The sequence below is a fragment of the Nelumbo lutea genome, chromosome 7 (genome assembly GCF_056320005.1).
Source record: "Nelumbo lutea isolate HS-2025 chromosome 7, American lotus-T2T, whole genome shotgun sequence".
Lineage (NCBI taxonomy): Eukaryota > Viridiplantae > Streptophyta > Magnoliopsida > Proteales > Nelumbonaceae > Nelumbo > Nelumbo lutea.
Window position 1 is genome coordinate 26,299,738 of NC_142690.1, and position 72,089 is coordinate 26,371,826.

At 36.4% G+C, this 72,089-nt stretch overlaps 3 protein-coding genes, 1 non-coding gene and 1 pseudogene across 6 annotated transcripts; 2 read left to right on the top strand and 3 right to left on the bottom strand.

The window, feature by feature from the left end:
• The first annotated feature begins 12,156 nt into the window (after positions 1-12,156).
• Positions 12,157-19,783, top strand: LOC148845801 (BTB/POZ domain-containing protein POB1-like). Of its 2 annotated transcripts, none has more exons than XM_088952674.1 (6): positions 12,157-12,772; positions 13,674-13,799; positions 16,529-16,650; positions 17,585-17,648; positions 17,738-18,017; positions 18,690-19,783. In XM_088952674.1, the coding sequence occupies exons 1-6, from the start codon at positions 12,517-12,519 to the stop codon at positions 19,501-19,503; spliced, it is 1,662 nt and encodes a 553-aa protein (XP_088808800.1). In that variant the 5' UTR covers positions 12,157-12,516; the 3' UTR covers positions 19,504-19,783. The 2 variants fall into 2 exon arrangements, with proteins under 2 accessions (XP_088808800.1, XP_088808801.1); XM_088952675.1 differs by having other exon boundaries at positions 12,160-12,772; positions 13,680-13,799.
• Positions 19,784-23,672: 3,889 nt separating this feature from the next.
• TRNAM-CAU (transfer RNA methionine (anticodon CAU)) lies at positions 23,673-23,757 on the bottom strand. Its single transcript is given in 2 exon segments — positions 23,673-23,708; positions 23,720-23,757. It is a non-coding gene; the product is annotated as a tRNA-Met (tRNA).
• Positions 23,758-26,620: 2,863 nt separating this feature from the next.
• Positions 26,621-33,490, bottom strand: LOC148845803 (protein CURVATURE THYLAKOID 1A, chloroplastic-like). Its single transcript, XM_088952677.1, has 5 exons — positions 32,930-33,490; positions 30,539-30,639; positions 28,320-28,427; positions 27,297-27,368; positions 26,621-26,905 (listed from the first exon to the last, which is right to left on the bottom strand). Exons 1-5 carry the CDS (start codon positions 33,081-33,083, stop codon positions 26,840-26,842), a joined length of 501 nt encoding a protein of 166 aa, XP_088808803.1. The 5' UTR covers positions 33,084-33,490; the 3' UTR covers positions 26,621-26,839.
• A 26,700-nt stretch (positions 33,491-60,190) lies between these two features.
• On the top strand, positions 60,191-61,335 carry LOC148845804 (uncharacterized). Its single transcript, XM_088952676.1, has one exon. The coding sequence runs from the start codon at positions 60,296-60,298 to the stop codon at positions 61,199-61,201; it is 906 nt and encodes a 301-aa protein (XP_088808802.1). The 5' UTR covers positions 60,191-60,295; the 3' UTR covers positions 61,202-61,335.
• Positions 61,336-61,463: 128 nt separating this feature from the next.
• On the bottom strand, positions 61,464-63,839 carry LOC148845805 (cationic peroxidase 1-like; annotated as a pseudogene). Its single transcript, XR_016101666.1, has 3 exons — positions 63,651-63,839; positions 63,319-63,517; positions 61,464-62,125 (listed from the first exon to the last, which is right to left on the bottom strand). The product of XR_016101666.1 is annotated as a cationic peroxidase 1-like (transcript).
• Between the last annotated feature and the right edge of the window lie 8,250 nt (positions 63,840-72,089).

Here is a 72,089-nt window from a genome sequence, read left to right on the forward strand (position 1 = left end):
CTCTCGATCTTTTAATATGATTGCTTATTCCCTTGATTTTCTTAATCAGTGGATTTACAGATTGGGTTATGAAAAGATACTTAACATGGAATGAGAAAAAATGAAGAGCCAAGCTCTCAAAGAAGAAGAGGTAAAGATCGAGAAAATTTTTGATTTGATTAGAAGCTTCCAGAGTGTTTGTGATCAATTGCGACAAAAAGTGAATGGACCCATCCTCATTTACCTCTGTTTTGAGCTTTGCTCCTCTCCCTCTCTCCACCCTCCTTTTCTTACCAGTCCCTGACTCGTTTTGCATGGCATCTAAGGGAGCAAGAAATAAAACAGAGATGCCACTCATGAGTTGTGAGAACAATGCTGGTGGAAAATTGGAGGGGAGAAGGGTCATCGGTGGTCAATCTCTTGAGAGAAAGTTTTAGAATTTTTGAAAAAATCGGTCACGAGATGTCGTATGTGATTGAGTGTGATGGAAAATTAACAGTAGGGGAGGATTTAGTCAATTGTCAAAAACAGTAGGGGTAGTGTTAGTCAATTTCCTAAACCTTAGAGGTAGTTTAAGAAATTTTCCCTATAATATATTATAATATAAAAATATTATGTATATTATATATTATATATACTCAATAATATATATTATGACATTGTAGGCCAAGCTAGGCCTAGGTTTAATCTGAAGTGTTAGGCCTAGACTTGTTCATGGGCCAAGTAGCTTGATGGGCCAGCCCATCTTGCCCCATTCTTTGTTGAGCTTGAACATGATTTTAGGCTCATGGACTTGTGACTTTTTTGGACCAATCTTGGGATTTCTTAGAAAAGCCCAACCCGATAATATTTTTATACTAAAAAATATATTTTTTTTTCTTTGTTCCTCTTCTCTTTTCTCAAGCCATAGTGAGATCTTTTAGTATTTTTGGGTTTTAAGGTCATTTAATATAAATTAATTACTGTTGTTGTTGAGTAAAAAAATCTTGTTGCCCAATTACCAGGCTAGGCTTCGGGCTTAATCCTATGCTTAAGATTTTATATGAGGGTTAGGTTTGAGCTCAAGATTTATGTCCAATGCTTGGGTCAGGCTTAGGTTTAGGCTTGAACATGTTATGTTAATCTAGAGGCAAAGCCTAACCTATGAATAGGAAATAAGGGTGCAAGGGTATAGGCTATTCCCTTCACTTGGGTGTCAACTTCTATTCCCATCCCTCTTAGGTTCGAAGTCTAGAATAGGGAATTAACACATGCATTGACAAGAGAAAGGGGTGCCTAACCCCTTCTAGAGGTGATTAATTTTCTCTTGGTTTGGAAATCCTAGGTTTGGGCCTAGGTTTTGTGTTTAGGCATGTCCCAATACTTCAAACCCAGTCTATATATGTTAAGTAAACATATGTTGTTATTGTTGTTGTTGTTATTATACCATATATAATAAGTTAAATTATAATATTTTAATCTTTGAATGTAACCATTTACTTTTATGTACAAATTACCAATACTTTTTCAAAACTTAAATGATTTTTCAACTTTTTGGAAAATTTAATGTCATTTCAAAAATGTTCAAAATGGTTTTTTGATCATTAATGCCTAGGAAATCTGGTGGTATTGGAAGTTCAAAACTAAACTTTAATCCCAGTCGGGATGGGATAGGAAGAGAAAAGGAGCAATGAAAGTAGCTGCATTATAAAAGTCAAGTTGGGACATTGTGAGCCTGTTTGGGAGGTTTTTTGCATTGATTGAGTTCCTTTGGAGAAGCTAACTGACATTATGACATAGCTTTGTCGAAAAGTCAGTTTTGTAGATTTTGTAAGCCTATTCTCAACTTTTTGGGCTTTTATCAATGTTTAGCGAACTGGAGAAGGGAGAGGTTCACAGGTCAAAGGTTCAATAGGGGTCAAACCATATATAAATAAATAAATATATATATATATATATAATATTTTATAACTTTTAATATATTTAAATATGGTGTATGGATGACAAGTTCCTTATTTTTTAAAGCAAATAACCAGGGTCCAAATCTCTTAATTCACATTTTCTTTAAAATACATGCATAGTAAAGTAATATGTATAATAAAGAGTCATTAATTAAGATAAGTTAAGAGGTGGACTAATGGCAATTAAGTAATATATAGAAATAAGAGGTCATGGGTTCAAATCTTGTTAAACACGTTTTAAAATTTCAATTGGCTAAAGACCTAAGCGGTTCCATGAAACCGGTACTGGTCCAAATTTCTGATTAAGTCGGTTGATTAACCAGTTTTTCGCTAGTTTTTTTTTAGCAAAAGTGGTTATTGGGATAAGACCGAACCAACCAAGGTCCTAGGTCACAGTTCGACTGGTCCAATCAGCCGATCCGGTCCAATTTTCTAAACACAGATTTTTTACCAAACACAACTTTACAACACTCTAGCTTGTTCTAGTCATGTAATGCCAAAAGCTATTATGTGAAGGCCTCCTAAACAAGCATTAGAACTCATATCCTTCTCAACCTTTTGGTTGTACTCAATCTTATATGTTAGGCCCAATTTGTAGGCTAGGCTAGGCTCAAACCTAGTCTAAGCATCCTTAATAGAGATGTTAAGCCAAACTTAACTCATAATCACCAATAACCCCTTCTCTCTCTCTCTCTCTCTCTCTCTCTCTCTCTCTCCAAGTTCTTACTTAGTTAGGATGATGTTTATTACTTATTAGTTTGAAGTCACTATCCATTTTAAAATGTTTTTGTGAAATTCTTAGAGCCTATTCATTTGCTTTGACGTTTGACATTTGAAAGTGCAATAATTACATTAAGAGATATATTAGTATTGGTGAATTTTTCTTTCCTCTAAACTCTAAATGCAAAGAATGTTGTTCTGAATTCTGAAAATTGTTGAATGTTCATTTTAATCCCATATATGAGAAGTTTTGTTTGTCTATATAATTCAATAAAAAAATAATATTAAAAAACATTATAATGATTATAATTAATTAATGACAATCCATAATTATTAACAAATAATTATTGTTAATTCATAATAATTATTAATTAATACTAATTAATATTTAATATTTAATATTTAATTAAAATTTAATTTATAATAATACTAATTATGATAATAATTAATAATAATTATTGTTTGTGCTTCCTCACTTGCTCCCTCACACCGAAACAAATAACCTTACCTACCTCCATTTTCTTGCAAATAAGGTAGGACCACATCCCCTTACTTCCTATTTTACTTTCACAAGCAAACAAGACAAGATGAAACATGAAGCAAACTTAAACCAGAATTTACAACAAACCTTTTTGCACTCTCATGCATTTATATTTGCACTGCAATCAAACATCGCCTTAATTATTTTGAATTTAAATTGAAAAGGAGAGAGAAAGCAAAGAAGACATACAAGACCAAATTACCATTCAAGAAAAATCAATTCTGATTTTATTGTTGGTCAATTCATACCACTGGATTGATTTTTGGTTAAAAAATTCAATATATAAACTACAAACCAAACACCCTTTTTCTCTTAAAACCTATTTAACCTAGGAAATGGATATCTGGTCCTGGAGAGTGATTTTGTTTGTTTTAATTGCTGGTTATCTTCCCTTCCATGATCAAAACATCATGGCCATGTACAAAAAGATTTACAAGGGTGAATTCCGATGCCCTTGTTGGTTCACCCCAGAGCCTATTTAGCTCATTTCTCATCTTCTCGACACAAACCCCTTGACCAAAATAATAATTACAGAAGTCATGGAAAATCACTGGCTCAAGAAGGAATTCAAGCACATTAGATTCTACATGGAGAATGACCAGTTCCAAAACCATTGTTTTAAACAATCGGATGAATAATATAATTTTAATGGAGAAGACAATGAACAATATAAAAAAGGCAATTTGGACATTTAAAAAACTTTAAACAATCAGATGAATTTTTTTCCGAAGTTAACTAACCGAATGTTAATGAAAGGGATCTTTGTCTAACGGCTAAAATTCAGAGGTCTTTGTCGCAAAAAAATAAGTACAGACATAGTAGAAGGGGTTCTTTGTAATTCACTCTTTTTTTTCTTTTTTTTTTGGTAAAAATGCAAAGGCTATGTATATATCTAAGGCGTGTCCAAGAAAGAAAAAGAAAATATTATAATCAACGTAAAACCGTGGCCTTGACGCGCGGGCTTAATTGAAAGTTGAAAACTCATCGCTAGTTGTTATTTATTTCCAAAATACAAAAGTCAATGTCATTTTCTATTGTAATAGGTTTGCAACAATCTTCGATTTACAAGAAAAAGAAGCCAAGTCTCCTATAAACTCTCCTTCACCCATCTCTCTTAAGAAATTAGTTTATAATATCACTATAACGTTTTTTTTTTTTTAATTTAACGTTGATAGTTGCCTCAGAAAACAAAGAAAGAAAAAAAATGATGATAATAGCTAATCAGATTCCTGATTAGTTTTCCGTTGGTTTATGGTTCAGGAGCCCAATGTAACCAAACATCTTCTATCAAAGACGTCATCTGTTTTTGTGTGGTTTGTTGAAGACTTGAAGCCCAATTGCTCCGGCACTTGACCAAAGGCTGAATTTTTCTGAGCTTATTTAATTCCTCCAACATAACATTGCAAGAGAGTTGAGGTCTATTTTGTATTATTGACTTTGATGAGCCGGCAGGCGTACAATAAAAGGCTTAGAATTAATGACGGGGACAGGGCTTTAAACGGCAAAATTGGGTCTTTGCATATTTTGTGTGGAGGAGAGTAGCGAGTCAGCCCAACCTCTCCAACTGTAAGTGTAAACTCCAAAGCTGGTTGGTGGACTATGGCCATCCAATACAGATTGGGTTTCGCCAATCTGATCTAAACTATTCAACAAAATCCAATTCTTATCCCAATCATATGACGTGGCTACACTACACCATTCATGTTTTGTATTTCCACTCCAACTAGGTCGTCGTGGTGTCTCATATTCTAAGTTTCTAACAATGCATAGGGGTGGCTACGAGCCAAGCTTTTCATGAGCTATTCGACCTTGGCTCGTGAAAAGCTCGGCTAAGCTTGGTTTCAATTGAACTTCGAGCTGAGCTCAAACCCAATTTACATGCTCATTTATTGATTGAGTCGAGTTCGAGTCTAATAAAGATCAACTCGTGAGGTTCGCAAGCCAACTCGAATAGCTACATATAATAACAATAATAATAATAATAATAATATAAAATTATAGAAAATAATATATATAATAAAAATATTATATATATATATATTTTTATTTATATATATAATAATAACTAATTATTATAATTCTTAATTTTAAATATCAAATAAAGAATATTATATATATATATATATATTTTATTCTTATAAAATATTTTTCTCAAGTCAAGGTCGAGCTCAAGGTTCTAGCTTGAACCGAGCTCGAGCTCAAGCCTTGTACTACCTTGGCGAGTTGAGCTCGAATAGTTAGCTATTTAGCTCGACTTGACTCGAATCCACCCCTATAATGCATGAGCATTGTTAAGTGAAAGTTAAATAATAGAAACGTATAAGAGTAGACAATTGCTTTATATTGTAACTTTTAAATAATTAATAATTATTTATATTTTATATCATAATTTTAATATTTTTTGCAATATAAAAATAATAACAATTAATTTCAGCTAGGGGTACTCACCAAACCAATGAAATTGACCAAACCAATCAACCTGACCTAACTCGACCTGAGTTGGTTGGTTTTTCATTATTTCCACTCGACTTTGGTTATGCAATTTTCCAACTTGATTAGGTTAGGTCAATTTTGGTTTGGCCATTTGTAAACTAACCAAGACCAAATCAACGCGACCATAGATATATATTAATATTTTATATTTTAAATATAATTTTTCTAACATGGGAAAGTGGGAAATTCCCATATTTTTTAGTCTAAAATATCTTACATTGTAAATTTATTTTTTTAATAGTACCACTATAATTTTTTACATTTTAACTTTTAAGTTTAAATCTTTTGAACCAACCAATCAAACCAAAATTGACACAAAATGATACAACCCGATAGGCTAATTTGCACTAATGGTTAGTCGATTTTGGGTGACCAACTCCCTAACCCAATCAAGTCAATTTGGTTAGCCAAATAATCTACAACCGAATTGAACCATGAAAATTCCTAATTTCAACTAAATTATTAGTTAAATCTCTAATAAATAACAATATTTTAATCTCCAATAATTATTGATAATTTATAGTGAAAATACACAATTATTACAAATATAATTACAAAATATAAATATTTTGTAAATATAAATATAAATATAATAAATAAATAATACAAATACAAAAAATATAATAATTACAAAATAAATACAATAAAATATTTAAAATTTTAATTATTTAAATTTTATTTATTTGAAAGTTACTACATACTATTAAATATTTTGTTATATAATTATTTAGCTATTCTTAATATTTTTATTTAGCATATTTAGTTATTAAAATATTAGTAAATATTTTATTTTTTTTAAATATCATTTAAAAATTTTAAATAATTTTTTTATTGATTTTTTTAAAATATTATTTATTTATTACATAATATTAAATATTTTGTTATATAATTATTTTTCTATTCTTAATATTTTTATTGAAATATTTAAATAACATTTTAAATATTTATTATTTAAGTAAAATTTAAATGATTTTGTTACTGAAATTTTTAATCCATAAAATTATAATTTATATTGTTATTACATAATTTTATTATGAATTTCATAAAAAAATATAAACTTATTAATAATCTAAACATTATTAAGTCTATTATAATTATGTTTTTTCTTGTTTTTAGTAAATACTTTAAAATTATTACATAATGTTGTTATAATATTTAAATAATTATTAAATATTTTAATTCAAACTTTCTTTAAATAGACAGATGAAAATTAAATATTTTAATTCAAACTTTCTTTAATTTAGGAGATAAATTAAATAGAAATTAGAGATAATTTAGGAGAAAATAGGGGGATAGTGGTGCCACGTGTCTACATTGGGTATGTAGGACAGATTAAGAGGTGCTTTAGGAGGAATTTTAGGTAGGAGAGATAGCTCAGGAGAAATTTTAGGAGGGATTTGCTAAGTGATTAGGAACATAGAGGGAGAGAGAGAGAGAGAGAGAGAGAGAGAGAGAGAGAGGGAGTTGGAATGGGACTCTAGTAAAGAGGATAGGGTTGCCACGTGGCTACATGGAAGGTTAGGAAGGGGTAAGGGAGAAAGGAGAGATGAGAGAAGGGGGAATGGGAGAAGAAGAGGGCTGCTGAAGTGGGACCTAATCGCTTTATAATATAGTATAGATGTGGGTGTAGACAAAATAATGTGGGAGTTGTGCTAAGCAGTTCCGTTAAGATACCATAGAGACATAGTAACGAAAAAACTTGTAACCAATCAACTGGCATCATAAAAGTGGTAACAAATCAGATGGATTTTCATCAAAATTTACACAAGGGTGGGGCCAGAGTGTTGATTAGTCAAAGTCTTTCTGGTATTATGTCTTTCCACATCACAGATTTTCCCTTGTGGGGTCCTATTATTCCCTCTATTATAATACTAGCAAGATATGATACCAGAAGAACTTGCAAATAAGGGTGTCAATTGAATTGGATTTGGTCCAATCCAATCCAGTCTAAGGTGAGTCCGTTATAAATGGACCAGGTGCAATCCAATTGAATGAATATTGTAGACTATTTTGGACCAATCCAATTCAATGTCTCGATCCTCCAATCTATTCAAATTTGCTTTAATTCAGATTAATTCTAACCCAAACCTAGTCAATTGACACCAAAATATATATATATATATATGTCAATAGGACAAATATTGGCTCAACCCAATCCAATAAATACTTTGGATCATTAAGTTTGGACTCGTCCAATTCATTATGTCTTGTTGGTCCGTCTTATCCATCAAAATTGATTTTGGTTTGGACGGAGTCCAATCCAAAACCGGTCCATTGACACCCCTACTTATAATCAATCAACCGGTATCATAAAAAATGGTAATCAATGATCAATTAGGTGCTTTTTTTAATTGTTGAAAACAATGTAGTAGTTGCTTTTCCTTTTAAAAACCATGATACCCAAAAACATGATAATGGAAAAACTTATAACCAATCAACTGGAATCATAAAAAAGTGGTAACCAATTAGGTGTTATTTATCAAAATTCATATGGCCTTTGATTAGTCAAACCTCTTACTAACATTCTCACATTTAACAGCTAATAATTTACCATTTTACCAAGCAATGGCCTCTTATTTTTGGTAAATTTGTCTTAAAAAATGGTCTTAAACAAGGCCTAGTCCTTTTTTTATAAAATTGTAGGAAGTATTCATGACGTGTTTTAGATTTACCGTTTATGATGATTAATTCATTCTAATTAAAAGCATGTAGGGAAATGTTTAAGCTGCTATAAATGATTAATTCATTCCTATAGTGATTTGATTAAGAATTATATTTGATATCTCATTTACTTTATATCATCTAACAATTTATATGTTATGATTTATAGGTTAAACTATTATGTCAAGTGGATTTGCATTGGACGAAGTGTTACATTATTCAAGAAGACTTTTTTAAATGCCTTGTACTCTCGTATATGTCAATTGGATATTTGTATTTAAGCAATTTGTTTTGGATATTATAATAATTAATAATTAATTAATTTTTTTTTATTTTTATTTGCATATTTTATTTAAATTGGTTTTTATGTATTATCTGCCATGGTATTTGTATTAAATAGGTACTAGAAATGCTAAAATCAAATTCATATAAATAATTAAAAATAGAAAAAACAAAGGCAGTGGTCATACATTTGTTGCCTTAGATATAAAAGAGATCTAAGCCGACAGTCCAGACTGCCACTTATAAAGCAAAAGAAACATGTTAATCGACCTAAGGTGGCGGTCTAAAGTGATCTAAGCCGGTGGTCCAGACCACCACCTAAAAACGGAAGAAACATGTTAACTGACCTGAGGCGGCGGTCTAAAGAGATCTAAGCCGATGGTCCAGACCGCCACCTAAAATGAAAGAAACATGTTAACCGACCTAAGGTGGCGATCTAAAGAGATCTAAGCTGGTGGTCTAGACTGCCACCTTTATTAACTCTGAGCCGGCGGTTCTGATATACCGCCGCTTTAGGTCTAAACTGGCGGTTATGCGACTGCCGACTTAGACTGGCGGTCATGCGATTGCCGACTTAGATTGGCGGTCATGCGATTGCCGACTTAGACTGATTTTCTTGTGGATAAATGGTAATCACATCTTTCAAGAACCAAAGATTTTTTCCATTCCACTATGATACCTGAAAGACATGATATGGAAAAAACTTATAACCAATCAACTCAACTAGTCCCACTTTTAACGAATCACGTGGTTATTTGTCAAGTTAATTGGGGGTGGGGGTTGATTGGTCAAAGCCCCTCTGATATTATGTCTTTTTGACACACCTTTAGTGTTTAGTGTATTGTAGGTGAGGTACTCGTGAAATTTCTCCTCCCTCCTTTTTAGGCTCTAAGAAATAGAATAGTTCCAATTCAGGCGTATGATCCGTTTAGGTGATTTATTGCCATAATATGCATCTCTTTCTGGTGGTGCGCAGTAGCTGGTGAAGTTTAGGGGGTCTCAAATCCATATCTTTAAAAATTAAAAACAAAAGGATACGAAGATGTTTAGTTTCATAGGTGGATACAACATGCTTAGTTCTAGTTCAAGATGGCTTAAAGATACAAGCAAGACATGGTTCATAACACCTTAGGACACATTTTGCTACAAAATCATGCTGTTTAGGTCAAAGAATGCTAGCACCACTTATCATCGGGCAATGGCAGCTCCATTTCATGATCTGATGTACAAAGAAGCCGAAGTATATGTTACAGACATAATTGTCCATCTGGCAAGTTATCAGAGAGAGGGATCAACAGAGACCCGGCAAAAGCAAAGACCGATATATAATTTCTTTGTCATTGTCATTAGGCCAAATGCAGTAGTTGGTGGTCAATCCACCACATCATATCATATACCAAGTGGATGGTTAAAATCTAACATATCACATGTAGGGTTGCAATTGGTTCAAATCAAATCGAATCTCAAAAAGTGTTTGCATCCAGGTCTGATCCAATAGGAATCCAAGAAATCTGAATTTGATTTGATATCTGATGAACATATGCAGGCAAAATTTATGATGTACGTGTAGCACTTGGATTTTCTATTCACTCTCTACCCATCTCGAATTAGAGCCACATGTAGCACTTGGATCAATAATAAGTAATCTGGGCTCGTGGGTGTAGCAGCTGCAATATGAAACTTCTTGCAGCGTTTGCCTTTTAATGAAGTTTTCAAATAAAAAAAGGGTACACTATTAAACAAAAAACGTGAATCAATAATAAAATAATATGATATAAATAAATTCAAGGTTTTTAAAATAAGATCGGACACGAAACCATTTTGGAGATCGGTTGTTGGATCCAATGGTCTGACCATTTGGTTTGAATGAAATAATCGTTTTGATTTAAAAAATAAAAAATAAATAAAATCATTGTCTAAGTCGACAGTCTGACTGTCTGGATCAACAATTCGCCGAGGAAAGTTGCCTGACTGGTTACTGGATCAACCGGTGCGACCGTCAAATCCCGTCCAATTTTCAAAACCATGAGTAACTCCCTGAACGCGATTAACATAGTTTTGAACTCAATTTATTTATACATTTGAATATCCAAATCAAGTCAAAACTCCATGTATCTGTACAAAATCAGCAAAAAGAATTGGTTTATACATTTGAATTTATTTAATTCTAAAAAATTGGATACTTTCCTTAATACTGATGAAACCAAACCAAATTTAATTATATAATATAAACTTGTATCTTTATCTTTTATTTATATTTTCAAATCTAATCCTATTATGATTCAACCGGGTATCCAAAACCAAAAGTCCAATCCATTTTCACTCATTCTCAAACTCATATTCATCTCATTATTTTAATCCTAGCTAACCCAAAAGCACGAAAAATCCAACAGAATACCGCCCAAGATTAGGTTGAATTAGTTGTGTGGGGTTCAGCCGCACCTGCAACAGCCATTTGGCTACTTCAGACCGTCAGTGCCACCTTATGTTGCAGCTAACCCTCCGTCCACGTCATTTTTTGTTTTTAAAATAGTTTTTCTATGATTTAGAGCAAGGTGCAATATCAGGACAAGAAGGAAGAAGGGAAGATTCATTCCTCCGCGTTGCTGGTTGGACTGTTGAAGCCTTCGGCTACCGTCATCAGTCGCAATTTATTCAGACAATAGAAAAGGTAAATTATGGAATACTCCCCCTACTCTGGAGTAATGGCAATTATTACCTTAAATTTTCATTTTTGACAAAGAACCACTCAACTTTTTTGAGTCCCACAAAGACCATTCTCTTAGTATTTCTTTAGTTAATTTTGAAAAAGATTATTTTAAATTTTTAAATCTCCAAGCCTTTTCAATGATTTTTAATGTTTTTTCGATTTCTATTTGTTTTTGGTATAACTGCTATTAGGGTAAAATATAAAAGCCTCTCCTAAAGTTTCTACAATTATAAAAATCTCTCCTATAATTTCATTTTAACAAATATCTTCTCTAATTTTTTTAGAAATTCGACAAAAAACTCCTTCCATCAATCATTCCAGATGGAAAATGTAATACTGATGCCCTAGTTTTTTCAAACATCCATTTTACTTTTTATAAATTATTTTACATACAAAATTACTGAAATAATCTCATTTTAACTCAACAAAAACCTTTTTAATGATCATTTAAATAATTTTACATACAAAAAGTTCAGGGGAGGTATTTGTTAAAGTGAAACCATAGGGAAGATTTTTTGTATTTTACCCTTGATATTAATTGAATGTTTTATTTGTTGCAATTCTAGATTTTCATAAAAATTTATTGGTTTTTTGGTTATAATTTTCACTTGAAGAGGGGGATTTTTATAGAAATCTGAATGTACAGGGGTACTTGTCACAAATGAAAATTGAGTGGAGTAATTCTAAGAAGTACGGGTAGTAATCTGTAATTTATTCAAAAAAAAAAAGAAAATAAAAAAGAAAAGAGAGTGAATGAGTGAAGGACATTTTGGTAATAAAACGTCATCGAGCGGGCAATTTGGATAAGAGAAAGGAAGACGGGAGGAAAAAGAGACGAACAGGTCGGTCCGGTGGTTCGAGTCAAGCAAAACTACTAAAGAATGGCGAGTGGGCGGGCGATATTTCGTCGTTGCGTTTTCATTATCACGTCCAGAAGCCAGAAGGAAAAGGAAAAGATCAGTCCGTCTTCCTCCTCTCCTGTTTTCTGCTTCTCTTTCCTAATTTAATGCCTCGGAGTCTTGGCGTTTAAGGACGGTTTTCGTCGCCTTGTTTCGTTTTCTGTTGGTCTCGACTAGGGTTAGGGTTAGTGTTTAAGTTTTCGGGCTAGATCCTCAGACCTCAGTTCTCTTTCTTTATCATCCATCTTCTTCTCCTCGTGCTGCTTCAACAGCTGCTGCAGTGACAGGAGAATGAAAGAGTCGAACGTGGATCTTTTCGATCCTCGAACAATCATGGATTCCGATTTCTCTTCCAGCGGCAACGGGGTTTCTTCTGACGGAGATTTTGCCTTCGCTTTCAACGACAGCAATTTCTCCGATCGTCTTCTTCGCATCGAAATCATGGCTGGCTTGCCGGAGAACAAGTCTGACGGTGAGGGCTGCAACAGCATCGCTGACTGGGCTCGCAATCGGAAACGCAGGAGGGAGGATATCAAGAAGGAAGCTGGTTGGTTTTTTCCTCCCGCTTTTCTGTGTTTTTCCCTAATTTTTGTCATATTTTGAACTTTGTTATTCGTTGACCTTGGTTTGTTAGGATTTGACATGTTGATTCGTTCCTTGTATATTATCTTAATGATGCGGTTAAACATGTGATTTTGCGGTGAAATTTGTCTTAGGATTTGTTGATTGTTGTACTTTCGGCATAATACAAGCAATCCAGACCTAGATATGCGTGAAGTGATACTGTAGTTGCACAAATAGGCACGACCTGTGCTGATTCTCATTTGGATTGAAGATTCAATTGATTATATGAGGTTGAGCTTGATATTTCTTCTGCATCTCTCTCCTCCCTTCAAATTTCTTTTTTTCTTTCAAAATTTTATACTTGAGTAATTTGTCGTAAGGTATCTTTTGATGTTATACAAATGTACGTTAATTAACAATACAAAAGGGTATTTCTCTGTTTGTGGGCAGTGAGCTTGGGCAATTATTTCATTATTTTTATTGGTTGAATGTGATGTTGGAGTTCAGCATCATCTTGGTGCTTCACTACGAAGTTTTCTCATTATAGTATTTTTTTTTTCCAATTCGGAACATTGTAGTCTTCTCAACTTCTATACCATGAAATCAGATTTCCTTTCCCACCCACTTGCCTATTTGCAGTGATCTCAACTGAAATGTTTGCGTATGGTGGGTAGTGGATCATTATTACTTATTTTTCCCAAGGAAAAGGCAAAATTTTCTACTTTAACCTAGTGAAAGATGGCATCCAAACTTCACACCTTGCAGTTCATTCCTCAGTTCTTGGACAACTAATGTGTCTCCTTTTGTTGTCACTTTTGAGCTTCTTTTAAATACGTGTGAAAATGTTTCAACTGATTATAGTACCGTTTTCCTTATGTATTTAGCTACAGATTTTACCTTGTGCCGTGAGGAGCAGATTTTGAATTGTGGACAGCCTGATACTGAGGATGGAGTGGCTTATGAAAACCAGGATGAGGAACCAGTGGCTATGATTGAGGAGTCACCTTCAGGTGCTGGAATTCTTTTGTTTTTTTTTCTACATTTTGTCTATTTCATATTCTTTTATTAGCAATTATTAATAGGTGGTTCATATGTGGTCATGGATGCTATTCTTTTGGAGGGAAGCGTATCAATCAGTTGTTTCATTGCATTGCAGTTTGCCTATTGACTATTGCATGCTTGACATGGTTATGTCCTATTCTTAACCATGAAACCACATTTTAGATGTCTGTTTCAGTTAGCTGAAACTTCTTTTGGAGGATGAGTGAAAGGTTGCAACTTTGCCTCATAAGTCAGCCTAGACAGCATAGTTTTCAAGGCACCATGTTGCCTCATAAGTGAGCCTAGATCTCAGTACTTAATATACCGTGAGGTTTGAAATTTTAGCATTTTTTTTCCATGCATCGAAAAGGCATTCGCCTCACCATGTGCCTCGGGTGCAAAAGGAGGGATATACCCTGAGGTTTGAGGAAACTACTTATATATACCCTGAAAAAGGGAGGAAGGGTAAAAATGGCATGGGAAAGAAAAAAGAGAGGAAGTGAAGAAGATGACGGTAAAAATGGGATTATGGAAAAAGTTAATGGGTATAAGAAACAGCCATAAATGTTTTGTGGGGTCATCTTACAAGGTATATATAAGTCAGCTTGAAACTAAAGGGTATATATAACTAGTATCCTTTAATCTCAGGGTATATAATTAATTATCCTTTTTTAATAAAAAATCTGGAAACCTAGGGTAATTCCCTAGGTTCCATCTCACCAGCAATCTTCATAAAATGGTATATATATTTCATATTAAAACATAGAAAATCAATATATTTTTTTGGTTGGTAACAGGTAATTTTATTTATTTGAAAGGAGAATTGGATATATTTACAAGAATGACAAAGTATCAAGCACCCCAATCACCCCAAAGTGGTGATTTATGCCCCTTTGTCCACCCCTAAGAATGTTTGAGATCATGTTATAATTAAGATCCATCATAGAAAATCATATTCATGAGAAGAAAAAGGAAAAAAAGAGAAGTCAGAGACTCAGAATATATAGAGGTTGAGACCCTGTTTTTGTCCTAGGAAAAGAAGAAAAGTAAGGGTGGATAAAATTTTAAGGTCTTTCTTGCTTATCGGTTCAGGTTTTGAAGTCTTCGTTTAAGACAGTATTCACCAACATGTGTGTTGATTGAACCCTAACAAAGAAGAAAATCATAAAAGAAATTAGTATATGAACTGACAAATGAAAATTTTAGTTTAATAATGTCTTTTAGTATTAAAATCTCAAAAAATAAAGAATTTAAAAATATTTCATAGTGTCATGTATGAAATAGCTAGGTGTTTAAGTAGGTGATCCTCCATAGGTGCCTTGTTGCTTAGGTGTTGCCTTGACAACCATGACACTTTTTTTTTGAAGAGGTAATTATAATGTATTTTTAAACATCCATAAAAATCCTCTATTTAATCAAAGTACATCATACATGCAATAAATTCTCTTTGCTATTTTATTATTTTTTTATCATTGATAGAATTCTCCGTTAAAAGGTAGATAAGGAGTATCTTCTCATGTACCTCTTTTTTCTTTATTAATGAATATCAGCTGCTTTGTCTAAAAAAAGATAGACAAGGAGTAAACATAAAGCTACAAGATAAAGTTAAAATAATGAATTTCTAACAGACCAATCCCATAAAATCGTAACGGAATAGAGAAGGTTTGATTCTTAATCCCAAAGATATTGCCTCTCTACTGTAATTGTAATGACATTAACCCTCATGGGCTAGGTGATAATCTCTCTTCTCTCGTTCAGAGTATCACAATTTTACAATATGTAAAATTGCCTCAATGTAATCCGCGTGTACCCTCTAGTGAGCATTTTGAACCCTCGATTCCTTGAGAAAGGGAACGGAGTGTTTTTTAGTTTTTTTGATGAATGAAAGGGAAGGGGAAGGGAATGAACCTTTGTTTCCAAAGAATATCCAACAGTCAGGTTCATACCACATAATCTCTCATCTCTCATCTCTCATCTAAATTATTACAATAATATAATCTGTAAAATTTCTTCAACCTAATCCTCTTAGGCCCTTCAGAGAGCATTTTGATTCCTCGAAAAAGGGAATGAAGCTTTGTTTTCAAAGAATATCCAATGGTCAGAGACTTCAGACCTTTGAAGAAGAACAAGGTTGTATTCATTACTTAATGCAATCCCATCACAGAGAGGGAGTACCTTACACCATGAGCTATCTCTCATTTGAATGATGAATCACTTGTGAACTCACTACTTACCTCTCTTCTTGCAAGAGAATCTGCAAGATCATTTGTTGAACTTAGAGGGGCTAAGGCTTTAGCTCCTATCCTGAACATTTTAATCAGGTGGGTTCCCAGGTTAGCCGGTGCCCTAGCTGATATACTGGCAAGGGATGCAGTGAGGTGCAACTTAAATTGGGATACCAAGTCCAGAATGCCTTCAAAAGATATTATTTTGGTTTGGAAGTTAACAAATCATTTGGTATTCTTCTAACAGCTTCTGAGGATTGAATTTGTTTAACAGGCTCTTGTATTCACTAAAAATTTAATACAATTAATTGCTCCAATTGATAAAAAAAAATTAGTCACCTACTGGAAAGAACTTCTATCAATCTTCATCTTGCCATTTAAAAGATCATGATGTTTAATAGTGCTGGTATGTTTCATTATAAATTAGTGAATATTTCTCATACTAAAATGAAAATTGCTGCTTACTGATGTAGGTGATGAGGCTGCTCATAGTAATGAATCATCATGGAGCATGGACTGTTCTACAGTTTTGAGAGTTAGGACGATTCATATCAGCTCTCCGATTTTGGCTGCAAAAAGTCCATTCTTTTATAAGGTAAAGAACTTATTTTTCTTTATTCTTGTGTTTGGGATATTTTTATGGTGGTGATAAATGTGGCTTTTGTCCTCGTTAAGGGCGGGGTGTTACTTGGCAGACCCAGTAGGTGTTTGGTGCTGTGGTGTTTTAAGTCTCATTGTATAGCACTAGAAATTGGGATAATAAGGTTAGTTGTTCAGCACATAGACAATGCATAATTGTTTGTCGTAGTTTTAAACCCATAAATGCCACTAGGTGCCACATAGACAATGCATAAGACTCTCTTGCTAAGCAAGGAGTCACAACACCTGTTTTGGGCTTCTATGTAACCTGGGTATAAGAAAAGGGTTTGTCTACTTTATATTCATTTTGGAATAAGCCGCACTGTCACTATTTTCTATTTAATGAATTAAAATTAATTTCTGCTGATAGAAAAAAGATAACCAAATTATTGACTCCCCCTGTTGTGGGAAACATCAGTAAGGCATTTCCCCGAACACCAATGCACATTGTATTAACGTTTGAGTTAAACCTCCCCCAACCAAACAAGGTTTTGGTAAAACTAAGATAAAATGCTTATAATGGGAATTGGAATCAGCAGGAATGAGATATCATTCCCAAGGGAAGGGCAGGGAATGGCCATTCCCTCAAATTGGGGAGTGCCATTCCAGAAGGAATGGGAATGGGGTTCCAATTCTGCCCAGCCAAACGGTTGGAATCGGAATAGCCCATTCCAATTCCTATTCAAGACCCCTATTCCTGCGAACCAAACGGGGCCTCAGTATTTACATTTTTGTTCCTCATTTGAATGTAAGCAGAGTCCAAATTGATTTTCTTCCATTCAGTATTTACTTTTTATTTCCTGATTATTACAATGTAACCCAAATTTATTTTCTTCCATTTTCTTGAATAAATTACTAGTTGACCACCTGTTTTCTTATTCTTTTTGCAGCTTTTCTCAAATGGGATGAGGGAGTCAGAACAGCGACATGTAACATTGAGAATCAATGCCTCTGGTGGGTTCAAAAGAACTTGCTGTGTCGCTTGAGTTCACACAATTAGATAAAAGTACCTTACCATATTTTCCTTTTGTTTTCCTGGACAGAGGAAGCTGCCCTCATGGAGCTTTTAAATTTCATGTACAGCAATACCCTGTCAACAGCCACAGCTCCAGCCTTATTGGATGTGCTGATGGCTGCTGACAAATTTGAGGTTGCTTCATGCATGAGGTACTGCAGCCGGTTACTGCGGAACTTGCCCATGACACCTGAATCAGCTTTGCTCTATTTGGAGCTTCCTTCCAGTGTTTTAATGGCTGAAGCAGTTCAGCCGCTGACTGATGCAGCCAAGCAGTACCTTGCTGCACGTTACAAGGATATAACCAAGTGAGTCCTTACATGTGAATTTGGTATTTTATGCACTTGAAGTTTTAGTGGGTGAGAATTGTGGTTTTCTTAATGATAATAATTCTTCCTCTACAGAAGCATGCTGCTCTATGACACATTTGCTTCTTATGTTCCGCCTTTTTTTATCGTTTTATGTTCCATCCTTTTGGAACCTTATTATTTCTAGACCCTTTCTTGTGTAGTTCAAGATCTTTGGTAGGTTGCATTCTACTTGTATGCTTGTTGAAAGCAAGTTCTCGTCATGCTTTTCTTTACATTAATTGGTTGGAGGAGATCCGCATCCTGTCTCAGCTTCCTATTATAATCCTTCTCGTCAAAGATAGGGTTCATCCCCTCCAAGGCTAACTTGTAATTATCTCAGTTTTTACTATCCAGAGCTGGATAAACTGCATTTTGCCTTCGGGTTGTCTAAAAGCAAATCAATTTTATCAAACGTATCCTCTATTTTGACGAGATGATGCACCTGTTTCTTTCCATATGGAATGCATGTCAAGTTATGTGGCACAAATTTTTAAAATTGTCCCTGGCATATGACACCGGATTACTCTGATCATGTTTGCCCTGTAGTTGTGAATTATCTGGATGATAAATTTATATTGTTTTGCTACCAGTTAGATGGATGTGTTGATTTTTTTCCCCATCAATGACCAGGTTCCAAGAAGAGGTGCTGAACTTGCCTCTAGCAGGAATTGAGGCAGTGTTATCCAGTGATGATCTACAGGTGGCATCAGAAGATGCTGTTTATGACTTTGTGCTCAAATGGGCACGGACCCATTACCCAAAGCTGGAGGATCGGCGAGAGATTCTTGGTTCGCGTCTCTTCAGACTTGTTCGCTTCCCATACATGACCTGTCGAAAGCTGAAGAAGGTTCTCACCTGCAATGATTTTGACCATGAGTTGGCATCCAAGGTTGTGCTCGAGGCCCTCTTCTTCAAGGCTGAGGCACCGCACAGGCAGCGCAGTCTCGCTGCTGAGGAATCAGCTGCCTCAAATCATCGATTTATTGAGAGGGCCTACAAGTACCGTCCTGTTAAGGTGGTGGAGTTTGAGCTGCCACGGCAACAGTGTGTGGTGTATCTGGACCTGAAGCGGGAGGAGTGTTTAAACCTGTTTCCATCAGGGAGGGTATATTCACAGGCCTTCCACTTGGGTGGACAGGGATTCTTTCTGTCTGCCCACTGCAACATGGACCAGCAGAGCTCGTTCCATTGCTTTGGGTTATTTTTGGGAATGCAGGAGAAAGGGTCAGTGAGCTTTGCAGTGGACTATGAGTTTGCAGCAAGATCAAAGCCCACAGAAGAGTACGTTAGTAAATACAAAGGCAATTATACCTTCACAGGGGGGAAGGCAGTTGGTTACAGGAACCTGTTTGCTATTCCATGGACGTCTTTTGTGGCTGAGGACAGCCTTTACTTCATCAATGGCATCCTTCATCTCAGGGCCGAGCTCACCATCAAACACTAACTCTGGCAACCAGATCATAGAGTTCATAGGCTTTCTATTATCATTAGGCGCAGTGAAAATGTGAGGCAGGGAGGGGATAATCATAAATGTATAATGGGAGTAAGGCAAGGTAAATGACTGGATGAATAGTGAACTTGCTCAATTCCCACTTGAATTAGAGACTTTTAAGAAGGGAATTTGAGAAATATGGAGCTCATATTCATGTCGTATCTCTTGTATGATTTTCCCCCAACTTTTTAATGGATGGAATGGATAGATTTCTATCCTGTGATTGTGGTGATGGGATGGCTGTAAATTCTTGGTAGTTAATATAATTGAAATCAAGGTTGTCCAAAGATCAGCATTGGTAAAGCTTACGCGGTAAGGCAATTTTATAATGTAGTTTTATGCTTTTAAGATTTTCATTCATGCATTTTTAGAAATTGTATTAATCCAATTTGTTCTAATCGGTATAAGCAAAGGTTTCCATACATTTGGTATCTATCATTGCCAATTTGTGAGAATTCGGTGCCATGCCACATGCATCATTGATGAATTTTCTGTTTGGATGTCAGAAATCCGGCTTATCACTCAAAAAATGATTATTAAAATGGGGCCTAAAAGAAGAATTACCATTTTTGGTATTCCTCTTTTCAAGACGATTCTGATTTTTTTTTGGATGATGTGGCATCTGATAATCACTTCCAAACAAAGTAGTCAATTTCTTAATCTCAGAAATCAGATGATACAGCGTCAATGGGTATCAAACAAACAATTTCTTTGATTTTTGAGAAATCAGTGATTTATGAGAAATCTCATCGGATGAATCAACTATCAAACGTCACCTTCGGGGGTGTCACAATGTAAATGTTTTTGTTTTCACTTGTTTTCAAAATTGCCATATCAGCAAAAAAGAAGGAAAAACAAAACAGACACGTTTTAACTTGGATTTTGTCTTGAAAATATAACACAGATGTTGTTTTATGTCAAATAGTTGATTATGTTTTGAAACTATCAAAAATATGTTTTCTAAAACCCAAAACGAAAACAGATTTTCAATCTTCAAACTTTTGAATATGGCGTATGGCAAAGCAACCCTGTCTCTTCACTTGTTTGTAGTTAGTTCTATTCAAATGGATGAAACGGAGTTCAATAGATACTGATGTTATTGTGTATGTGAGGGGAAAAAAGGGGTCATAAAAGTATAAACCGTTGGAAAGAAGGGCTCAAATCTGAATTTGGGTTAGAGTTGATTATTGATGTCCATATACCTAATACCCCCTTACCCCTAGACTAAGCATAAGCCCATTTTAGAAGAAAAAAATGAAAAGGAAAACTAATATCCATTGTACTAGAATTTATAATTTATGGACAAATATTATATGATTCATGAAACATGATATCAAATCATTAACCGAAAACATGTTTTTGAAGTGAAAAAAAAATTCAAAAACATGTTTCTGGTTTCGAGTTTGAAAACAAAAATACATACATAATAAAGAATGTGCTTTTATGTGTTTTTGAAACTAGCATCAAGATTGAAGAATACCCCTTTTCTGTGTTTAGAATATGATCCCTGACAACATGATGGAATTTTGAAGAAAATGGTTTGATCAAATACATTGGAATGATTGCTGTATTGGCTACTGCTCTACTTCTTGATGTTACATATAATTATGAGCAGGGGTGTCAGTTGGACCGCATTTGGTCCAATCCGATTTCAGTCTAATATATCCATTACAAATGGACCAGGTACAATCCAATCCAATGAATAATTTGGACCGGTCAAATTCAACGTTTTGACAGTCTAATCTGTTCAAATTGCTTTTAATTTAGATTTGTTACAATTCAATTTTGGTCCATTGGCACCCATATTCTTATCTTCTATCAATGAACTGAATATTGGTTCAATCTGATCCAATCCAATATAAATTCATTATGGATGGACCAGGTTCAATTCAATCCAATCTAATAAATACTTTGGACCATTAAGTCTGAACTGGTCCAATTCAATATGTTTTGTTGGCTCATCCAGTGTGTCCAAACTGATTTTGATTTGGATGGGATCCAATCCAAAACTAGTCTATTGACACCTTTATTTATGAGGATGTTGAACAGAACAAGAAGAGCATCAACTTTCCGTCAAGCCTTCATGGAAACATCTGAAGCCGAACTCCAAAGAAGAAAAATGTTTCATGGGTTTAACAGACATTTGGCGACCTTCTCTGTTCATTCCTTGCACGAACTCGAGAGAAGAGTTAGGGAGTTCTTCCTCTAGGGAGAACCGAATCACAAGAGATCAGAAGGTTACATCATAGCTCTAAAGCGGGCTCTTACTTCCTACAAACTAATAAAAATTGGTAGAAATCAGGTGTTTGAACTTCATCCACATCTAAACCTTGTCCCAACTACATGGGGTTAGCTACATAAATCCTGTTTCACCATTTGGTTCTGGTCTATACCATATCCATTGTTAAACTGTAGGCGCTTGTATCATTTGTTACTACTTCCACCCAAGTTTTTTCAGTTTATTTCTAATTCTACTAATCTTTTCAACTTGTAATAGATCATTTCTAATGGGTGCTGTGGATGGTCCTCCATGTACATGACCACACCAACTTAGTCTATTTATTCTCATTTATCCATCTAAGCATTTGCATTTACATCACACTCATTATGAGGCTAGTGTTTTGTTGGTCTAATATGGATTTTGGAATAGCCTTAACCATTTTAAGCAGTCAAAGAGTTGGGGGAATGGTTTCCCATTGGTATCATTTGTACTTGTAAATATCAATATAATATTCTGATGATAACATGGTGATTTATGTTAAAACAATCATACTAATAGGCTCTTAGATTTCAGAAGGTAATAAAATGACTTGGATGTTTGGTGCTTTAAAGTAAGAGGAAGAACCAAACTAGTGAAATTTGGGACTTCCAGTGCATCAGATATGATCCGATTTGATTCGAAATCCGATCCGTTAGTGTTACAAGTTAAACTCAAATCATAAAAAGAGGACTTGTTTATTAATCGGATCGAATGCTGGCCACAGGTTAAACCTTGGGAACTTGTTTGGTGCAACTTGCAGCATGCAGTACTTCTGTTCAAGATTTTAAAGAAAATTTTCATTATTGTGATATTCACTATAATTAAATTCAGATCTTAACCTCACAAATACGCTGGTTTCTTATCAAATTTGAATCTAGTGGATAATCTTATCAAACCGAATTTGAATATACTTGCATTTGAAGCCATCGTGATGCAACATTGCAACCCTCTTTTATGAGCAAGTCGGGATCACCTACTAACAAAATAAGTTCCAACACCCTATCAATAACATCTGACACAGCACATCTCATGTATTGGGGGTCCCATTTTTATGGTGGGCTCCAATTTTATAATGAGGTGTGCAATGCCAATTGAAGTTGGTAGGGTGTTGGAACTTCCACTGTTGGAATTATTCTTTGTGAAAATCTGTCCCTAGAATAATAACATATTTTTAATTTTTTTAGAAAGCTTTCATTATTGAGAATCTCACACTCGCAAAGTTATTCTTAATGAAATTCCATCCCTTAAACAGTAACACAATCTGCTCGCATCTCTTTAAGCTTAGTTTGGAAGGAGTACAAATGCAAATTTGTAGTGTAAAACCTTTTTTTTTTTGATCAATAACACTTTCATTAAACCATCAGTAGAAAATTTACAGGAGGAAGACAAACACACTTATCTTTTAAGAGCCACAAAAAGCCTCATAAAAGGAAAAAAGAAGAAAAAGAGAAAAGAAGAAAAAAAAAACCTTGTATTTTGTATGTATTTATACTGTACATGTTTGTATTTATACTCCTTTCAAACTGAGCCTTAACAGTGATAGAATTGGCCTTCTAAAAAAACAGTAATCGAGTCTGCTGGCATCTATATTCTGATTTATTTTTTTTTTCTTGTAAATCTGGGCCAAGTTTGGATCAGGCATTTGAGGCCGAATCTCCTCACACAGGGCGCCTCACACCGACCTCACATGCACATCGGAAACATCTCCCATACTTATAAGTTATTATTCACGAGAGATATTCCCAATGTATGGTGTTTGAGGCGCCCATGTGTTAGGAGCAGATCCCGTTTCCAGGCATCCACCATCGTTACCTGGGCCCAAGGCATACGAAATGGATTAAGAAAAAGAAAAGGGATGAAATGGGGTGAGAGAGGCTCGAACTCTCGACCTCAGGATCACTCTTAAGCTATGAGACCTACGCGCTAGCCAACTGCGCCACCACCCCTTTGATGGTCATTGCTACAGAAGCAATGTTAAATTCAAAGTTTGGCACCTAATAAGATCGTTTGAAATCGAAGCAATGCAATATTGAATAAAACCCACCCTGAAACTTCCAAAAAAAACACAGTTTTATTAGGGTTAAAAACACAAGGTTGGGGGGTTCAAATTTGAACCAAATCTAGATTGGATTGGATTTGGTCCAACCCGATCCAGTCCAATGTGATTCCATTAGAAATGGACTAGGTCTAATCCAATCCAATGAATATTTTGGACCGGTCCATTTCAATGTCTGGACCAAATATTGGCTTAATCCAATTCAATCCAATATAAATTTATTATGGATGGACCAGGTCCAATCCAATCTAATAAATATTTTGGACCTAATTGACCCAATCCAATATGTTTTGTTGGTCCGTCCAATCCATCCAAATTGATTTTGGACTGGACGGGTCCAATCCAAAACCGGTCCATTGAGACCCTTAGATGGGATTGCAATTTTTTTTTTCTCATTTGCTACCATTTACCACCCTTACAAACCATAAAAATAAAAAGGAAAAGTAGGGAAATAGTGGTTGGATTTTCTATTTTGTAGACGATATGGACTTAACCAGAGATCTCAGTCAACTTCAGATTGGGTTTCTTCACCTCATCCTTTGGCATGATTGCAGTCAGCATTCCATCTTCCATCACATCTCTCACTTGATCAACCTTTGCGTTTTTTGAAAACAAGAAGTTTGGAACCTCAGGAGCTTGCCACTACACCATTTGATGCAATCCAAAGTATCGTTCTTCACCTCATTCTCACAGCTCTTTACATTGTTGATCTAGACGATCCTTCCATCCTCAACCTCTACCTCAACCTCTTCCATCTTCGTCTCAGGCATGTTCGCCTTGAGCACGCGAGCTATCAAACTAGTGTGATTAAAAATTTCTGGGGAATGGGAATCCCTCGAACCAATCCCACATGTCCATGGAGAAGGGATCAAGGACGTTTGATTCATGACTGAAGATGCTCAGAGTGATCAACATTTTTACAATGAAACAAAGGTGGGTTTGATCGTAACTTCAGTGTTTCAATTAGAAAGATCACTATGTAACTGTGCACTTTTTATTTATTTATTTTTTTTCTTCCGAATCTACAGTGGAAGTTTTGTTACCGTAAAAAACAGAGGAGTTTTATATGATTGTCGGCAAACGCAGGCGAGGTTTTAAATACAGGGATATATATTATCTAAAACTCATAACTTTTTTATGTTTCTCTTAAACTCCCTATCATTCATCTACAGTTAAATCCTAAACGATTTTATCAAATTCTCCGTATTACCCCTTCAAATTATAAACGATTTTATCATGTATGTCAGGAGTACTGTTCAATATCTTCTTCCTCATGACACAAGATCCTCAAAAAAGAAAGGGAGGAAAAAAATAATAGTGAAATTAAGGTTTCCTGTCTTGCAATGGGCATTATATCTATAAGTCCGAGACATCTCATCTTTCCAATGGTTCTCCTTTGAATTCGAACATACGGGCTGGGGTGACAAAGATCCTAGTTGTAGTAGAGACTTTAAGGTTTCGGAGATTTAGTTGCTTTTGATTTCAAAATAAAATATCATAGTGGGCCAAGTTTTACATTTGTATTCTAGGTGTAGACATGTGAATTTCCAAGTCAAATAAATGGGCTTAATTTCCATGTTAACCATTACAAGTTAATATGGGCCTCCATGGGCCCATGATTTAAATCTATGGAACATGACCCTGTGGCGCAATGATCCAAGTGTATTAAGTCCAATTAGGCCATGTTCTATTGTAATAGGGCGGTCCCATTAGCAAGATCACTAACTCTTGGTCTCTTAAATAATAGTGAATGTATTGGAATTAACCGTAACTCAATATTCCACTTACATGGGATTGATTAGCAAAGTGGGTTGAAATGGTAAACATAATCCTAAGCCACAAATAGCCTTGCCTAGAGAGAAAGAGGTTATTCCTCCCTTTTTACACACTTACATTGCAAGAAACTCTCACACACCAACATTTGAGGATTGCAATCAACCACAAGCTTTTGCAAACTCTAACAACTTCAAAATCAAAAGAGAAGAAAGATAAAGCCACTACAAAATGGCTCTTCTTAGAAGGGTCAGTTTTTTAGTTTTTTTTTTTTTTTTTTTTTTTTTTTTCAATCTGGTCCAGAAGGGTCAATTTAAGGCCCCTCTACCCTTTGAACCAAAGTCTGACCTGAACCTCCCATTATAGGTGCGTATTAGGAAGCCCCCAATATGGGCCGATACATTGTGACTTTTTGATCCTTGCTTCTAACTATTAGGATCCATTTGGTTTGCCAAAATAGGGGTCTGAAATTGGAATCAAAATGAATCCGATTTAAACTGCTTGATTGGACAAAATTAGAATCTGATTCCCTTTCCTCGTGAAATAACATTCTCCCATTTAGGGGAATGGCCATTCCCTCCCTTTCCATTGGAGATGAGAATCCATTCTAGTTAATTCTGATTCCAGTCTGAATGCCAACCAACTGGTTGGTAAGGTCTCCTACTAATCGTAGTGGAGACTTGGAATTGAATCCCACCTGCACCTGTGTTGTGGGAATTATCAGTGAAAGAATAGACTATTCTGATTCCGATTCCATGAACCAAATGATCCTTGATCTTCATTTTATTTGGGGTTCCATCCATGCGGGTAGACAAACAGGTCAATTGTAAATATGCTAGCTGAAATGCTACTACATAACGAGTGATTTCTTCGCCCTACACATGTCTGGAGCAAATTTTCCAAGAGTTGCAAATTAAATATTTACTAGAATTTCACGGAAAATTAGATTTGGATATCTAGGTCCATGGTAGACGAACTCAGACTCGACCAACACAGAATCTTTGCAATTAGCTATTAAGAAAATCGCCCACTGTCATTCCAAGAAACAGGCTGGTTGGTATAAAGCAAAAGGAAAACAGAGAATGCACTTACAGTACAGGATTTAAATGTCTCTTATATGGGAGATCTAGAGAACACATTGAATCAATGAGCCGGACTAGATGTATTATGATACACTTCACCACCCAACTCATTTGGCTCTATTCGCTTCCAGTAATCTTTTTCTTCAATGCTTCAATGTCAGTAGCTAGTTCCTTTCTGCTTGACTGAATAATTCAGGCATATTAGTTAATAACATTTGGTTTGTACAAGTAAATTTATGTGTCATTTATCTTGAACATAGAAAAATAATATTTATCAATTGCCAAGCTCGGCAGTTGACTCTAATGTCAGTAATCCTTAGCCATTGTCCAAAAGCCATACTAATGGCATCTACAGTTTTTCCACTCCATGTTAATATGGTAATTCTCGTCGACTTGGGTATAGGGTATAAAAAAGAATTTCTTAGAGCTAGCAAAATTTGCCACTAAATGCATATCAAAGCAGTAAATGAAAGAATGTCTTTTCCCATATCACTACTTAATTAGGAACATGGATCAAATTGGGAGATAATTCTGATTACATAATCTGTAAGTTTACTAGTCTTTCAGATTTTACCTTGAAGAGGAGGTATCGGTAGACAAACCAACCGGTGTATCCAAGCCCTACTAATTCCATGATCTTTGGAAGCTGGCAAGAGAACAAGAAAAGATTTCAGCAAAATTCATTTAGGGGGCATTCTTTTTTCAGATTTTGAGAGGGGGGAAGTTGGTCAATGGGATTTTGGTTTCCATTGACCAAGAATCCCTTGTCCTTTTTTCAGATTTATGTGGGGACCAGGGAAAGTTCATTTTCCTAAGTATCACTTACCCGGTAAGTGATACCCATCTCCTAGGTGGGTAAATAACTTTCCCACCTAGGGGGAAAGTTGCCAAAACTTGAATGGGACAAAAATGCCCCTTTTAATAATGGACTTTTATGACTAAAATGGTCATTGCCTTATTTACATGAGAAATAAAAGAACATGGGTAAATGCACTTACCCAGCTAAGTGTTTCCCAGGAAAAACTTACCTAGGTAACTGCATTTACCCGGGTAAGTAACTTACTGAAAAGTGAACAGGGCCTAAGTTATCTTATGCTTTCTGGGGTGATTGGTGAAGATAAATGAATACTTTGTTCATCTGTTTTTCACTTGTGGTGTTTCTAACTCTTAGACTCCATTCACTTTTTGGTAAGTTACTTACCCAGATAAATGCAGTTACCTGGGTAAGTTTTTTCCTGGAAAACACTTACTCGGGTAAGTGCATTTACCTATGTTCTTTGATTTCTCATGTAAATAAAGCAATGGCCATTTTAGCCATAAAAATCCATTATTAAAATGGGCATTTTTGTCCCATTCAAGTGTTGATAACTTTCTCCCTAGGTGGGAAAGTTATTTACCCACTTAGGAGATGGATATCCCTTATCCCCACATAAATCTGAAAAAAGAATATGGGATTCTTGGTCAATGGAAATCAAAATCCCATTGACCAACTTTCCCCCTCTCAAAAATCCAAAAATAGAACGCCCCCTTAGTAATGCAGAGGCCAAAAAGTAATGTAGCAGTTCATTTTAATTAGAAAACCAAAAAGATCACATACCAAAGGAACCGAATTGATGGCACCAACCACAACTGAAGATAGCCAAACTGCTACTATTGCCCCACCTCCATAAAGTAGTACTGTAGACTTATTTTCAACTGCATCCCACTTTAAATGGCAAGAAAAAAGCACACGTATAGTCAAGTCATCGTCATCATCATCATTTAAACCTTATCCCGACTACATGGGGTTGATTACATGAATCCTATTTCACCATTCTGTTCCTTTTTTTTTTATCGATATTTCACCATTCTGTTCTGTTTAATGCAAGGTGGTTAGGTGTTGGAAAGGTGAGGTATAAGCCTCAAAGTAATATGCACATTTAATATATATTATATAATTTTTTTATGTATGTTAGAATGGTTTATTTCTTTCATAGAAAATTTATATATTTACTTCCATATACTTTCTAATCTGGAGCCTACATATTTGAAATTTTATATTTTATTTTGTTCCATGGTTATGACCTTCCTTACCTAAATAAAATAATCCATTTACTTTGCATATTACTAGATTATTCATATATCTATTTGCTCCGTGGGGTTACACAACAGGGGGTAGCCCATCCTCTAAACCCATAACCCCCCAACCCTGGTGCAGGTGGAATTTGATCCCAAGTCTACTACAACCAGCCCAAGGTTCTAAATATTGATACTGGCTGAATGCCAGATGGGGCATATTGGTCTGTATCTTTGGCGGCCTTTTATTATTTTTTTTTAGTTTTTTTTACAAGTTGGTTCATGGGAGTTGGTTTAAGGCCTGTCTACCCTGTGAAGCAGGCCAAACCCTGAAACACTCACTGTAGGGGCATATCGGAGGGTCACCTATACAATACACATCAGCTGATGCACCCCCATTTCTACCTAAATTAAAAATTTTTAAAATGAATACTTTTCATTATATACAATTCCTTTATTGGAACTAGATGGCTTGCAAGTAATTGAGAGTGGATAAAAGTTATTTGACAATTTTGTTCAATTTTTTGTATATTATTACTTTTATTTTATTTACTTTCATTAAAGAAAAATCAGAATTATTATTTTATGTTTGCAATCGGTGGATCCCATTGTCATGTATCATGGGTGTATAAATGGAGATAGGGATGGACCCTGAAAGTCCAATTCCCAATCCAACATCCAATTCTACTATTTTGGATTCGGATGTTATAGGCTATATTGCTTAATAATTGGATCAGATGAGGATTTAACCCCATCCAATCCAATTAAGATTCAAGACCAATTAAATTTTATAACTAAAAACTAATAAATTCAATATTCCATATTTATATAAATTAATTATATATAAGTTACAAAGACATTAACTTTTTAAAAACTTTCTTCATTTTAAAGGCAGTAAAACAGACTTGGATTAAATATGAAACCAATCCAAGCAAGAAAGGATCCAAATCTGATCCGAGATCCCTAGATCTGATTCATTTTCAGGTTGGGTTTGGATTTGGGTTGATATGATACAAATCTGACCCAATTAAAGCTCTAAATGGAGATGCTTGTATCACATGTGGTACATTAAACTGATACTTTTGGGTTGAGAGAGATATTTGAAGTTATATTCTTTTATTTTATTTATAACCAACTAGATAATCAAGTTTTCTTGAGTTCTAAGGAGTATTATAATTTGCTATATTTTAAATTCTTCACTTTTTTTTTTTTTTAATTTAATGATGCCTCATCAAACGCGAAGCTGTAGCCTCTTGTCACAGAAATAAGGAGCTTGAGGCTAGGCATTTTGGCTCCATCCCACCCAAGGTTCAAAATTTCGATACGTATTGGGCCGTATCAGCCAATACATACCGTATCAGTGGCTTCCCAATACACTCCTACAGTGGGTGTTTTGGGGTCTGACCTGGTTCAGGGGGTAGACAGAAAAAAACGAGCTAAGATACAGGCCAATACGCCCCAACTGGCATATCGGCCTGTATCGATATTTTGAACCTTGATCTCACCTCGAGGCATATGCCTCAACACCTCGCCTCAAAGCCTTTTAAAATCATGATCAAGTAATGAATAAATCAGTAGGGAAAAGGTGGGTCACATGTCACTAAGCTGTCAGACCCTATAAACAGTTTTCCCAACACCACAAGATCAAATGTGAATCAAAGGCCATGTCATGTCTAGACATGTGACTGATGGAATCTGATCATCCATACAGGCTTTATTTTAACTCAATGGTACAGAGATCAAGATAGTTGCACCACCCACCTTCTCCTTCAAGTCTGTGAATACCTCTTCAACTTCAACCGAACCAGATGTTTCTTCTGAGGAAGAAGCTCTGACCTGAAGTGAAGTAAGCCTGTGATTCTCTGTTTCATAAGGAATCCCAAAATTCAGTTTCCTTTGTTTGCTAAAGCAAAGAAGATGCAATGTAATGATAAATTGTTGGTTCTATGTTTCATCAACATTTGATTTGTATTTATTTATCTTTTTGAATGTATCCAGATTTTAAGATATACATAGAACAAAGCCACAATAACAATAAGACAAGACAATCCCAAATTAATACCCTCTGGTCATGGAAAAGTTCCAGTTTAGCTACCTTGATTAATCAAAAACACTATAGAGAAATAAGTGCTCTCTCTGTTTTTTAAACATATACTATGGGGAACCCTAGATAAGCCTGCCATTCTCTGTTTCCAAAAGATCCCAAAAAGTAATACACCTATGGTTTTAGGATCTCATGGAAGTTCAGTTCCTTTTCTTTTCCGAAGCAAAGGATGTTCAATGTAATGACAAACTGTCGGTTCTATTCTTTTTATCAGCACTGCTGGTTCTATGTTTCAACATTTGATTTTCTATTAATTCTTTTAAATATCTCCAGGTTCTAAGATATACATGGCACAAAACCACCACCACCTCAACAACAACAATACAAGAAAATGATGAATAAAAGCCCCTTGGTCATTCTCATGGATGAAGATACAGTATTCCAGAAGTTCCAGTTTAGCTTAATTGATTAATCCAAATATTGTAGACAAAATAAATGATTCCTCTGCCTCCAAAGCAATGAAAAGATTGGACTTAGAAGCCGAATGATGAACCCATACGATGGTAAGCCTAATATGACACAAGAAAAACTGAATACCATGCTAGTGAGCTCCCGCACATTCTAATGTCAATTTCTGAGGCATTTTCTCCAAGCTTTGGAAATCAGCTGGGTAATGCCAATTTCTGTGAAGGATCTGCTATTGTGTTGGCAGATTGAGGGTCTCAGCAAGAAAGGTATCTTGGTTTGGAAGACTATCCCGGCTGCTGTGCTTTGGACTATCTGGATTGAAAGAAATAACAGAATTTTTCAGGGAAAAGCTAAATCTTCAGAGGAAATGGTGCAGATAGCTGTGGGTAAACTTCTGTCCTGGGTGTCGGCATCGGAGTTGTTTAAAAATCAGAATTTGAGTCTGTTGTTTAGATCTCAGAACTGGTTGTATCTGTAACTTGTGGTGGTTCTAGGCAGCCTCTAATGGCCTAGGCTCCTTTGTACTGGTATTTTAATAAATTACCTTACCTTTTCAAAAAAAAAAGTTCCCGTACATTCTAATCGACATGACAGCTCAATTAGTGTGAAGTATAAGAAAAAAGGTTAGATCTCATGTTGAAATTTCACAAGGACTTGGAGCTTCCTTTTGCCTCAGTCTCAGATGGGAAGATGAGAAAAGGGAAAAATAAAAAAATCTCAAGACCGTAATTCCATTAGTTTATTGTGATCAGCATCAGCACCCAAAAAACCCATTAACATGAAAGGAACTATTGTGATGAACCCCAGATGAATAGTATCAGGCATTTCTCCTTCCCAAATTAACAATCAATAGGGGGTTTAAGGTCCCATAAACATCACAAGAAGTACTCAACATAATGTCAGTTTCACCTGTGACTTCAGTTGATTTTGTGTCATTTCCGATGATTGAACTCTTAAGCTATGTTTGGTTTGAAGGAAAAGGTAGGGAAAGGAAGGGAAAGACAGGGAAACCTATACAAGGCTTATAAAGGTTTTTTTACCTTTGCCTTCCTTTCCCGACCTTTTCCTCATTTTTGGTTTGAAGGAAAATGTAAGAAAAGCTTTACAAGCCTTGCATAGGTTTCCCTGTCTTTCCCTTCCTTTCCCTACCTTTTCCTTCAAACCAAACATAGCCTAAAATCCAGTTCCCATTGAAATTTCAATCTTAAATGGCAATGCAAAAGGCACATATTGATCAGTCTCTTATTTCCCCCTTACAGTAAACAACACTTAACAGGGAAGCGGGTTAGATATTTGACATATCGCAACAAAAATACCCATTTCTGTATATTAACTCCAAAATTCAATCAGAAGATTTATGCTATTAACATTGTGGAATTAGAAGGGCTTTCTGAAACAGGACCTGAATCCGTTAACTTGGCTAGTGTAGCTATACTCCAAATTAATGTATTAACCTCAACTTTCCCCCTAATTTTGCAACAAGATGATAAAAGTGGACAATGTTCAATAAAAAACTTACAGCGGAAATTACAGTCAGGAAACTGAAAAACTTGTTGTGATTCAGCATATTATACCACTTCTCTCTCCTAAAAAATAACGACAAAATGAAAGGAAGGAGGAATACAGAGAGAGATTAGAACCTGAAACGTGGAAGGAGGAGGTCGAGAAAGACAGAGTAGCTGGGCAAGGTGGGAGGTAAGGTAAGGCGGAGCTGCGTGAGGGCTTGGAGGTGGGGAGACGAGGCCCTAATACGGCTGCCGCCATCGAGGATGCGCCTGTGCACGCCATCGCCATGGCCTCCTCCCAAACAAATAACAACTATGTCTTCTCTCTGGCTTGCTTTCTGTTTGTCCTCTCTCTCTCTCTCTCTCTCCCTCCCTCTGCTTTCTTCTTCCTTTACTAGCTTATGGAACAAAAATGCTTGCAAGTGAAACCATCTTTCTTTTGTCCATACGTTTTTTATTTTTCTATCCACAAACCACAATCTCTCTCTCTCCGATACGCTAGTTCCATCTGACGACACGTGGAACTCAAAGACCCTTTTGATTGGGTGTTTTCCTATCTAAAATCTAAACCTGCTTCCTGATACTCTGGTCCATTGCTCCCCCGTGCTTATATCTCTCACTCTCTCCCCGGACCTCGGAGAACTCGGATTCAATCCTCGCGAGGCCGTGCACACAGACGCTGCTGTGTGAACTATCTCCCATGAATAAAAACATATAACCATGATTTCAAAAATCGATCCGAAAATGAAACCGCTTAACCTTTAATTTCCGGGTCAAAGGTTAAACCGTTCGGTTTGAATGGATCAAACTGATACATTATTATCATAGAGGAGTGCGAGGAAGAGGAGGAAGTGCTGGCGGCATGTTGTGTTCACTATTCGTAGTTACTGCACCATTCTCCTGAGAAGAGAAGAAGAGAAGGAAGCTCCCATGGCAGCTATTGCCATATTCACCATCACCACCGTTGCAGCACCATTTACCCTCTCAGATATTTTTTATCGCTCTAAATCTCTCTTAGATCCTTAGATCATATTTGCTTTATTTGTGCATTTCCGATTTTAAATCTCAGATGAGATCAGTCTCTTATCTCTCATCTTTTGCATCTACGTTTCAGATTTGCAATTCTTTTTATTGTTTACAACCTATAAAACTCAAAATCAAAGTGGAAAAGTTAAAAACCTAACTAATCTTGGCCATTGGAAATAATCGAACAAAATTATAGGATATGAAAGTCTTTTTTTTCAATTTTTTTATTTTAAAATAAATAAAAAATTGGAATTAGTTTGAAAGCACCCAAAAATCGTTAATCGTGTCGAACAATTTAGCAGTTAAACCATCATGGTCAGCAATTCTTTGACCCTTTTAACGGTTTTTGCAAAAATAATGGTTCAAGGCCAAAATAGAACCAATGACCTAACTGATTCCTAGGCCAAATGGTTCGACCATCTAATCTGGTCCAATTTTCAAAGTAGTGCATACAAGTATGGAGATATTTCTGATGCATTTTTTGCAATTGGCTTTGAGTATGGTGTGAATGTGGTCTTGTGAGGACCGGATCCGATCTCCTCAATAGAGGCCCTAGGTGTGCTAGGTCTTGGAGGAAAATTTGCTCTTCTTGTTAAAATGAGCAAAGCATGGTCCCATTGGTTTAGAAATCAAAATAATATTTTCAACCCATTGTTTACCCTAATGTTCAAACCATTAGAACGTCACCCGACTCCTTTTTTGAGTCCAATTATCTTAAAACCTACAATGATATAAAGATTCTTGACTTGATTGGATATCTATCAACCTGGGCACTTGAATCATTGAATCATTTGACCCAATCATGGGTTATATATTAGAATGGGAAAATTCCACTTTAGTACCCTAAACTTTCAGGGTAGTGTCAAGTTAGTACCTGAACTTTCAAACATGTCACTACAATACCTAAATTTTCAAAAAGTGTCAAGTTGGTCCCTACCGTTAATTGATTGTTAGCTATCTATTGAAAAATGTCAAAACTACCCTTCAAATGAAGACATTGTCCATTGTCTTCTACCTTGAGATTGAACTGGTTAAGGTGTTTGAGATTCTAGACAAATGAAGTCATTGTCTTCTACCTTTAGATCTGAAACACATTCTTTGTCTAGTTATTTCTTTGCTTTCAATTATTGTTTCCCTCTATCATATTTTATGTTTTTTCTCTCCTTTTCTTTGAAGATAACCAGTTTAGTCTCAAGGTATAAGACAATGAACAATGTCTTTTTTTAAAGGAAGTTTTAACATTTTCAACAGATAAATGATGGTCGGTTAATGGCGAAGACCAACTTGACACTTTTAGAAAATTTAGGTATTGTAGTGAGTTAGTGACATGTTTGAAAGTTCGGGTACTAACTTGACACTACCCCTAAAGTTCAGGGTACTAAAGTGGAATTTTCCTTATTAAAATGTATTGAATACAATATTTAGAGAATCAGACTAGATGGACTAGTCAAGCTAGATTTTCTTCTCCTCTCATAGGGGACATTTTAATGTTATTTAACATTTAGAAAAAAGAATTTATAGAAAAGCCTTAAAAACATTGCTTGTGTGTGTGTGTGTGCATATATTGACATGTCATGGTTTGGTTCATCCGACCCAAGTGATTGAATGGAGACTCAAAAGCAAAAACAATTCAACCTCCAAATCAATTTTTAAAACATTGCTTAAATTATCTCAAGCTTTTCAACATGTTTATTTCTTTTGCTCCTTGCTAAGTCTACCATTTTGGCTTTATTTAAATCGATAAATTACACCTCACATCCAAACAATCCATCTCAATTCCTAATATTTTGGAGGGAAAATTTTTTAAATTACCCCTACTGCTTAGCTAATTGACAAACTGTACCCTTACTGTTTAACTATTATCTTAAACCACCCCTATTGTTTCTGATAATTGACATCGTTGTTAAATTGTAATAGAAATTATGAAATGTCCCTTTTGCCCTTAGTCTCTTCCTCACTACTGTTCATTCTCTCCTCTCTCTCTACTTACAACGACAAACCGAAAGAAGCGGGCATTGATGTGATAACCCCCTCCACCTTTGGCCTCTCTTTCTCTCCTTCTTCCCCTTTGTTCTCTCTCGTTCCCTTCCCCTATTTCATCACTACCATTACAACTTGTTGTAGTGGTGGATTTAAACTCAGTGGAAGCTCCTCTCTGGTCTCCCTCTCTTTCCCTCGATCCCCTATTTTTCTATCTCCCACTTCCTGTCTCAATGCCTGCTTTCTCTCTTCTTCTTGTTATTATTATGTTGGAAAAATAGTAAAGAATTCAGAATGAAACTTATTGGTAATCGCTTTTCAAACCAGAACTTACAGAAGTGTGATGTTGTAGAATTGCAGAGAGAAGGAGGGCTGAGTCATGCCACTTGGTCACTCTCATTAAAACCACATTTGTCCCCTATGGTACAACTTACAGGCCACTGGTAGGCGTGAACTCGCTTACCAGACCTTCATGAACCATAAAGAATGATGCTCAGATTGATAGAGAAGACAGTGAAGAGAAGACTGTTGAAAATGTAAAAATGGTGTGTAGACTGGGTCGACCAACACTCCTTTTATAGAGTTTTCTTAGACCCGAATGGACACAGAGGTGTCCTTTCAAATAGGGGCCTCTTCAGAAAGGAAGAGATACGAAAAGGAAAAGAAAAACGTATAAAATCAAATTCAAAATTTAAAAGTCAAATGATTAATTTGGTAAAAACAAAACCAATTCAGTGCATCGTCTGCACGTACATGTACACGTACACGTATGCGCACCTGCACCGACCCGGCCTGGCTCGACCCGGCTTGGCTCGGTGCAGCGTGTGAAAAGCACCCCCAACCCCCCTTCACATGCATGGGATATCTATAGTGCTTTCCTTCTATCGGTCCCTACTCATAGAGAGCAAAACTATAGATATACTCCACCTCTTCTCCTTTCCCAAACAATGTGGGACAATGAGTCATCCCATGCACTCAAGAGTGGAAAGAGGAAAAGACAAAACTCAAAAACAAGAGAGGGAGGAGAGAGATTCTTGAAATTATGAATCTCCCTCCGACAATCCCCCACAAGATTTAAAATTACAAGAAAATCGAACAATCTGAGCATCGCAGTGAGAAAAAGTACATGGTGATATCTTTTGGATCAATCAACACTTAGGTATGACAAGCTATGTTATAGAGTACGGGTAGAGTCAGACTAGGGATGGCAATTTTCCCCATTTCCCCAATCCCCGTGAGGATTCACCTTGACTGGGGTAGGGATGGGGATGATTTTCCCCTGGGGACGGGGAAATTTACATCCCCGTTAGCGGGGATAGGGAGAGCACTCACCACCCCGTGGAGACCCCGATCCCTACCCCACGGGATCCCCATTAATATGTATGTATACGTTATATATGTATATATGTACACATACATCTATATATTAATATTTTTAAAAATATGGTTGAATATGTTTCAATCTTTTCTAATAGTATTGTAAAATTTAATTATTTTATTTTTATTTTTTAAAAATAAAATAAAAAACAAAAATAGTTTGGTTAACATTATAAAAAATCACAAGGAATGGGGATCCCTACAGGGACGGGGATGGGGATAACTTTGCACCGTAAGCGGGGACGGGGATGGGGATTTTCGTAGGGACAGGGATGGGGATTTTCGTAGGGACAGGGATTGGGAGAGGCTCTCCATCCCCATCCCGCCCCATTGCCATTCCTAAGTCAAACTCCTTTAACCTTTCCTCTTTGTCGCAACTAGTTAACATGCTAACCAATTCAACTCACTAGTTCTTTAGTGGTTTTTTGTTTTAGAACATTTTGGCCTTGTTCCCCTCTTGGAGTCATGAGTGTTTTAGAGAGTCAGACCTAGATCTCTCTTAAAAGCGGCTACACTTCACACTCACTTGGGTCAATTATTTAGCCTGCACTGCACACACTATTTTAACTGATTAAGAGCCACATGCTCAACCTCCTCAAATTGCAGTGAGCAACCTCGGCATCTGAAATGGGACACAAACTGATAATGCTTTCCCAAGTCATCTAGCGATTCGTTTTTACCCATTCAATATAATTCCAAGGATCTCCTTCCACATAGGTTGGGTGCCCATCACTAATGACTTATGTAACGGGCTTCAACCCCATTCCTATTGATGCCTCATAAACCACCTTAGAAGTTAGTGGTTTGGTTAACGAATCTGGAAGGTTCTTTTCATGCCTTACAAAATTCAGAGCGATTGTACATTTTCTGAGGTATTGTCTTACTAGGTTATGCCTTAAGCGGATATGCCTTCTTTTACCGTTGTAAGTTTGGTTATTGCCTCTAGCTATTGCTGCTTAGCTATCACAATGGAGAGATATAGACGGAATCGGGCGTGGCCAAAGTGGTATATCTACCAGTAAGTTCCTTTGCTACTCTACCTTGGACTCCACTAATTCTAGTGTAATAAATTCGGCCTCCATTGTTGAACTTGTATTACATGACTACTTTATCGATTTCAACGATACTACTCCTCTACCTAGGTAAACACATATCCACTAATGGAAGTACTATCATTTGAATCTGAAATCCAATTTGCATCAGTAAAGCCTTTTAAAACAGAAGGAAAACTTAAATAATGTAAATTAAAATTTATAGTTCCTTTTAAATATTTTAACAACTTTACTAGAGCTTCCCAATGTTCATTTTTGGGATTATGAGTATGTTGACTTAATTTTCCCATAGCTATAGCTATGCCTGGTTTTGTGCAGTTCATTAAGTAAGATACAAATCCAATTATACTTGCATACTCCTTTTGTGAAACAGGTTTTCCTACATGTTCCTTTATGTGAATACTACAGTCAAGAGGTGTTTTAACAGGTTTACAATCATAGTGTCCAATTTTTTTAAAAATATTCTTTACACAATGTGATTGGGAGAGAATAAATTTTTCTTGTTGCTTATGGATTTTAATCCCCAAGATTACATTAGTCTCACCCAAGTCCTTGGTATTAAATTTGTACATTAGAAATTGTTTTGTTTCTTTTACTACCTTTAGACTTGTTCCCATTATTAGCATATCATCAACATATAAACAGATTATGACTCCTTTATCATTTACAAATTTGCTACAGACGCTTTTATCAGAAACATTCCTTTTATATCCATTAGTTACTAACACATTATCAAAATTTTCATGCCATTTATTGGGAGCTTGTTTTAAGCCATACAAAGACTTAATTAATTTACGTGCTTTATTTTCTTGTCCTAACATTATGAAGCATTCAGGTTGCTTAATATATATTTTTTCCTCTAATTCCCCATTTAAGGAAGTTATTTTTATATCCATTTGATGAACTACTAGTTTATAAGTGGATGCTACGGAAAAGAAGACTCCAATTGTAATTAACCTTGCAACTGGGGAGTAGGTGTCAAAGAAGTCTACATCTTTCTTTTGTTTGAACCCTTTAGCAACTGATCTTGCTTTGAATTTATCTATTGTACCATTTGGTTTTAATTTTTTTCTTAAAAATTCATTTACAATCCAAAGCCTTAGTTCTAGATGGAAGATTTACAAGTTCCTAGGTGTGGTTAGTGACTAAAGAGTCTATTTCACTTTTTATGGCTTCTTTTCAAAATACTGCATTACGTGATGTTACGACTTCTTGACAGGTTATTGGGTCATTGTCCACAAAAAATGTGAACATTTTGTCACCCAAGTTTGTTTATTTCCTTTGTCGTTTATTTTTCTTTAAGTTTGATTCTTGAATCCTAGAAACAGTGTTGTATTGACTAAGAGAAGTACTAATTCTTTGAGCACTCAAATGTTATTGGTTTCTGTTTTGAATTTGGGAAGGTTTCCTATTTATTATTTATTTTCTCCAAGGAAAAAATGTGCTCAAAGAACTCTGTAACTCGGGACTCTATTATTGTGTTGTTCTCTACAATATTATCAATTGTTTTAATTACAAGGAACCGATAAGTTGCACGATTTTGTGTATATTCAATGAACACACAGTCATAGGTTTTCGGTCCATATTTTTTTCTTTTAGGTAAATGTATTCCAACCTTTACTAGACAGCCCCAAACTTTTAGGTAGTTCAAACTAGGTTTTCTGTTATGCCAAAGTTCAAAAGGTATTTGTCAATTTTCCTTAGATGGTATTCTATTATATAAGTGACAAGCCGTTAGGATTGCTTCCCCCCACAAATTCAGAGGTGCACCCGAACTAATTAGCATAACATTTATTGTTTCTTTTAGTGTTCTACTAAGTCTTTTTGTTACTCTATTAGATTCAGGTTGATAAGGGGTTGTGGTTTCAGGTATGATTTCATTTTCTTCAAAGAATTTTTTAATGCTTTCTCCATCATATCCAGTCCCTTTATCTGTTCTAAGTCTTTTTATTTTCTTTCCTAACTGATTTTCTACTTTAATTTTATAGTTTATAAAAACTTGATCAACCTCATCTTTTGATAAAATTAGAACTACTTTTGCATATCTAGAGAAGTCATCTGTAAATGTTATATAGTATTTTTTCCTCTAACTTCATGATATTTAAGGTTTCCTAGATCACAGTGTATAAGTTGTAATAATTCAGTTTCTCTTTGTACACTTTTATGAGGTTTCTTAGAGAATTTTACTTCTATATATACTTGGCATTTTTTATTTGTAAAATTAATAAGAACATTCAAAAGTCCTAATTTACATAACCATTTTAAATAAGGAGCACTGCGATGTACTAGTTTAGCATGCCAAATATCAAATGATTCAACAATATAAACAAAAGAAGAAGCATTTTTATTTATAACAATATAAAAAATATTTACTACAAACAGTGCACAAGCATTGTATCCTTTTCCAATACATACATTATTTTTAGTTAGCACAACCTTGTCTGCTTCAAACATAAGCTTCAGTCCTCTTTGTTGAGGAGTGCTCCCGATACCAAGTTCCGTCGGATCTCTGGCACATGCAATACATCATTCAACATTAAAATTTTTCTTGAAATCAGTTTTAGGAGCACCTTTCCTTTGTTGATGACCTTTGAAGTTTACGAGTTTCCCATGAAGACTTGCTCTCCTTCAAATTGAGTTGTGTACTCATAGAAGGAGTTACGGTCCCCACATATATGCTTAGTAGCACCAGTGTCCAATATCCACTCTTTCAGCTTATCAACTAAATTTGCCTCAATTACCATGGCTGTGATAACATCCTCAGTCAAATTGACTTTTGGTTTCCCAGAGTCCTTTCAGTACCAGTAGTCCTTCTTGTAATGTCTGAGTTTGCCACATACATAACAATTTCCTTTATTTTGCTGCTTCTTGAATTTTTGATCATTTTTCACATTCAGATTCTTTTTGAATTTTGTAGTATTTTCCTCAATTAGTTTGGTTTTGAAAATCTTATCCTCATCTTTCTTTCTGTTCACTTCTTCTATTTTGATTCTGACTACTACTTAATCCAAAGTAGTGTCTTTCCTTTTATGCTTCATGCTAGTCTTGAAATCATTCCATGTATGTAGTAATTTCTCTATGAGAGAACCGACAATGAATTCATCTAGCAGTGTCATGCCTCATTTGCTAGTTCCCCCATAAGCATTTGAAATTCATCTATTTGGGCAGACACGTCCATGTTTTCTTTCATGGTGAAATATAAGAAATTAGCAATTACATATTTTTTATTTCCAGCATTTTCCAGAGCATATTTATTGTCTAATGCATTCCAAATTTCATAGGCAAAGTTATAGGAAGAGTAAACATTGTACAGTTCATTGGATATGCAGTTGAGGATATGGTTGGTGGGTAGACTGGATCGACCAACACTCCTTTTATAGAGTGTTCTCAGACCCAAATAGACACAAAGGTGTCCTTTCAAATAGGGTCCTCTTCAGAACAGTGCACCTGTTCGAAGAGACACGAAAAGGAAAAGAAAAATGTTTAAAATCAAATTCAAAATTTAAAAGTCAAACGATTAATCCGATAAAAACAAAACCAATTTGGTGCATTATGTGTACGTACACGTACACATACGTGCACCCGCACCCACACCTGGCCCGACTTGGCTCAGTGCGTGCGTGTAAAAAACACCCCGAACCCCCCATCACATGCATGGGACAAGGAGTCTCCGCATGCACTCAAGAGTGGAAAGAGGAAAAGACAAAACTCAAAAACAAGAGATGGAGGAAAGAGATTCTTGAAATTTTGAATCTCCCTCCAACATATTATGACGCTTTTGGTTTTGGCACTGGCATTGACAACGCCATTAAGGCTGAACTTAAACAGCATTGGCCAAGTTGGGGCACAACCATTAGTGTTGCTGCAACTTCTTTTCTCTAGTTTTCCTCTACAATATCCCTAGAAGAAGATGGAGGCATCAGTGGCATAGTTTTACACAATTGCTAAGGCGAGCTTGGGAACCGGAGCTGCAAATTATAGCAGAGGACCATGTACTAATCAGATACCCTAGCCATCTGACACCTCGCAACCGAGCTCCGATATTTTGGTTGAAGGAAACATGGAGGTAGCAAAGAGAAGTGTTGCTACAGACGATTGAGAAGTATAATATAGCATTGAGGGCGTCACCAGTTAGGGGGTGGGGGGTTAGCCCAAGCGGCATCAAGGATGTTTGACCTACTGGTGGCAGCCAAAATGATCATACCACTGTTGCCAAAGAACCCATCCATCTCCATCAAAAGATGATTGATTGTCTGCTCCCTCTCATGTTTCCACCTCCGAGCCCAGCCCCACGCTATCTACCCACGACACCAATTTCATCAATAAATATAAGGGATTTTTAGACTGCACTCTATATCGGAATTCTGATTTGCAGTCCCCTCTTAATTTATTAGTAGCCCTCCTATAAACCGCATCCTTTCCATAAATTTGGCAATCCACGAACAGGATTCAGTCCATCTCTAGAAATACAATGCAAGGGACTTGGACTTCACCTTTTCGAACAAGTCTCAAACTCTCGATGCACCAACTCCTATGAATATCAAGACAAACTCCGATGCAAATACACGAGAAAAATGACACTCCACCTTCTCCAGCAACGACACGGGCCAAAAGGGTCTTCCGATTCTCGGAGGTCTGACTAAGAGACAACTGTTAGGACTCTTCGAGACAGAAATGTCAACTCTGTTCATGGCGAGGATGTCAATCAGATCTGGGTCATAGGGGTGTGTGTCTTTGCAAATTAGAGAAAACTGCCACTTCTTTGGATTCAAAGAGAAGATTTGCGGTGGGGGAGAATGTTCTACTGTTTGCATCCCGTGATTGGCTTTATGGACCAAGATGATCCAAGGCTTTGATTTTCTCTCAGCACCGAGCGGCAATGACAGTGTTCTTCTTCGGAATGGCAACGGGGGCGGGTTCAGGGTGGGGATCATATTCCCTGTCTCCGCCTCCGATTCTAAAATTAATCCCCATTCTTGTCCCTGATTTCTGTCAGGGGTAAAAATTATCCTCCATCCTCGAGTCCTAATGGGGATGGATTCCCCGCAGGGACCTGAATCTCCAAAATTTTTTTAGATAATAATTTTTTTTGAAAATTAAATAAAAATATTAAATTATAAATAATGTTTTAAATATATTTTGATATATATATATATATTAAATCGGGGTCGGGGTCGGGTGGGGACCTCAATCCCCATCCCTGACCCCAATCCTGATCGGGGATTCCTATTAATCCCCATCCCTGTCCTCGCCCCCCCCCCCCAAAACAATTCCCATCCCCGACCCCATCTAGTCGGGGAAGTTGGGTCCCCGTTGAGGATGGGGAAAATTGCCATACCTAGTTCTTCTTCAGTGATGAGGGTTTCTCCTTCTCCTTTTCCTTCTATTTCTCTTTGTCTCTAGTGGTCTCCCTTGACGCCATGTAAAAATGCTTCTCACCAAAAGCCACAAATTTGTCATCTTGCCGACAAATCCACTTGTCATCATTGTGGTAAAATTGGGTTTTGACGAAAGAGGGAAAGAGAGAGGGATGAAGGGTAAAATTAGATTTTAAAAAAATTATGCATCACGTGATGTCACACATGTACGGGTTTTGATAGAATACTAACGAATGCTAATGACAGGGGTAGAGCTAGTCAAATGTCAGCAATAATAAGGGTGGTTTAAGAAAATAGTTAACATTAGGAATACGTTTTTTCAATTAACTAAATAGTAAAGATAGTTTAAGAAACTTGCTCTATTTTAGACGAATACTCTACCACAACATGCTAAATACCACTAATAAGCGTGGTGAATTCAAAATCCAATATTTCAAAGACAGTGGTGGTGTCCTTTGATTTGAAAGCACATTAGGCCTCCCCTTGACTCCTCTTCTCCCCAAAATTGTGGTTGCAGGATTCAATTCTGCGTTACTGTCAGAACAAACCAACTAATACACCAACCTCTCGATTGGTTACATGTACATAAGGCCTATATAAGACCATCGAATCTATATCTCTTACATACATTCAGTCCAATTACAAAGTGTCCTATTACATGCATGTGTATATTTATATAGATGGATATTTATTATTTACACAAGATGTAGAAAAAGTAAATGTAAGAAAAAGTGGGGGAGAGAGTCCTATCATCAAAAGAGAGCTGAATGTATGCTTGTACGGCAGACTGTATAACAAGTTTTTAAAACCAACCCGAAGAACAAATCAGTCATGGGTCCGGTTCCTGGGTTGAACGGTTTGGCTGTTCTGACAAAAAATAATAAAAAAATTTAAAATAAAAAATAGTCAAAATCGTTGAGTGGTTCGAACAGTTCAACCATCCGGGTCAGCGGTTTGTTAATCAAATCAATGTTTTTTTTTTGCAAATATCTGGTTTTGGGGAAAAATGGATTGATTCCTGGTTTTTCTGGTCTGATTGTCCGGTCCTGTTTTGAAAACGATGATGTATAACTAATAATGGCACTCCATGTCAGCCTGCAGCAAATTAAACAGAGAAGTACGGACATGCCCAATGCAGATTTCTGATTTCATTACAGAGCTATAAACATTCAAAAAGTCAAAAACCCTATTCTACACACCAATGCCCGCCCGTGAATTGGCATCAATTCTGAGTTGGCACCCACCCCAACTGTACTTTGGGCCTAAAAATTCTGACCCTGGGCTGAACCGTCATTCTCCCCAAATTAAATGCATTCTAGCACCCTACCAACATGATTTAACACCACACGTCTCACACATGGCAGGTCCCAGTCTCCCTGGATCACCTCCAACAAAATACACTCCAACCCCTTCACAACATGATCTGATACCGCACATCTCATACGTGGTGGATCACACTTTTATAATGGGTCTTAGTCTCATTGTGAGATGTGTGTCAGATTATGTTGGGAGGGTGTTGAAACATGTTTTATTGGAAGGTGATCCCAACTCCACAATCACTTAGGTTATGTTTGGTTTGAAGGAAAAGATAGGGAAAGGCAGGAAAACCTATACAAGGTTTATAAAGGTTTCCCTATCTTTCCCTTCCTTTCCCTACTTTTTCCTTCAAACCAAACACAGCCTTAATATCTCACTTTCCATGCATGACCAGTGTGGGTGTTATTATTGGTCACACAACCATCACATTCAGCCAATCTGGATTCTTTTTAAGAGCATTAAAAGTAAGATGATGTTTGGTACCATGGCTGTTTCTAATTACTTGAAATGCTGTAACATTAGCACCACCTAGGTGTTTTGTGTCTAGACATTATTTTTCTTTTGTTTGGGGGAAAATCTGTGATGCAAGAAAGATATGATATCATTAGAGTTTTGACCAATGAAAACCCACCCATGAATTTTGATAAATAACCCCTAATTAGATAATAGTTCATGATACCAATTGATTGATCAAAAAATTTTCAGATATCACATCTTTTCAATATCATAGTCGAACCATTTGTTTGGTCGAGACTGTTTTGAGTCAAAACAATCATAAAATGTTTTTATTAGGAACATAAACCAGGGGGTCTCAAGGGAACATCAAATTGATGTTTTCTTCCATCAGCTATCCATTTGAAGAAACAGTTCAATGACCTGGCTCTTAGTTGGAATCTTACATTTTAGTATAGAGATATATTCCGATGCATTGTATACTAGTACTACTAGCAAAGATGGATATATACCATGAATACCTAAACCCTATCTCCAAAATAAAATTCTTGTTTTTTGGTTCTATGCTTCTATAACCATTAGATCTGCATCTCGATGTATTTGATAATGAGCCAAACATTAATAAACATTTATTTTTGATTCCAACCATTGAACGAATGTCCTTATGGCAGACTGGTGTTACATTGAATATAAATATTTCATTTAAATGTATTAAGTAGCAATGGCAATATCAAACACAACCCAGCCCAAACCACGAAATAGTTAAATGGATTTTTTTTTTCTGCTTTTCAAATGGTCTTTATATATATATATATATATATATATATATATATATATATATAAGCTCATTTAGAGCTTTTTAATTAAATGATTTTTTGATCAAGGTTCAATCCTTTTTTTAACTTTTACTTTTTTTTTCCCGATTTTGGTTTAAAGGAGTCGGTTTAAGTCTCAGCTACCCTCTGAACCAGGCCTTGACCCGATACAGTCCTTGTAGGGGCATATTGGGAAGGGCCTGATACAAACCGATACGTAATGATTTTTTAAACCTTGCTTTTTGACTGGCTTTTGACTTCCCCAATGTAAAAAACACAAAATACCCATTGGGAAAATGTTTTCCACCTCATGATGTTTGCTTTCTTGTTGATGATATTCAGTTGGCACCGGAAAACTTTAACAGGGTCCTTTTGAGTTTTCAATTTTTAGGGAGCATCAGGAGCATGAAATTACATTTAACATTACAAAATTCCTTAAGGCTGTGTTTGGTTGCAATACAAATTTATTTGTGCTAGTACAAATGTATGGAAGTGCAAATGTAAAAAATGCAAATTCTTGTTTAATTTTGTTTTGGATTTTACTTTATTCTGTTTTATGCCTTAATTTATTTCATTTGTATTGTAATCATACAAAATAAGCTAAAATTTAGAACAAAAATTGGTATGAATTTACATACAAATGATTTTGCACTGCCATGATTTTGCATCAGTGCAATTTTGAACAAAATTGGAAGAAAGTTGATGAGAAAGTCATAGACTGTTATTTGGAAAGAAAAGTTTTGGAATGGGGAACAAGAGGTGTCAATTCTTGATTGATTTCCCTTTTCCTATTTTTGTTTCATTTGCCCAAATCTAGGCCTGGATCTAATAGTTTAGGCCTGACCCAATACACACACACACACACACACACACACAATATATATATATATATAATTTATACATAATTTATATACATGTATACATGTTATTTTTATGTTATATTGTATGTTTTATATATAAATGTTATAATACAACAATTAATTATAACTCATATTATATATAATATTTTATATTATATAATGTATAAAATAAATTGTGTATGCATATTATATAAATTAAAAGACAGACTTAGAATCAGGCCCACGCCAAGGCTCTAACCCTTTATTACAGGTGCAAAAGCCCAACTGGGGCCCAGGCTATGGTCACTCCTACCTCCAACACTGGTGGCAGAAGGATTTGATCCCAAATCTCCACTACAATGACAACACCAACCGAGCCTCTTCAGTTGGTTTCATGCTAACAGTTAATCCACATAAAGTCTAGTAACAGTGTTTTTTTCCCACAAAAAAAAGAAGGTACAACAGACCAACTAATATTAGATGACAACAGTGTGAATGCGCCATGGTGGGGAAGGGTTCCCATCCAACAGAAGACTAGTGAACATTGCCTTCAATGTGAAGCTTTTCAATTCCAAGAGAAGAAGCAAGAATTAAACTCTGAATAAAAGCTGTGGCTTTAACTTTAATGGGAAGGCAAAGAGGGAGAGGGATTGCTCTTTGCCATTATGAACGCTCCCATGTAATCTCTGATGATAATGCCTGCTTTGGATCTTTTCGCACCAACAGCTCCATCCACATTCAATTTTGCTCTATTGAGCTATACAACGAGGGTAGTCCATCACCCAAACTCATAACCCCCACTGCTTTAGTACAAGCGGGTTATGATTTGATCAAAAGACTCCACTACAACCAGCAAGAGATCTTACCAATCAGCTAGTTGGCACTTTGCATCTACATTCAATTTAAGAAGTCATTTGAGAGACTTGATCACTTTATTTGTGCATGGGAAGTTCTCTTTGTGTAGAGGAACCATATTGAAGTTGTTAAACTGAAAGACATTGTATTGTCTTTTAATCGTTAAAATAATTAAGTAATAAAATTTTCAAGGGTATAGTGGTTTACCCAACTTCAGTTTCAGTCATGAAACCCACAATCTCCTTAAAAACTTATTCAATAAGACTATGTTTGGTTTGAAGAAAAAAATAAAGAAAAAAAAGAAAATATAGGGAAACCTTTACAAATTTTATATAAATTTTCCTACCTTTTCTTTCTTTTCCCTATCTTTTCCTTTAAACCAAACATAACCTAAAAGAAAAAGTAATAAATTCTTCAGTTCAGCATCTTTGGCTGTTATAGAATAATCCCTAAGCATATCATGTGGAGAGAGAGGATGTTGACAACATAAACAATCCAAGGCAAACGCCAAAGTAATCCCGATGACATGGGAGAGACATCACAAAGTTTGGGGTAATTGTCATCTTTTGATTAGATTAATATTGAGAGAGAGAGATCAAACAAAGGTAATAATGGATGGACTAAAATTTTAAGATGGTTGTTGAGTCAATGTGGGAACCAACAAAATAAATGTACAATATATGTTGACAAGGTATGATATAAAAATAATTTTGATCAATCAAATCTCACTCTTGATTTCTTATTAATAAGATATTACAGCCGCACATTAAGAATATCTCTGTTGTATTCATATATTATTCGTACATTATTGGAAAGATGTTCCCAAGACAAGACAAGGCTTTAATGTCTTATAAATAGGATTTTTGCGTGAATTTTGATGTATAGCAGCTGATTATTTACCACTTGTAAAGTTTTTTATATCATTAATTTCCAGTATCATACTCAGATTATACAAAGGTTTAATATCTTAATTTAAAAAATTAATAAAGTATTTGAATACTTACATGCTCTATCATATTGTTGACTTCTCTTCGATTAAAGTGGACAGTTTTACACTGTCCAAGTGGAATATAACAATTGAATGAAATGAAATTGCTATTTAAGTTAAATTTGATTGATCAACGTCTTAGAGGTTAAAAGGGAAAAGCTGCCAACGTCAATAATCCCAATCCAGGAGCTCTCCTGCTCAGCCGTAATCTTTGACCAAAACTGTTGATCGTAAGAAAACAATACACATTGAATCCGGTGAATGCTGTTTGGGATGGATTCATTGGACGGTCCCACGGAAAATTATATATGATTAGGTTAAATTCCTCCACCAAATTAAGGTGGGACATCGCATCAGCGATGAGATACAGCTTGCTTTTTATTGATGTCAAGGTTTATAAAACCAATGCGGACAACGAACCGGTGAGGTCCGGTTCTCAGGTTGAACAGTCCAATCGTTCGATCAGAACGAATGGTCTATTCTAATAAAAAGATAAAAATAAAAAAATAATCAATGGTTTATTGATCAAATCAACGGTTTTAAGAAAAATAATGATTTTGGGGTAAAACGGAATCAGTCACTTGATCTGTTTCAAGTTTTTCCAGTCTAACCATCCTGACTGGTCCGATTTTGAAAACCATGATTGATGTATTTGTTTCTAAACAACAGAAAAGCATAGCTCAGATAAAATTTATATATGTAGAAAATGATGCTAGTGGATGCTTGAGCGTTGAATAAATAGTATCCCCACATATGGACCATAAGACGAGCATGTAAAATCCATTAAATGGTGTTGCTCAAGTTTCTACCTCCCCCACCCTCTTTTGTGGTATAGCTGCAAATAGATGGAATCAGATTCGATAAAGGCATATCCAATTCAATTTTTTAAGAAAATCCGATTGATCCGAATCTGATAAGTATTTATTAGATTTTCAAAAGCATGATTCGAATTAGAATGTATTATCAGGTATCCGATTCGAAAGCCCCATCCCCCATACTATTAACCCCCCCTCCCCAACTTTAGTGCAACAGGATTTGATCCCAAGTATTTCACTACAATCAGGAAATAATGCAGATTATCCTTTGTTTGGTTACATATATCCTGATTTGTATATGCTATAATCTGTCTTTGAGTACTTCTATTATGCATTTAAAATGAATGAAGCTCCATGTTTTTATATCCATTGAGTTTCATATGTGATCTCAATTGAGAAAATAGTGCAACCTATTCCTAGATTTGTCAGTTTGGTTGGCTTCTTTGCTTCCCCTCTTCTTCTTGCATCCTTATACCACTCCATCGTGTGATGTGTAGAACTTTGGTGGCACAAGATTACCAATTTGATTATATTATCACTGACGATTTTTTTTTTTTGTTGTCCTATTTTTTTGGGTGCGGTATGAATTCAATATGAGTTGTTGTTCATGCTAATATGGGTCTCGCTAGATGATGCAAGGTCATAGTTTGATAACGAAATGTGAGAAAAGAAAAAACATATTTTTCCATGACTTTGTATAAGAGCTTGTGCATTTTTTCTAAGCTTCCTAATTTTGTAGAAAGGTTCTAAATATTGATACGTATCGGCTGATACGTAATGATTCTTTGAACCTTGTTTTGTAGTGTTGTAAATCATTGTTCCCGGCTAATTATGAGAAAATTTTCAAGGAAAATGATACATATGCAGATCCTTAAAGGCAAGGTTCTAAATATCGATATAGGCCGATATGCCGGTATCGGTGCTTTTTTTTATGGTTGGGATAAGGCATGGATGGTAGGGCATATCGGCCTGTATCGGTGCTTTTTTTTTTTATGTTTTATTTTTTTTTCAAAACCTATTCGAAGGGGTCGGTTTACATCCCAACTACCCTCTGAACCATGGCCTGACCCGATACACCCCTATAGAGACATATCGGGAAGGCCCTAATATGATATGTATCGGCTGATATGGGCAATATGTAACGATATTTTGAACCTTGCTTAAAGGTTCTTTGTGGATTCTTTAAGTAATGGTGTAGAGCAGCATCTCCTCAATTGAAGCATCAATTAATGTTAATAACATGCTATCTTTCATTTACCTCACCCCATATGGTTGGGATAAGGCATGGATGGTGGTGATGATGATAATGATATCTTTCATTTGCTATTTGTATTACAATCTGTACATGACCGAAACCATTGTTCTGTTGTACCAAACTACCGTGTGGCATTTTACCACATTTCCCTACATTCTTGATTTTCCAGATTCTTCTCTTGTATCTATTTAAACCAAAGGAATGAAATACTCGAATTACTTTTTCCTTCCATCCCTTTTTACATGGTATTAGACCAGTTTCATCACAAAATTCATCACAACCCTCTTCACCCATCGCAAACCTCATCGCAGGTTCTTGTCATTGCAAACCTCATTGTAAGCTCTTCTCAACACAAAACTTCATCACAGGTTCTCATCACAAACCTCATCACAGGTTCTCATCACAAGCCTCATCACAACAACCCGCTTAACTATTTTTTTTTCAAGATTTGTCTGAGCTTGTCTAATCATATCTTCAATGACGTCTAACACCATTGTTGGAGGAATGATAAGAGATCCGGCGTCTGCATATTACCTTCATCCTGAGGACAATCCATGAGCAATTCTAATCTCTTGTCCACTCACCGGAGACAACTATGCAACTTGGAGAAGGGCAATGCTGAATGCCCTCAACACCAAGCACAATGTTGGCTTCGTGGATGGATCGGTCTCAAAATCCAGAACTGGCGAACCACAGTGAGTTTCTTGCATGGTCCAAAATGCAACTCCATGGTGATATCTTATCTCTTTAATGTAGTAGCCAGAGATCTTCATGAAATCACCTATGCAGAGACGGCTAGAGATATTTGGAAAGATTTGGAAGATCGGTATTTACAAGGAAATTCTCCACGAGTCTTTGAACTAAAGCAAGACTTGTCTCTGCTTCATCAAGAAAACCTTTTAGTTGCAATGTATTACACGAAACTCAAAAGACTGTGGAATGCCATCTCTGTATACTTTCCCACTCCTAACTGCTCATGTGGTGGTGCTGTCAAAAACATCTTTGCCGAAAGAGAAAATGAATGGGTCTACCAATTTCTCTTAGGACTTGGTGAATGATTCAACACCATCTGATCCAGTATCCTCACCATGAAACCACTATCGAATACTAGCAAGGTGTATGCACTTGTATCACAAGAAGAAAAACACCTTTCTTTAAGTGGTAACTGACCACCAACTATGGAGAGTGCGACCTTCTATGCAAGTGGATCTGGATCCAAGAATCCATAACAACAGAAAGATTAGCCTCGCCCTCATTGCGAGCATTGCAAAAAGATTAGGCACGTAAAAGCTAAATGCTATGAACTTGTTGGCTATCCATCAGACTGGGAAACCAGGAACAAATCCAACAACAAAAACACTTTTAAGAAATAGTCTGTCTCCAGTCAAGCTACAACAAATATTCCCTCAAAGTCCCCAGTCCCTGGCTTAACCATTGAACAGTACCGCCAGCTAGTTAACTTTCTAGATGGTGAGAATCAGTCCACCACTACGACATCTGCAAATTTTGCGGGTAAGATTTTTGGATCAGTTAATCTTATTAGTACAAGATCCTGGCTCATTGATAGTGGAGCCTCAGATTACATGAATTGCTATGCTGAAAACGCCACTATACTAAGTAGTCAGCACAATCTAGTTCTATTACCCAATGATACTCTTTTGCATATTGATTCTAAATTGCAAGTACCCTTGAATTCTGATGTAGCCTTAAAAGATGTGTTACACGTACCAGGTTTCAAGTGTAACCTGATTTTGGTGAGCAAGATTGCATCAGAATTAAAATGTGTCATAGTGTTCTTTCCCACCTTCTGCGTTTTGTAGGACCGAACCACTAGGAAATTGATTAGGGTGGGTATCATGCATGATGGGCTTTATCACTTCCATGCTATGCCTACAATAACTGTGGCCTTCCATTCTTCCACCACTGAGAATTCTTGGACATGGCACTCAAGATTAGAACATGCCTCCTGCTCACGACTATCAAAAATACCTGGTTTGAAGATTGTACCACCATCCAATAAATGTTGTGATACTTGTTTCAAAGCCAAACAAACTAGGCTTAAACTATTAGCAGTAGTAATACATCTTTGTTTGAAATAATTCACTGTGATATATGGGGCAATTATCATACCCCTTTCATAGTGGTGCTCATTACTTCATCACTATAGTTGATGATTTTTTTTGAGCTACGTGGGTATACTTGCTTAAGCACAAGTCTGAAGCTTATTCTTACTTTATCATGTTTTTGGCTCTTGTGGAAAATCAGTTTCACACTACCATTAAGAGTGTACGTTTGGATAATGGTTCAGAATTTTTATCTAAACCAATGCTTTCTTATCTACATGAGCATGGGATAGAGCACCGGAGATCCTGTATTGAAACTTCACAATAGAATGTGGTTGTTGAAAGAAAACATAGGCATCTGTTGGAGACGACAAGGGCCCTCAGATTTCAAGCCAACTTGCCAATTACATTCTAGGGGGAATGTATACTCACTGCGGAACACATCATCAATTATTTTCCCACACCTGTACTCTCGGGCAAGACTCCCTATGAAGTGATCTTCCAAAAGCCACCCAACTATGACCATCTGAGGGTTTTTTGGTGCCTGTGTTATGCTTGGACTCTCTGTCGAGGACGTGACAAATTTGACTCAAGATCCGTTAAATGTATGTTTGTGGATACCCACATGACCAAAAGGGTTACTGACTACAATTCTTTATGTCATGAGATGTTTTCTTTTTTAATTAGTTTCCTTACAATACATCATCAATGCAAGATGCGAATGGATCAGATTCTAGGCCAGTCATACCATTGCCGATCACAAATGTAGACCTAGAACCATTGGGACACGTCGCACCCAACAATCCACTTCAGCCTTATCCGAAACTGAGAATGCTTTGCAGTCTACCTCAGCCACAATTCCTGCTAAACCTGAATCACATCACAATGTTTCACATACCACCACCATTAACACATGACTAGTAAGGACAAGACACCCCATCTCATCTTATCCGATGTTGTTTGTCCTACCATTCAATATCCCATGTCCAATTATTCCTCCAACAACCCAAACATTCCACTTGAACCCACTAGTTACGCTCAAGCCCAAAAATACTCTTATTGGAGAGAGGCAATGCAAGTTGAAATGAATGCCCTTCAAGATACCAACACCTGGTCCCTTACAACATTGCCCCTCAACAAGAAAGCTACTGGGTGCAAATGGGTCTACAAAACCAAAATGACACCCAATGGTTCTATTGAACGGTCGAAAGCTCGTTTGGTGGCCAAAGGGTCTGCTCAACTCCACTGACCTACGCACGCGTTGCCTTAATAAGTCTATCTGTGGACTCAAGTAAGCCTCTAGAAATTGGTTTCAGACCTTAGCACAAGCCCTCAAAGAGCGGGGATTAACTCAGTCTATAGCTGACACCACTCTTTTTACATCTTTTAATCACAACTCAGTTCTTTCCATTTTGGCTTATGTTAATGACTTACTCATAGTAGGCAGTAATCCCATTCAAAATGCAGCACTAAAGTAGTATCTCCATAAATGTTTTCCAACTAAGGACCTTGGCCCACTAAAATAATTTTTGGGCATCGAAGTCTCAAGAGCAAATGATGGCTTCTTCCTATGTTAAGAGAAAATACACACTCAATATACTCCAAGATGATGGAATGACGACCTGTAAATTGTGTCCCTTTCTGATGGAGCAAAAATATTGCCTTGAGCCAGATGCAGGCTCACCCATTGATAATCCAGAGTGCTACAAATGACTGGTGGGAAGGCTCATCTATTTGACCATTACTCGGCTAGAAATAACATACGCCATACACATTTTAAGTCAATTCATGAGCAAACCATGTCAACAGCATATGTATGTAGCACTTAGAGTCCTTTGATATTTGAAGTCATGCCCAAATCAAGGTATTCACCTATCTAGCGACAATGATCTGGTTTTGTGTGCCTACTGCGGTTTAGATTGGGCAGGGTGTCCATTTACCCAATGATCTACAACAGGATACTTCATCACTCTTGGCCATTCTCCCTTGTCATGGAAATCAAAGAAGCAATGTATAGTATCCTGCTCCTTAGCGGAAGCTGAATACCACTCCATGGCAGCGACTATTAGTGAACTTTTGTGGCTCCATCAACTTTTTAGAGACTTAGGCCTGCAATATCATCAACCCATGGATCTATACTGCAATAACAAAGCAGCGCTTCACATAGCAGCAAATCTAGTATTCCATGAGTGCACCAAGCACATTGAAATTGACTACGACTTCATCAAACATCACCTTTAATTAGGACTCATTGTCACTTCCCACCTTCCTACAAAGAATCAGCTGGCCGACATCTTCACTAAGGCTCTAGGGAAGGATCAATTCAGTACAGCTCTATCCAAGTTGGGCATTATCTGGAGCCATGCTCCAACATGAGAGGGCATATTACAGTTTGTACATAACCGAAACTATTGTTCGGTTATACCAAACTACCACGTGGCATTTTACCACGTGGTAGTTTGTAGATGTAAGAATTTCTTTATTTCAGTTTGCATTCTCACTAGATCAAGTAAATGAAAGAAACAAGGAGATGGGTCATTTAAAGAACTCCAGTTATTAGCTAATAGTTTACTGAGATTAAAATTTTGTTTAATCCCATGAGTTTTTTTGAGTTCTTTCTTTTACAGAGAGATCACTTGTAGTAATCCTGAATACCATCTATTCAACACTTCTATATTATCTAGCCACCAAGTTGACATGAGTAACATTTTAAGTTTTGATGTACCTAGGTTGAAGTATAAAATAAAGGGGTGAAGTTGACTAGTCAAATTGATTTCCCTTGCATTTATATACTTAACCGGATTGTTCATCAGAAAAATATATAGATACTCAACTGAATTGTATCTTTTTTTCACTTTGAAATTGAGATGACACAACCATATCGCCTTTTGACAAAGTCAATACTTCTCAATTGTCATCCTAATAAAGAATCTAAATGTGAAAATATTAGCCTTCTATCTCAAGACACTAACTAATATTAGCTTTCTATATAAACATAATTAAAATTATAAAGTTTGCTATTTTATATTTTTATTCATGCTAATTAAAATAATCGAGTGATAGCCCCTGTGTAGCAGGCTCCCCTCCGCTAGTTTGTTTATTATTATGGCAAAATCTATGAAGGAAAAATTGAATGAGACCGGTGATAAAGCGATGTGTCACAGTTGAATTTTTAATCTTTAATGTAAGTATATTAGGCTGTATGTGGTTGCAGTACAATTTTATTTGTTTGAACTATTACAAATACATGGGAGTGCAAATGAATGGAATGCAAATATTGGTTTAATTTTGTTTTGAGTTTTATTTTATTTTACTTCATTCATATCATAATTAAACAACATAAGGTAAAGTTTGAGACAAATATAAATCAGAATTTACATTCAAATCATTTGCACCGTCATAATTTTGCATCAAACACAGCCTTAGGGGTGCATCAAGCCATTGCAGTAGTGCAATGCATGGGTGCTTGAAGGTTGTAATGGCAAACATGGGTGATTTGGTTTTTATTTGGGGAGTTGCAAAAACAGGTAACATAGGTTTAGGTTCAAAAAATAAACTAGAGTTTGGTTAACCGAACCATGAACACCCCTAATAGAAAGGTACTGTGATGAATAGAAATTAAATTAATGTATCAGATATTAAAATGGTAACTAATAAGAACATATAATACACTTGATTTTAGCCAAATATCAACAAAGATACCATGCATTCATTTAAAAATACATCATGCCAAATTCGAATCATAAAACAATAGAGTTCAACTACCATGCATTCACTAAAATTGATTATATGTTAAATTCGAATCTCAACCAATCATGTTAAAATATACTTTCACGTTCAACAACAAGATGCATTTACCATAATTCAACTAATCATGTCTTTTAAATCAAGATGCAGCCAATGCATCATGTATTTTGCCCAAATAAATATATTATGTGATGTTTTTTAACGATTGTAATTTTGATTTAGTAGGTGTTTGACATCAATACAGCTTCTTCGAAAAATGACAACACATCAATATCACGTTTGAAATCTGGTTTTTGGAAAGCGCATGATGTTTGGTTAGCCACTTTTTCGAAAAAAAAAAAGTTTTCTCATACTACACCTTGAAAATCAGGAAATGTGTGGCATGAGAAAATGCCTTTTTCGATGTTATTTCGTTTTTTTCCAGTAATAATATACTGTCATGACATTGAGAATTACTTTAGGGATGTTTGGAACCATGGCCATTTTTCAAAAAAACGGTGCCACATCGGATCCACATAGACGTTTCAACAAACGCTCATGTATCTCATTGTTTGGTTCAACTGATTATTAAAAAATTGGGCATGCCTCGAAAATCGGGACCCCACCGATGCATGAAACACCAAATTTGGTGCTTACCTGTGGTGCTTACCTGTCGGCACATACATGAAAAACGGTGATGAAAATCACCTTACCAAACAGCATAGTGTTGCTCATTGCCTATGTGGCAGAAGCATTTTTTTTTATGAAAAACGGGTCTTAGAAGCATGGGCGTTTTTTCTTGAAAATCGGTCCCAAAAAGCGCCCACACTTCCAAACACTATGTTATGTGACAGCAACAATAATGGTACCAAATAGAAATCCAAAAAAAAAAAAACATTTTCTAAGAAAACATTATGCTTGTGCAGTACCGTTTTCTAAGAAAAAAGAAACGACATTGATTCCAAACATCTAGTATATGTTTGGCATTGGTGCCGCAGATGCCATTTTCTAAGAAAAAAGAAAACGGTGCTGATGATGTGTGGGTTGGAAGCACCGTTTTCTGTGAAAATGTTGTTTCTTTGTTTGAAAATGTTGCTGCAAGGTACGATGTTTCCTAGAGAAACAATAATGTTTTCTGTTTGGTACCAATGTTTCAGGAAACGTTTTCAACATTAGTACCTATTATCCAGTGCCATGTCATGTCCCTGTTGGCAGCAACGAGCTGAAACTCCTAAAAATAGGGGTGTCCACTGTTTGGTTAATCGAACCATGGCCCTTTTTTGTAAACCGAACCAATGGTACTGGTTTTAACATTTCGCCAAAGCGAAATTGAACCGGTACCACCGGTTAATCGGTCTGCTGGTTTCGATTTTTGACCAATTCGATTCTTCGGTTTTTCCGTTTTTTATATTTATAATATATATTATATAAAATATATGTATAATATTAAATTATAAATAATAAATGATATATAATATATTATAAATAGATCATTATAAATATAATATAAGTATACATTTATATATATAATGAATATATATTTATATATAATACATTGAAAATATGTGACATATATTAAAAAAATATATAAAATATACATATAAATATATACCAGTCAGTTCAGTTAATCATCGGTTTTTTTGTAGGTTAATCAAAAGCCGAACTAGTCCTTGGGTTTTTCAAAAATTTCAAATCGAAACTGAACCGATCATTTCAATTAACCGCATTTTGCAATTTGGTTTTCTCGGTTCGGTTTTTCGGTGTTTCATGGACACCCCGACCTTGCTCCAAACCACACCTTATTGATTTCCAAGGTGACTTAAAGCACTGTTTTTTATGAAAAAATGATTCTAAACAAATATATATTTCCAGGAGCAATGTTTTTTCCAATCTAGTACTGATGTATCACCATTTTCTGAAGCAACGGCAACATGCCAAACAGACGCCTAGATTTGTCAAACATTTGGAGTGAGGTGTAATTGGACTCTATGTCTCCATCTATTAGTGACTTATTATCGTAATGGGCGGGGTGAAATTGCGTCGGGTTGGAGAGAGTCATCGGATCAAACAGATTGTAGGCGTTACTAAATTAATATTGTAGCAGGGGTTGTCAGCTTGTCACATGATACGGAGCCTTCTTACCAGCAATGGCGAAGTGCGAAGGTTCTTCTATTGACCCGGTAATTTAATAAATATGTCACTGTCCACATGCCAAACAGGGCACAAACCATCCAAAATTCAGATAACGATCTAGTAGCCGACTGTAGCCACGCTTCACATGGAAATGGAAATAAAATATTATACCCAAAAAAATATTAATTAAATTATTTTATTTTATTTTATTAAATTTAAATTTGTTGGAGGTTGGAACCATATTATTGATTTATTGCTCGTCCATTTCACGGCAGCCTAGTTGGCTTCTCTTGTACAGTTGTACAACCCACGAGCATTTTTCCAACTCAATTGACTGAGATTATTATATTAAAAAATAATAATAAAATAAGATCATTTATTAAATTATCCCTATAGTTTTATGGATTTATTAAAACCTATCTTATAATTTGTATTTTATTAAAGTATATCCTATAGTTTGCAATAGATTTATTTAATTAACCTTTCATTAGATGGCAGTGAAAAATGTTTTAAGCCTAATGTCTATTTTAATGAATTTAATTAAAAGAAAATAAAAATAAAAATTTTAGTTTTGCCCCTAATAAGACATGAGTGTTGAGTAACCACTCTATTTGGTTCTATTTTGAATACTATTGATCACACATCTACTAATGAGTGGTTGATTAAATAAATAGTTTACAAACTATATGGGGTGTTTTAATAAAATGAATTTACAAACTATAGGGGTGTTTTAGTAAAATAAATACTATAAGGTAGGTTTAAATAAATTCGTAAAACTATGGAGATGTTCTAATAAATGAGCATAAAATAAAATGAAAACCAGTTGGAGTTAAAACTTAAAAGGTGGGTGGGTCCATTTTCCTGAGGGAGCCATTCTAACATGGCTTCCTTCCTAGAACACTACCTAAATTGTCTTGTGAACCATTACCATCTTCCATGCTTATAGCACTCTCCTATCAGATTTCCTCTCAGACCTCAGTTTCACCTTCCCATGGAACCAGAAGATATAGAACTATAGAAGATTTGCTGGGAGCTACAAGTCTACAACGTCAGAGCTACATTCAACTTAACTCTCTGTGGGTCTCTGTCTCCAAAGCTGTTTGCATCTCTTACCATTCGGCATTCAAATTTCATTCAAGAAGAATCTGCATTGCGGTTGAGAGTTTCAACCCGTAAACAATGCACAGAATTCACATCTGTTGCTTGCATTTTGGCACAGTGAGAGCCGGTGATAATATCTCATTGCGCTTGTTGACTTCGAGAGATTAACTTGTGAGTTTGAACCCAGATTTTGTGTAGAAACAGGAGTCTCATCTCACCAAAACTCTCTGTTGAGAGACTCCATAAAACGTTACAAGCCTAGAATGTAACATTCTTGATCAAAATTAGGGACTGAATTAAATTCTGTTAATTCCATTGATTGAATTTCATGGGATCAAAAAGGTGGTATTTCATTTGGGTGATCTGTTGTCTCTGTCTCTTTATTTCTTCTTCAGGACAAGCCTTAAACAACCTTACTCATGATGACTTAGATGATCTTTTCCAGGATTATGCCTTCAAAGCCTTCAAAGCACTGGTTAGACCTCGTACAGGCAAGCTGTACAATGCAGCTCTCCCTGTTAATCTGTCCGGAATGGAAGTCTCAGTTGTGCGTCTCAGGAGCGGGAGCTTTTGGGCCAGAGGAGCAAATTTCAGCACCTTCCACATCCCACCCAGGATTATACCACTGCCCTATGTGAAGAGACTGGCCATTGTCTATCAAAATCTGGGCAATTGGTCATCTTATTACTACCTTGTGCCAGGCTATGCATTGGTTGCACCTGTTGTTGGCTTCATGGCTTATGATGCATCCAACCTAAGTGCCACCAGCATCACCAATCTCAGCCTCAGTTTGAGAGGGGATCCCATTTCAATCCGTTTTCCTCAGGTAGTGTTGCCTGAAGGATCAAATTCCACCATAAGATGTGCTACATTCAGTGAAGATGGGTCAGTGCTCCTTAGTGAGATGACACTCCCAAGTGAATGTTTGGGGCACGATCAAGGCCATTTCTCCCTGGTTGTTCCAGTTCCTCCAATTGCTGTTCCATTGAAGAGGAAAGTGAAGCTCTGGAAATGGTGGGCAATTGGGTTTGGCTTTGGTTTCATTGGGCTGGTGTTGGTGGGTTTGGTCGGCATTGTAGCTTTAACCTTTGTGAAGATAAATAAATTTGGAGAAATGGAAAGAAGAGCTAGTGAAGGTGAGACTTTTGATACTGTTTGGATTGGGACTAGCAAAATGCCTTCAGCCAGAGTAATTAGAACACAGCCAGTCCTTGAGAATGGTGATGCTCCATAACTTCCTTTTCTTCATCCCCTCTGTTTCTCTCTTTGTTTCTAGTTTTCCTTTTTCGGGATATATTTCTGAATGAATTGAGAATTCTTAGATGTATGTATGTTGCAAATCAGATTAATTCATTATTTTTCTGGTAAGTTTGTTGTTGGAGATTTCCTCACCAATGTAGTATTTGGTGCAAATTCCGGTTCAAAAGTTCAGTGGTTAATTTGATCAGAACACTCTTAATTTACAGCCATGGAGTTCCACTGCTTGAAGCATATAATTGAAATAGCTAAAAACTCGTAGTTTTCTTTAGTTGTAAACTTTAACAGTACACCGTCAGAACACTCTTAATTTGCTCATGAATTGCACAACATATTAGACACAGAGAGAACTTTTATCAGTAATTAACCTTTCTACAGTTTTTCCTGATCTCTCCTTTATCTCCAATGAGGGGGCTCAAGTTATCTTGACCATGGCGTTTGCAAAGTCAGTGTAGAAGGCCTGTGCATCTCTGTAGGTCAAAACAATGCCATCTGTAGATCCCCCATTGAAAAGCTCCTGATCAGAGTGTAGCAATCCCCTCCTCATGGTGAGTTCCAGGAAATAATGGTTGTCAAACCGATTAGGACTTTGGTGGTCCATTGAAGATAAGTTATCATCACCACCATTTGAAGGACACCTTGATTTTCTTTCAGAAGCAATCACTGGTTCCAAGTTTGTTCCATTGTATAAATGATCACGAAACAAGCGACAACGTGCCATGCCAATCGAATGTGCTCCAGATAGAGCTACCATTTCTCTGGCCGTGAAGCCCTTATTACTGAAAATTTTAACCAGATCTTGAAGATCTGAAAATGGGGATGGAAGAGCTTCTGCAGCTTTTCTGTTGGCTGACTTTGCATCCTTCCTTCCCAGTAGCACCAGCCATGAAGGACCTCCCAACTGTAAATTGAAGAAAAAACAGAGTTAATTAGTACTGTTGCATGAAGCTTAAGCCAAAATAGAAGAGTTCTTATACAGGGCTAAAACAGAAAATCATGGCCTTGGATCTACTGTATTGGCCCATCAAGAAGTCACTTCATCTGATTCAAGGTGGGAGGGAAATGACAATAAATCAAAGGCTTTGATTTACTTGTTTCAGCGCAGGGCTATTACACTGTCTAGCAAATGTGGGTTGAAAAATGAAAGAAAAAGAGTTAATTAGTACTGTTGCTGCTGTATGTGTGTCTACTGTACCTAAATGCTTAAGGCTGATTTTGGAAACAGTGCAAATAGAGTGTAAATGCAAATAAGCAGAGTGCATTTTGGCTCATATAAATGCGAAGTTGGTTTAGTTCTGCATGGATAAATTTACTGTATTGCCAAATGACTTTTAGTTCTAATGGATGCAAACACAAATCCTAAACATACCTTTTTAACATTCATCACTTTGAGTGCAAATATTTGCTTCCTTTTTTTGATGCAGAATTACCTTTCATCATTTTGGGTGTAAACATGACTTGGAAATTGTGTCTTATGCCATTATCAATACACAATTGAACTGTTGCCAAACGCTAGAAAAACTGAACTAGAGTGCATATTTGCACTGAACCAAGATTTGCACTCTTTCCAAACACAGCCTAAGCATTTGGGTGTTTGATCCTTACCACCCCATTAAAATTAATTAAGGGGCTCTTTGGCAAATCTTTCTAGGTAGAGCTTTCAACAGTCCAGTAGACAAGATCACAAACTGAACTCTTGCCCTTAGGATCTTGTCTTTAAAAATCAAGATTGTTTGGTTCACGTTGTGGCCTATGGGCTGTTAAAAGACAACTGAAAAGGCTATCTTCAGCACTCAAAGACCAAAAGTTTCATTTGAAGCTTCCTGATTTCTGGTTATTATTCTTTCTATGTGCTTATCTTTGGTTTTTTGGTCTATGCAATACCAAACAGGAAAAGACCATTTTTTGCCTTTTGAGTTTTCTGCATATTAAAAGACATGCGGAAAATACCCGTCAAACACCACTTAAATTTCAGCACAAGATATGGATGGGTCTCACACTTCAAGTTAGATGCGCCTTTGCGTGAATCCTGTTCAAAGACCTAACCTAGCAGCTTAATCTTTTGGGTTAAATCAATGGTTCCTTGAGACTTACCTCAACGACTGAGTCGCGTGATGCAATGGCGAGAATATCAGCACATGAGACTATTGGCCCATTACACATTCTGTTCTACAGCTTCTTTGATCTTGTCAATAAACTTAAACCCTCTCAGGGAATTCATGTTGGGTATGGCATTCTTCTCGCTATCAATACTTGGGGGGCTGTCATCAAGTAGCACACCTGCATCACAACCCTGCAAATGGCAAATTAATCATCACAAGCTGAATCGATCAGACTCATTCAAGCAATGTATTCACCTTCCTATCCACTGAATCCGGCAAGCAATTTTACTAATACTGACATAAGAAAATGGGAACTGTACATACAACTACAAAGCAGTCATGGAAGAAGAGACGAAGAAGAGAAGCTCCCATCCTTTTATCCCTGTTTATAGCCCAGTGGACGTTGGCTTTTACAATATCAAGGAGGAAGGGACATATAGAGTCATAGAAAGAAGCAGAGAGCTATGAATGAGAGACACAAGGGAACAAGAAAATCAAGGCCAAAGCTAGTACTAAGAAACATTTACAATGGGCCATAACTACTCTGCGCTATCTCTTTCCTATGAGGCTATTGCCATTAACAAGTTCTCACCCTCCTTTTAAAGCAAGAAAAGTGAGGGACTGAGAGCCAGATAATCCTCTGTTAATTAATTCATCAATAGATATCCCACGTTTTAAATAGGAGAATGGTTGGGTTCAGGATAAGAAGTGCCGAAAGTTGCAATCTAGTTGCTTGATAAAATGCGCAGGCGCCCACATCATGGTTTCTTTCACTAACCAAACGCATCCACGTTCATTTCTCTCTAGCACTTAGTTGCCTGCTATTCAATGGCTGATCAAAATTATTCATTTTTGTGCTCCAGTTTGCTTTGTTGCATACCATGTCAGTGAAGGCTTAGGTAGCAGCACTCAGAAAGGGCTCTTACTGCTTTCATTATAAAATTTCTACGTGCCTTTTCTTGTTAGATGGCCGGCACATAACTAGTTAAGTGCTCCTCTTACGTGAGCACTTGAACGGCTCCACTGCGGATTGGCTGGAGACAAATTCATGCACAGTGGGCTGGGTTATCAATCACGGATTAACATGTCAATGTTTAGTATAGATGGGGTCTACATTAAACATTGGCGAGTTGATCCGTGATAGGTAATCCATCCCAGTGTGTATGATTTTGTCCTCAGCTCATACGATGGCCTGTACAACAATGCCTGCACCTTCTCCCCTTCGATCGTCTCCCTCTTCTCTATCTCTTCACCCACAACCAAAATTTCCCCTCCTCCGATCAAACTGACGTGTAGCAGCTGGATCCCGGCGCCATCCTTTGACACCGGCCACGGCCATCTTCGTTGAACTAGTATAGACGCTGTAACCAAACGGTAGTAAGACGGCATAGCATCATTAAGGAAACTAAGTTAATTAAGTAAATTAAATAAAGAAAGCTAATCGGTCTAAATATAATTAAGCCAATTAAGCAAGGTCTTAAAAACCAACTTGAAAATAGAACCACTTTGGCCATCAGTTTCTCAGCCGGTGCTTTGGTTGTCTAGTTCAAACACAAATTAGCCCATAATGTTTTGAAAAATAAAAAATAATAATTAAAATAAAAATGATCTAAAAACCATTCACCAAGTCAAACAGTTTAGTCGTTCAACTGTTCAAGTAAGTGGATTGTGTATCAAGTCAACGTTTTATAGAAAACTCCTAAAATTGAACCGAACAGTTGACTAGTTCTTGGGTTAAATTGTTTGACCGTCTAGATAAATAACAATTTTAAAACCATGCAATTAAGTAAGTTAACTAACTAATTAAATAAATTTATTAAATTAATCTAAGAAATAAAGAAATTAATCTAATTAAAACAAATAAGTAAATTATGTTTACTACATAAATTAAATATTTGATTAAGTCAATTAAACAGAGTAATTAAATTATATAAATTACACTAATTAAGATGATTAAGTAAATTAAGCAATAGAATAAGTAAATTAAATAAACAAAGTTAATCAATCTAAACAAGTAAATTAATCCAATTGAGTTAACTAATTGATTAAATAAATTGAGCTAAGTAAATAGAGTAATTAAAGAAATTAAGTAAACTAGTTTAATTAAGCAAATTGGGTAACTAAGTTAACTAAATTAATTGATTGTTAATTTACTAGTAGTTAAGCTAACTAAGTTATTGTTTAAGCAACAATTTAGTCTTAATTGTTGTGAATTATTTACTACTAAAATAATTATTGTTAATTTAATGACCCTAATTTGATAAAATCCTTGAGGTAATCTAAAGCGGCCATTTCAAACTTGAATAGCATCACATAAGCATAAAATTTAGTGTTTGAAAAATCAAAATCCACATCTGATCTAATTATTAATCGAATGCAAGTTTTAACATCGGAATATATCCAAGATAATCAAATTCGAAGTTGAACCAAATATAGACTTTTGGAGTGCATCAACAGCGCCAGTACCCTAACCGATTTCTGGGCTGAACGGTTGATAAACTCCCAAACCAATGCTCCATGATTTGCACAACTATTAACAAACAAAAAAGAAACAACAAATCTGTATTTTGGGTCTATCAAACCGTGTTTACATTGCATTTTCATACATGGATTCCAAAGAAATCATTTATAATAATTACTCAAACATAGCAGGTGAAAGTTAAAATCAAAATAAAATTCTTGTTTTCATGTTGAACTGACTTTCCTCAATTCATTACCCGACTTTAAAAAGAAAATTTCGAAGCTGCAAACAATTTCAACCGATCTGGGTTGACTTTGTAAACCATGTTGTACTCGCTTTCCTTCTCTGTTTACTAAAGGGTTTTCTATTTCTCTTCTTTGAATTATCTATTTAGATGTGCATCTTCATATGAAAACATGCAGAAATGCCATAATAATGTTTAAAAATTTTATTATTGAATTTAGAATTCTCAATGACTAACAATGAATGGTGGTCAGTTTCTTTGCTGCGCTTCAGCAATGGGGAAAGGGAGCTAGCGAAGAAAGGAAACTAAAAAGACAAAGCGCAGGGATTAAAAACTTCAGAAAAGTATGGATAGGCCTAATGTAGATTTTTTATTTCTACTGCAGAATTATAAACATTCACAATGTCAAAAACCCTCATTTCATACATCAATGCCCACCTGTGAATTGACATCAATTTCGATCTGGCACCCACCCCAACTGTACTTTGGACCTACAAATTCTGATCCTGGGCTGAACCGTCATTCTTGAGAATTTTTCCACTACTGTATTGCACAATGAGTTGGAAGATTGTTGCAAAATTTGTTGGAAAGCCAGCTGCTGTAGTATTTGATATGGGCTACGTCACAAACTCCGCCATCCTCCCAGTTCTGATTGGAAAGGTTTGCAGAATTGCTTACTTAGATAATGTCATACTTTAGGTTCATTATCCCCTGGGCATTGTGCTCTGGTAGTTAGAAATTATGCCTTTACTCATGTTGATCATCTACAGGGAGGGTTGATAATTAGTGATTCTTTGAATCACAATTCAAACTTTTTCAGTCAAAACTCTAAACCCATCTCAGATCTCCCCTGGCCCAAAGAAGTTAGAAGTTTGAACTACACTTATTCAGTGATGAAACCAATGACATGCTTAGAGAAAACTTCTAAGATTGAAGGAGTAGTTGTCAAAGTTGTAAGCCTCTTTTCAACAAAAGAAAGTGAATAAAGTCAAGAATAGATGATGCCTAGCCTTATTCAGGCATGTTTTCTTCTCAATTCTCCAGATCTCAACTTAACCAGTAAGCACTAAGCAGTGGTGTCTATCAAACCCTCTTCTCATGAAAGTGAATACTAGAAAGAAATATGGAGAAGAGGATTTTCCTTGCCTTAGGAGAAGTGCTTTTTAAAAGATGAAAATAGGTTTGACTTTGCACTCTACATATCTATATTTGCATTCTTAAACTGAGTCTTGGAAGGAGTACAAATACAAATATGTACAGTGCAAATATTGCATTCTACAAATTTGCATTTTACCTTTATCAGTAAGTTTTGAAAGAACCGGTTGGAAGTGTAAGCATCTTTCCTTGGTACCAAAGCTACTGTTATAAAGAATGTATTGACAATAATGCCCACCATTACCTATCTCTGCTTAAAGTTCTAGCCTCCATGGATGATACGACTAGAAAAGATTCAATTCTGTAATGTCAAATAAAAGAGAAGGTAAGATTCGATAATGCTTAGAAGAATTAGGGTTGAGTAAAGCTATTTTGGGAAAGTGGCATTGAAGTTTGGGTCAAAATGGGAAGCTTTATGTATAAAGGTATTGATCTGCAAGTATAGGTTGGCCTGATTTGAATGGGATTCTAGGACTCTTGCATGTAGTTGTGTGTTTCATGTTTTGAAAGTTATAATAAGATTTTATTTTCCATTAGTTGAATGAACTATTTTATATTTGCAGATTTTCTATATTTAAATTTGTTCAAGACTTTATTGTCTTAATTCCAAGGATATTTCTGTTAGCAAACACTTCGAGATTGGAAATGAGCAGGTATTTTTCTGATGCAATAGGTTTCATATAGTTCCTTTGTTTATTTATTGAAGCTATGTAGATCTGATGCAATCTATTGGACATTTTTGTTCAGGTTATAATTTATACATTAATTTTGTTTGAAATTACATCAATCAGGAGAATAAAGCACAAAGTCCTTGTATTTTTTATGTCAATTGGATATTGTATTTGAATAATTCTATTGGAAACAATAATAATTAGTTTTTAATTTAATACATTAAAGTGATGAATTAGTAAAAGTGCTAGTGCAAAAAAAAAAAAATTGTCAAAATAAATCTGATATAAAAATATAAAAAAACACCTAAGTCGGCGATCATCCAACCATCGGCTTTTACCTAAGCCGGCGGTCATATAAAATCTACCCCGACGGTCTGAACTATCACCTAAAGATGGCGGGGATGTTTGAAAATGACAAAGGTAGCGGTCTTTTAGGACCTAAGCTGGCTGTCAAAACCACCACCTTATTAAGGCTAACCCGGTGGCTCCAATAGACTGCCGCTTTAGAGAAACTTGAACCACCTTTGCCCAGTCATCAAAGGTGGCGGTCATGCTAACCTAAGCTGGCAGTCCTGATCTAAGGCGGTAGCTTTTTAGGGGGCAGATGCATGACCGCCGCCTTAGACCTAAGCCGACGGTAACCTTTTTTCTTGTAGTGTAGCATGGTTTTGAAACTGGACTGGACCGAACAGTCGGACTAGTTGACCCAGGAACTAGTCAGGCAACTAGTTCCATTTCACCCTAAAATTGCACTTGGACCAAAAACCGTTGATTTGGTCAGAACCCCTTGACCTAGGCGGTCAAAGACAACAGTTTTTGGCCATTTTTATTTTAATTATTCTTTTTTTATTTTTTAAATCAGAATGCGTCATTCGTTCGAACTAGATGGTTAAACCATTCAACTCAAGAACTGGTCCACAAAACATTTTCGTGTTCAGTCTAGTTTTTAAAACCATTTTCCCTAGGCACTAGACAAACATGGGTTTGATTGTGAATCATACCAGAACATAGGGGTGAGCATTGCTCGGTTAAAACTGAAAAATCGAACTGAAATTTTCGGTTTCAGTTTGTTTGGTTCGGTTTTTCTGGTTTTTGATTTTTTCGGTTAAGGTTAATTCGGTTTTAAAAAAATTTGGTTTCGGTTTCGGTTTTCAGGATTGGAAATTCAATTAACTGAAAAACCAAATTAACCAAAATTTATATATATATATATATATATAATATTAAAATATATAAAATACATTAACATATACATATATTATAATATACATAAATATATTAATATATATAATATATAATATGTATTAGTATCATATTAATAAAATTCAGTTTTAATCGCAAAATCGAAAAACCGAACCGAAAAATTCGGTTTAGGGTTAAAATTGGCTTTTTCCCAAAGTTAAAAGTCAATATCTAAAAATCCATTGTTTATTTGTTTTAATTGTTAACTATGGAAGTAACCCGTGCTAAGCACGGGAGTGAGGGATAAAATAGAAGGTCAGGTAAAAATCTGCGTACGGACTTTGAAGTTGATGAGATTATTAAATATTAATTATCTATTATTTATCAATATCATAGAATTGTTTTACCTTCTTTCTTCTTCTTTTAATTTCTCTCTGAGCCGTAGTTGTCAACTGTTTGATTTTAATTGCTCTCAAGAAAGAAGAACACCCTATAAACGATAGAAGATAGAAAAAGAGTTGGATTAATTAAAGGTGGAGATGAGAAGTACTAGGAGAAAAAAGAACAACACACGTCCAAAAAAATAGAAGGAGAGTTTCATCATTCAATAATCCCTTCTCTTGTACCACCCAGTTCTAAAATTTGCGGTTTAAGGTCTGTTGGGGCCGTTATGGCTTTAGAGTGACTCATGATCCCTCTCTACATATCCCAGACCTGAGCCTTCATTCCATACATTAAAACCAGCCAAAGCATGACAGTAGGAGAGACCCCTCGCAACACAAACACACACGGGCATCAGTGATCATAACTCATAAGCGCTTTTACTGGGTAACCCATGAGAAGGTAGAAACCCCCTCTACATACCAATCGTTGACTTGAATGATTTCACAACTATTTTGGTGTCTGATATTTAAACCCAGTCAATGAATTACATGGTGGACCTCCAAGAGGTGGTTTACTCTATGAAAGCCTTCCCTTCTGAATTCTGATCACTCCACTTGACCCCATTTTCCATCAATGGAGATGGGCTCCATCTTGATTCAATAGTTGTAGCTTGGCAGAGATACCAAAAAAATGGACAACCTTAGACCCCTTTTGTCTCGAGCAGACCACCAGATATTCACCTTATTCCTATATGACTATGATGACGATAGGTGGGTAATGGGTTTCACCTCTACCGGCTTGGATCACTCACTCTCTGGCTCTTCTTATATTATTAGTTTGCACTCTGCACTTGGGTAATGTGTATTTGATTTTCTTTTATCATTGGTGAAGTATCGTCAGCGGAGACAGCTATGGAGAGGTGGTCACCGGTGATGAGTACCGAGAGCAGCAACAGTAATAATCATGATATTAGTGATATGAATAATCAGGAGAGGAAGAGACGGTTGATGAGTGATCAGGTAAAGTCATTAATTAGAGTGGAGCTTACGGTAGGAGATAAAGCAGGAACCCGAGAGGAAGATGAGGTTGGCTCGGAGTCAACCAGGAAATGACGGAGCCAATAGTTTCTGGGAAATGTTCTCCAACGAGGAGCATTGTAACTCTGTATTCAAAGTACAGATAACAGACGGGGGTGAAGAGAAAACAAGTGTATACTTTTGTTGAGGTCCTGGTATTTGATACGTCGCACCTTCAAACATGATTCAAACCATAAACGAAAAAAAGGCAAAACATAAACATGTGAATTTTAACCCCAGTACCTTATTTCTCATCTATTCGTATCATGCAAGAAAATTCACGTGTAGTTAGTTATTGATGGAGGGTGATTTGTCCCAACAAATATCTCAGCCTAACAATACAACCGCGACATGACGGGAGAGACACGACGAGTCCAACACTAGCCACTCGGTGGGTTAAGCGATTCGCTGGGGACTAACACCTGGCCAACCTTGACTCCCACCAAGTGTGGGAGATCCCGAGCTCCCCTTGAGACCCGAGCTCCTCCTAAGGGGCTCTGAGTTCTCCCTTCCTAAGAAGGGAGCACCCCAGTTTTTGGCTAAGTGTCTCGAGGGAGAAGCACCTCGGGGCAGCACTGCCTCCAATGCAGGCACCTTGGCACCTCGGTGCCGAGACAAACCTGCCCCAGGTGGTCCGGCGTACAATAGCTCTGTAGGCTGCAAGGAAACCTGCCTGACATCCATACCTGTCGGATCCGGTGGCAGGGCTCTGATCCCTTGCTAGGCGACGTTCTGTTTAACGTCTCTAAAAAGTGACACGTCTGTAGCCGCAACCTGCACCTGCCACACCTACCCTGGCAGTAACGACTAGGGCAGTGGCAGTTATGCCAGGTGTGACCGAGCTCCGACATAAAAGAACCCCAATCCTCATGAAGCAACGGTATTGAAGCTTAAGCACTTTCAGCACTCTTACTCTCTGTTCTTTCTTTGAGATTTCTCCAATTCTAACTTTAGCCATCGGAGTGTTCCCATCGAGAGAACTCCCCGGGAACCCTTCACCTTTTCCTTCCTCTCAGGTGCCGTCCGTTCTAGCCAGAAGCCAAGTCACAGCCAGCTAGGAGTGCCCAGATCGTGCAGCATCATTTGGCATCATCTGTGGAAAACGCTTCAAAAAGCCTCCCTCTAACTTCTGTGAAACTTCCCTCTCTTTAGCTCATCAGCACCGACACCCATAGCTTCTTCCAACAACTCCGGACACCGAAACAACACCCTAGAGGAGCAACTCCAACTGCCCACCATCTGCATCGTGCAGTTCACCATGCCCCTCTTTGTGGACGGAGTTCCTAGCCTGAACTTGCCTACAACGGTGGCACCCATGACTGTTTCGCTGCCCCTTGCAGTCAGGACGACCTTCATCGAACCTACCATCCCCCTTCCGGTGGCCGGCCAAGGTCAACTTGAAGACCTGATGCAGTGCATGCGAGCCATGCAGGCCCAGATGCAGTAGTTTCAACAACTTTAGTTCCACCAGCAACAAGTGCTGCACCAAGTATCCCAGTATCAGTACCAACAACAATTCCCGTCACTCCCTCCCCGGCATCCAGCTGCATAGCCAACTAAGCCTCATCACCGCAGTGAACTCCCCTCCCA

Coding starts and splice junctions, on each gene's coding strand:
- LOC148845801 (XM_088952674.1), top strand. CDS start 12,517: ATGAAAGAGTCGAACGTGGATCTTTTCGATCCTCGAACAATCATGGAT. Junction 13,800..16,528: donor GATTGAGGAGTCACCTTCAG/GTGCTGGAATTC, acceptor TTACTGATGTAG/GTGATGAGGCTGCTCATAGT. Junction 17,649..17,737: donor ATTGAGAATCAATGCCTCTG/GTGGGTTCAAAA, acceptor TTTCCTGGACAG/AGGAAGCTGCCCTCATGGAG.
- LOC148845804 (XM_088952676.1), top strand. CDS start 60,296: ATGGGATCAAAAAGGTGGTATTTCATTTGGGTGATCTGTTGTCTCTGT.
- LOC148845803 (XM_088952677.1), bottom strand. CDS start 33,083: ATGGCGATGGCGTGCACAGGCGCATCCTCGATGGCGGCAGCCGTATTA. Junction 28,428..30,538: donor TCACAGACTTGAAGGAGAAG/GTGGGTGGTGCA, acceptor TGCCATTTAAAG/TGGGATGCAGTTGAAAATAA. Junction 27,369..28,319: donor CCATCAATTCGGTTCCTTTG/GTATGTGATCTT, acceptor TTCTCTTGCCAG/CTTCCAAAGATCATGGAATT.